A 72,089-nucleotide genomic window follows, 5' to 3' on the forward strand; every position below is an offset into this window, starting at 1 on the left:
TCTCCCCTGTATATAGTATATACCTGTATGTCATCTCATCCTGTATACAGTATCCACCTGTGTGTTATCTCCCCTGTATACGGTATATACCTGTATGTCATCTCCTCCTACATACAGTATACACCTGTGTCATCTCCCCTGTATATAGTATATACCTGTGTGTCATCTCAAAGCAAACGAGGGGAGAAGCCAACGCTGCCTAAGGTTAAAACACAATACATAAAGTGCAAATGCACGTATTAATTTCTAACTGTATTTTCAAAATGAAACATTTAGCAAACAATTGATCAATTCTTTGAGCCACCCCGCCACTTCACGGCATTCTCATAATGGGGCAGTCCTACTCTATGTTTTTTATATTCGCTGTGCCATAAAGGCCTCCTAAATGAATTAAAAGCAAGACCACATTAAATGCAAACTGTACCTGGAGCATTACTGAGTCACTCCCATGGCACCAGAGGGGCAAGCGAGGATAAAGGTTGACCAGGTCCAGGCATAGACCTTTCAGGTCCAACCTCCACACTGCCCATCCAGCACCACAGATAAAGTGTAAGACAGGCTGAGACACAGGTGCATAATTAAACAAAGCCTAGGGCAGGGCAGGGCTGCTGCGTGTGTACAGCAGCCTATCAATCACAGAAACACAGAAAGAATGGCGCACGTAACCCAGCCCGGCGCACGGCAACAGTGGTGGTCAGCCACGTACCAATATCAAAGCAAAAGAGGGGAGAAGCCAGCGCTGCCTAAGGTTAAAACGCAATACATAAAGTGCAAATGCACATATTAATTTCTAACTGTATTTTCAAAATGAGACATTTAGCAAACAATTGATCAATTCGTTGAGCCACCCCGCCATTTAACGGCATTCTCATAATGGGGCAGTCCTACTCTACGTTTTTTATATTCACTGTGCCATAAAGGCCTCCTAAATGAATTAAAAGCAAGACCACATCTCCCCTCTTTTCCTCTGTGTGTCATCTCCTCCTGTATATAATATATACCTGTGTCATCTCTTTTATATAGTATATACCTGTGTGTCTTCTCCCCTGTATATAGTATATACCTGTTTGTCATCTCCCCTGTGTACAGTATACACCTGTGTGTCATCTCCTCTGTATATAGTATATACCTGTGTGATCTCCTTCGGTAAATAGTATATACCTGTGTGTCATCTCCTCCAGTATACACCTGTGTGTCGTCTCCCCTGTATACAGTATGTACCTGTGTGTCATCTCCTGTATATAGTACATACCTGTGTCATCTCCTCCTGTATATAGTATATACCTGTATGTCATCTCCTTCTACATACAGTATATACCTGCATGTCATCTCCTCCTACATACAGTGGGGCAAAAAAGTATTTAGTCAGTCAGCAATAGTGCAAGTTCCACCACTTAAAAAGATGAGAGGTGTCTGTAATTTACATCATAGGTAGACCTCAACTATGGGAGACAAACTGAGAAAAAAAATCCAGAAAATCACATTGTCTGTTTCTTTATCATTTTATTTGCATATTATGGTGGAAAATAAGTATTTGGTCAGAAACAAACAATCAAGATTTCTGGCTCTCACAGACCTGTAACTTCTTCTTTAAGAGTCTCCTCTTTCCTCCACTCATTACCTGTAGTAATGGCACCTGTTTAAACTTGTTATCAGTATAAAAAGACACCTGTGCACACCCTCAAACAGTCTGACTCCAAACTCCACTATGGTGAAGACCAAAGAGCTGTCAAAGGACACCAGAAACAAAATTGTAGCCCTGCACCAGGCTGGGAAGACTGAATCTGCAATAGCCAACCAGCTTGGAGTGAAGAAATCAACAGTGGGAGCAATAATTAGAAAATGGAAGACATACAAGACCACTGATAATCTCCCTCGATCTGGGGCTCCACGCAAAATCCCACCCCGTGAGGTCAGAATGATCACAAGAACGGTGAGCAAAAATCCCAGAACCACGCGAGGGGACCTAGTGAATGAACTGCAGAGAGCTGGGACCAATGTAACAAGGCCTACCATAAGTAACACACTACGCCACCATGGACTCAGATCCTGCAGTGCCAGACGTGTCCCACTGCTTAAGCCAGTACATGTCCGGGCCCGTCTGAAGTTTGCTAGAGAGCATTTGGATGATCCAGAGGAGTTTTGGGAGAATGTCCTATGGTCTGATGAAACCAAACTGGAACTGTTTGGTAGAAACACAACTTGTCGTGTTTGGAGGAAAAAGAATACTGAGTTGCATCCATCAAACACCATACCTACTGTAAAGCATGGTGGTGGAAACATCATGCTTTGGGGCTGTTTCTCTGCAAAGGGGCCAGGACGACTGATCCGGGTACATGAAAGAATGAATGGGGCCATGTATCGTGAGATTTTGAGTGCAAACCTCCTTCCATCAGCAAGGGCATTGAAGATGAAACGTGGCTGGGTCTTTCAACATGACAATGATCCAAAGCACACCGCCAGGGCAACGAAGGAGTGGCTTCGTAAGAAGCATTTCAAGGTCCTGGAGTGGCCTAGCCAGTCTCCAGATCTCAACCCTATAGAAAACCTTTGGAGGGAGTTGAAAGTCCGTGTTGCCAAGCGAAAAGCTGAAAACATCACTGCTCTAGAGGAGATCTGCATGGAGGAATGGGCCAACATACCAACAACAGTGTGTGGCAACCTTGTGAAGACTTACAGAAAACGTTTGACCTCTGTCATTGCCAACAAAGGATATATTACAAAGTATTGAGATGAAATTTTGTTTCTGACCAAATACTTATTTTCCACCATAATATGCAAATAAAATGTTAAAAAAACAGACAATGTGATTTTCTGGATTTTTTTTCCTCAGTTTGTCTCCCATAGTTGAGGTCTACCTATGATGTAAATTACAGACGCCTCTCATCTTTTTAAGTGGTGGAACTTGCACTATTGCTGACTGACTAAATACTTTTTTGCCCCACTGTACAGTATACACCTGTGTCCCCTCCCCTGTATACAGTATATACCTGTGTGTCATCTGCAGGTTCCCTCCCGTCTGTACACGGTGTCCCCGCAGCACAGAGCATTTCAGTAATCCCATTAGTTAGACATTGTATAGAAGGCATCATGTAGAGCGGCATTAGTTATAGCTGTATAAATAGGTATACAGTGAACCCGGCATTGTCAGGGTGACGCTGTTACACTGAGTAAAATGATTCCTGGGCTGGAGAAATCCGTCTTGTGTTTCCTCCTTTAATCTGTGTTTGAAGTTAATGAGATGCTTCATCCCAGACAAAGAGAAGTTCCTGATTCTGGGCCCCCTGCAGTCTGTGGCAGAGGGGGGTCTGTGTCGCCACGGTAATAAATTGTGTTATTTCCAGCTTTACAGAAGGACGATAACACCATAGAAATGAGAAGAATAGGTCTCAGTTACCACAACTGTATACAAGGAAAACTGTTGCTCATAGCAACCAATCACAGCTCAGCTTCTTACAAACAGCTCAGGTGAAATGAAAGATGCTGAGTGATTGGTTGCTATGGGCAACCCAGGCAGTGTAAGCTGTTGTGGTGAAGAAAATGTGCCTATGAAATAGATATTATATATATTTATTAGATATTTATATATGTCACAGATCCCTTCCGTGCTGCCACCAATTTGTCACGTACCCGCTCTCAGCACGTGACTTGGATTTGCGCCTGCAAGGGTTAATCTATCTTCCCTTTCTCGGTCCAACCTTCAGCCTGCCCTATGCTGTAATAGGAGCATAAATCACACACCGACTCAGGCAACACACCAGCTCATACACGCTGCCACCACTCACCGAACACACGGGCGATGAGTCCTGGAAATATTACTACTACTACTGTCTGCCAATAATAAGGCTCACACAGTTTAAGGCTATGGATTCTTTAGAACAGGGGTCCCCAACTCCAGTCCTCAAGGCCCACCAACAGGTCATGTTTTCAGGATTTCCTTAGTATTGCCCAGGTGATAATTGCATTACCTGTGCAAAACAAAGGAAAACCTGAAAACATGATCTGTTGGTGGGCCTTGAGGACTGGAGTTGGGGAACACTGCTTTAGAACATACAAGGTTCAACTTGTTAAAGTTTTATGCTTTTATACAAAAAGTACAGTGCTTACAGTAAAGAAAAAAGTATAAAAATATGGTAATAAGACACAAGTATGCAAAACAGTTATAAAAATAAACAGGAGAAAGCTTACAGAAAATAGCTAACTTTGTAGTCTGCTTTCTGCTCCCTGAGGGGGGAATGGATGGACTCGAACACATCAGCTGGGCTGACCTCAGTCTGTGAACAACTTTGTATTCGTACAAGCCTAATTTATAGTGTTATTCTGGAGGTCAAATTTCTAGACCAGCCTCTCAAATAAATATTATACTTGCTTGTTTTTGATTGGACCATGGCCGCTCCCCCAATGAATATATTATTTTCCTTTGAACACTCTTTGCCTAAAAGTTCTCACAGATAGTGTCAGGCTATAATTGACATCTCTCTTCAAAGAGCTAGGAGGAGTGAAATGTTTCCCTTTCTTCCTGGTTTCCAGCAGACTACCTGGTGAGATTTGGAGACAGTAGACTGCTTACTCAGATACATATGTTGTGACCTTTGTGAGACCTGCAATCTCAGGACAGATGTTAAACTATTGCTGGTCACACATATAGACCTGTACATATTTCGCCACGCACACACACACATACATGGTTCACAATATATATTAGATGTTTATTATACGATGCTTTGCATGTGGAGTGGGAGGGGCTACACACACATATATGTATGTATGTATACATGATTGATTACCACTTCTGTCTCTGTAAGGCCGGTTTCACACATCAGTGGCTCCGGTACGTGAGGTGACAGTTTCCTCACGTACCGGAGTGTTGTGAATTCTGTGGCTGAATTCACTCCTGTGGTCACAAGTGGTACTGCAGCTTCTGAGCTTCCTCCCTCAGGTGTTCTGGTGAGCTCATTGGCTGCTTTGTTATTTAACTCCACCTGATTCTGTCTTCCTTGCTCCTTGTCAATGTTCCAGTGTTGACCTGAGCTTCTGGATCTTTCCTGTGGCCTGCTGCTCTGCTTAGATAAGTGCTTTTTGCTTTTGTTGCTACTTTTTCTGTCCAGCTTGTCTATTCGTTTTTGCTGGAAGCTCTGAGACGCAAAGGGTGCACCGCCGTGCCGTTAGTTCGGCACGGTGGGTCTTTTTGCCCCCTTTGCGTGGTTTTTTGCTTTAGGGTTTTTTGTAGACTGCAAAGTTCTCTTTGCTATCCTCGCTCTATCTAGAATATCGGGCCTCACTTTGCTGAATCTACTTCATCCCTACGTTTGTCTTTTCATCTTGCTAACAGTCATTATATGTGGGGGGCTGCCTTTTCCTTTGGGGTATTTCTCTGAGGCAAGTCAGGCTTGTTTTTCTATCTTCAGGCTAGTCAGCTCCTCAGGCTGTGCCGAGTTGCATAGGTAGTGTCAGGCGCAATCCACAGCTGCCTTTTGTTGTGCTTAGGTTAGGTTCAGGTATTGCGGTCTACAGAGATTCCACGTCTCAGAGCTCGTTCTATTGTTTTTGGGTTATTGTCAGATCACTGTATGTGCTCTGATTGCTGGCACACTGTGTCACTGGATTGCCTACATAACAGTACAAGGAGCCAAAACCTAATGATTCTCAATAGAGGGAAAAAAAAAGTTCTGACATCATTTTTTTTTCTCTTGCGCCAGGAGACCCTGCATTGAGTAATCTCAATGCGTTTTTTCCTGGCGCTCGGATTGCTTTACGATGAGCCTAATTCAGTGGATCAGGCTGAGAAAAATTTGCTGGCTTTGTGCCAGGGTCAGGATGATATAGAAGTATATTGTCAGAAATTTAGGAAGTGGTCAGTACTCACTCTGTGGAATGAATCTGCGCTGGCAGCTTTGTTCAGAAAGGGTCTCTCTGAGGCTCTTAAGGATGTCATGGTGGGTTTTCCTATGCCTGCTGGTTTGAATGAGTCTATGTCTTTGGCCATTCAGATCGGTCGACGCTTGCGCGAGCGTAAATCTGTGCACCATTTGGCGGTATTGTCTAAGATTAAACCTGAGCCTATGCAGTGCGATAGGACTATGACCAGAGTTGAACGGCAAGAACACAGACGTCTGAATGGTCTGTGTTTCTACTGTGGTGATTCCACTCATGCTATTTCTGATTGTCCTAAGCGCACTAAGCGGTTCGATAGGTCTGCCGTCATTGGTACTGTACAATCCAAATTCCTTCTGTCCATTACCTTGATATGCTCTTTGTCATCGTATTCTGTCATGGCGTTTGTGGATTCAGGCGCTGCCCTGAATCTGATGGATTTGGATTATGCTAAACGTTGTGGGTTTTTCTTGGAGCCTTTGCGGTGTCCTATTCCGTTGAGAGGAATTGATGCTACACCTTTGGCCAAGAATAAACCTCAGTACTGGACCCAGCTGACCATGTGCATGGCTCCTGCACATCAGGAAGTTATTCGCTTTCTGGTGCTACATAATCTGCATGATGTGGTCGTGTTGGGGTTGCCATGGCTGCAAACCCATAATCCAGTATTGGATTGGAACTCTATGTCGGTATCCAGCTGGGGTTGTCAGGGGGTACATGGTGATGTTCCATTTTTGTCTATTTCGTCATCCACTCCTTCTGAGGTCCCAGAGTTCTTGTCTGATTATCAGGATGTATTTGAAGAGCCCAAGTCCGATGCCCTACCTCCGAATAGGGATTGTGATTGTGCTATCAATTTGATTCCTGGTAGTAAATTCCCTAAAGGTCGATTATTTAATTTATCCGTGCCTGAACACGCCGCTATGCGCAGTTATGTGAAGGAATCCCTGGAGAAGGGACATATTCGCCCATCGTCATCACCACTGGGAGCAGGGTTCTTTTTTGTAGCCAAGAAGGATGGTTCGCTGAGACCATGTATTGATTACCGCCTTCTTAATAAGATCACTGTTAAATTTCAGTATCCCTTGCCAATGTTATCTGACTTGTTTGCTCGGATTAAGGGGGCTAGTTGGTTCACTAAGATAGATCTTCGTGGTGCGTATAATCTGGTGAGAATCAGGCAAGGAGATGAATGGAAAACTGCATTTAATACGCCCGAGGGTCATTTTGAGTATCTAGTGATGCCGTTCGGACTTGCCAATGCTCCATCTGTGTTTCAGTCTTTTATGCATGACATCTTCCGTGAGTATCTGGATAAATTCCTGATTGTTTACTTGGATGACATTTTGATCTTCTCAGATGATTGGGACTCTCATGTGAAGCAGGTCAGAATGGTTTTCCAGGTCCTGCGTGCTAATTCTTTGTTTGTGAAGGGATCAAAGTGTCTCTTCGGTGTGCAGAAAGTTTCATTTTTGGGGTTCATCTTTTCCCCTTCTACTATCGAGATGGATCCGGTTAAGGTCCAAGCCATCCAGGATTGGACTCAGCCGACATCTCTGAAAAGTCTGCAAAAATTCCTGGGCTTTGCTAATTTTTATCGTCGCTTCATCTGTAATTTTTCTAGCATTGCCAAACCATTGACCGATTTGACCAAGAAGGGTGCTGATTTGGTTAATTGGTCTTCTGCTGCTGTGGAAGCTTTTCAGGAGTTGAAGCATCGTTTTTGTTCTGCCCCTGTGTTGTGTCAACCAGATGTTTCTCTTCCGTTCCAGGTCGAGGTTGATGCTTCTGAGATTGGAGCAGGGGCGGTTTTGTCACAGAGAGGTTCTGGTTGCTCAGTGTTGAAACCATGTGCTTTCTTTTCCAGGAAGTTTTCGGCTGCTGAGCGTAATTATGATGTGGGCAACCGAGAGTTGCTGGCCATGAAGTGGGCATTCGAGGAATGGCGTCATTGGCTTGAAGGAGCTAAGCATCGCGTGGTGGTATTGACTGATCATAAGAACCTTACTTATCTCGAGTCTGCCAAGCGCTTGAATCCTAGACAGGCCCGTTGGTCGTTATTTTTTGCCCGCTTCGATTTTGTGATTTCGTACCTTCCGGGCTCTAAAAATGTTAAGGCGGATGCTCTGTCTAGGAGTTTTGTGCCCGACTCTCCGGGTTCATCTGAGCCGGCGAGTATCCTCAAGGAAGGAGTCATTGTGTCTGCCATCTCCCCTGATTTGCGGCGAGTGTTGCAAAAATTTCAGGCGAATAAACCTGATCGTTGTCCGGCGGAGAAACTGTTCGTCCCTGATAGGTGGACTACTAAAGTTATCTCTGAACTTCATTGTTCGGTGTTGGCTGGTCATCCTGGAATATTTGGTACCAGAGAGTTGGTGGCTAGATCTTTCTGGTGGCCATCTCTGTCACAGGATGTACGTACTTTTGTACCTGTGGGATTTGTGCTAGGGCTAAGCCCTGCTGTTCACGTGCCAGTGGGTTGCTTTTGCCCTTGCCGGTCCCAAAGAGGCCTTGGACACATATTTCGATGGATTTCATTTCTGACCTTCCCGTTTCTCAAAAGATGTCAGTCATTTGGGTGGTCTGTGATCGCTTTTCTAAAATGGTCCATCTGGTGCCCTTGGTTAAATTGCCTTCCTCCTCTGATTTGGTGCCTTTGTTCTTCCAGCATGTGGTTCGTTTGCATGGCATTCCTGAGAATATTGTTTCTGACAGAGGTTCCCAGTTTGTTTCGAGGTTTTGGCGAGCCTTTTGTGGTAGGATGGGCATTGACCTGTCTTTTTCCTCGGCTTTCCATCCTCAGACTAATGGCCAGACCGAACGAACCAATCAGACCTTGGAGACATATCTGAGATGTTTTGTTTCTGCTGACCAGGATGATTGGGTGTCCTTTTTGCCGTTGGCTGAGTTCGCCCTTAATAATCGGGCCAGCTCGGCTACCTTGGTCTCTCCATTTTTCTGCAATTCTGGGTTCCATCCTCGTTTCTCTTCAGGACAGGTTGAGTCTTCGGACTGTCCTGGTGTGGATTCTGTGGTGGACAGGTTGCAGCAGATCTGGACTCAGGTAGTGGAAATTTGACCTTGTCCCAGGAGAAGGCTCAACTTTTCGCTAATCGCAGACGCCGTGTGGGTCCCCGACTTCGTGTTGGGGATCTGGTTTGGTTATCTTCTCGTCATATTCCTATGAAGGTTTCCTCTCCTAAATTTAAACCTCGTTTTATTGGTCCGTATAGGATTTCTGAGATTCTCAATCCTGTGTCTTTTCGTCTGACCCTCCCAGACTCCTTTTCCATACATAATGTATTCCATAGGTCGTTGTTGCGGAGATACGTGGCACCTATGGTTCCATCTGTTGAGCCTCCTGCCCCGGTTTTGGTGGAGAGGGAATTGGAGTATATTGTGGAGAAAATTTTGGATTCTCGTGTTTCTAGACAGAAACTCCAGTATCTGGTTAAATGGAAGGGTTATGCTCAGGAAGATAATTCCTGGGTTTTTGCCTCTGATGTCCATGCTCCAGATCTTGTTCGTGCCTTTCATGTGGCTCATCCTGGTCGGCCTGGGGGCTCTGGTGAGGGTTCGGTGACCCCTCCTCAAGGGGGGGGTACTGTTGTGAATTCTGTGGCTGAATTCACTCCTGTGGTCACAAGTGGTACTGCAGCTTCTGAGCTTCCTCCCTCAGGTGTTCTGGTGAGCTCGTTGGCTGCTTTGTTATTTAACTCCACCTGATTCTGTCTTCCTTGCTCCTTGTCAATGTTCAAGTGTTGACCTGAGCTTCTGGATCTTTCCTGTGGCCTACTGCTCTGCTTAGATAAGTGCTTCTTTGCTTTTGTTGCTACTTTTTCTGTCCAGCTTGTCTATTCGTTTTTGCTGGAAGCTCTGAGACGCAAAGGGTGCACCGCCGTGCCGTTAGTTCGGCACGGTGGGTCTTTTTGCCCCCTTTGCGTGGTTTTTTGCTTTAGGGTTTTTTGTAGACTGCAAAGTTCTCTTTGCTATCCTCACTCTATCTAGAATATCGGGCCTCACTTTGCTGAATCTATTTCATCCCTACGTTTGTCTTTTCATCTTGCTAACAGTCATTATATGTGGGGGGCTGCCTTTTCCTTTGGGGTATTTCTCTGAGGCAAGTCAGGCTTGTTTTTCTATCTTCAGGCTAGTCAGCTCCTCAGGCTGTGCCGAGTTGCATAGGTAGTGTCAGGCGCAATCCACAGCTGCCTTTAGTTGTGCTTAGGTTAGGTTCAGGTATTGCGGTCTACAGAGATTCCACGTCTCAGAGCTCGTTCTATTGTTTTTGGGTTATTGTCAGATCACTGTATGTGCTCTGATTGCTGGCACACTGTGTCACTGGATTGCCTACATAACACCGGAGCCACTGACACACGTAGACACATTAAAATCAATGCATCTGTGCAGATGTCATTGATTTTTTGCAGACCGTGTCTCCGTGTGCCAAACACGTAGACATGTCAGTGTTCGTGGGAGCGCACGGATCACACGGACCCATTAAAGTCAATGGGTCCGTGTAAAACACGTATGCAGTCCGTGTGCCGTGCAGGAGACAGCGCTACATTAAGCGCTGTCCCCCCCACTGGTGCTGAAGCTGCGATTCATATCTTCTCTGCAGCAGCGTTTGCTGTAGAGAAGATATGAATAATCGTGTTTAAAATAAAGATCTATGTGCCCACCCCTTGTGCGCCCGCCCGCTATTATTAAAATACTCACCCGGCTCGCTCCCACGCCGGCGCTGCTTCCTGTCCTGGCCGCATCTTCTACTGTATGAGCGGTCACGTGGTGCCGCCGATTACAGTCATGAATATGCGGCTCCACCTCCCATACGGGTGGAGCCGCATATTCATTACTGTAAATGAGCGGCCCCACGTGACCGCATACAGTAGAAGGTGCGGCCAGGACAGGAAGCAGCACCGGCGAGTGAGCAAGCCTGGTGAGTATTTTAAGAACAGCGGGGGGGGGGGGGTGCACAGGGGGTGGGAGGGCGTTGGGGACATGGAGCTCTATAAACACGATTGTTCATATCTTCTCTACAGCAAACGCTGCTGCAGGGAAGATATGAATGGGGCTTCAGCACCAGATGCTGGTGCGTGTGGTACCCAGTGGGCACACGCGTGCCACACTGATGTGTCACAGAAACACATGGGCACACGGACACGGAAAATTCCGGTACCGGAATTATCTGGACGTGTGAGACTGCCCTAAGGCTGGTTTCAGACATGCGTTTGGCAGGGCTGCAGTTGAAAGCCTTCTTCCTCCGCCACCTGACTCACCTCTTCCTTCAGCTCCGCCTGTCAGGAACATGAGGTAGTAGATTGTATAATATAGCGCACTCTGAGCTCTGCTACATCCAAGAACAGAGAACAGACACCCGCTGCATGTTTGACCCCCCCTTCTCTTCTCTGCTGGCAGCACATTAGAATTCATGCCACTCTTTCCCCCTTCGCTTCCCCAAGGAATGTCTTTGGTGAAGCCAAAATGTAAAGAGTAGAAAGAGGAGTGCATGTCATAACTCAGCCCACTCAGTGATGTCACGACGAGATGGCATATCTTACCCCTGCTGGGTTGTGAGTCTTGGCCCAGGAAGCGAGCTAACAGCAGCTCTGCCAGCTGCCCTTATGCATCTAGATGTGTGTATCCTCCATAGCAGATGGTTTGCCATGATCTGAAGTGACATGAGAGAAATTTAACTGTTCTTTTCCAACTTTAATTCTTTTTTATTTGTAATTGCATTGAACATATGATTTGTCTTTCTTATATCTTTTTATACTTTGTAAACACTGCCTACCTTTTTATTTGGAGTCAAATATAAAATTACTAGCTTGTCTCTCCATGTTCTAAATGAACGGTCGCATCCTCTGAAGTGAATTACGCTACTGATTTCTGTTGGCTCCGGCCCCGTTAAAGGGAACCTGTCACCCCGTTTTTTGAGATTGAGATATAAATAGGGCCTGCGCTGTGCGTTACTATAGTGTATGTAGTGTACCCTGATTCCCCACCTACGCTGCGCAATACATTACCAAAGTCGCCGTTTTCGCCTGTCAATCAGGCTGGTCAGGTCGGGTGGGCGTGTTCACAGCGCTGTTTTTTCCTCAGCTTTACGTTGGTGGCGTAGTGGTGTCCGCACGTTGAGGTGACTAATCCACTGTGGGCACGTGAACAAGGAGCGCGCGATCTGCGCTATCACCCCCTGTCATCGGTGGGGGCGGCCATCTTCCTGGGGCCGCGCGTGCGCACATGTAGTGCTCTGCTGCACGGGGCTTCAGGAAAATGGCCGCGGGATGCCGCGCGTGCGCACAAGAGATCGCGGCGGCCATTTTCCCAAAGCCGAGTTTGCATGAGGAAGAAACAGCGCTGTGAACACGCCCACCCGACCTGACCAGCCTGATTGACAGGCGAAAACGGCGACTTTGGTAATGTATTGCGCAGCGTAGGTGGGGAATCAGGGTACACTACATACACTATAGTAACGCACAGCGCAGGCCCTATTTAACAGTATTTATATCTCAATCTCAAAAAACGGGGTGACAGGTTCCCTTTAATCTTTGAAAAATTGGAGCTGGTGGCAGCATACCTTGTCCTGTGCAATTGGGCTTCTTTGCAGCGACCGGCGGCATTGATAATTATTGTTCCCGTTTGTGTGGGAGTAGTTATATCGCCCTCGTTGCAGAGTGCCCAATAGCCAGTACATAGCAGGCAGCCATTCTGCTGACTAATTATCCTAGGTGCAGCACCCTGACTGACCTGAAGGTAAGGGGTGCCGGAGAGCTGCAAGTTTCACAGCGGAACTGTGAAGTGAGATATAGATAAATCCCCTACAGAAGGAACCAGGGGCAACCAAACAACCCCGATTCGTGACAAATTGGTGTGAGTGGTGGGAATGATAAAGGTATCTTCCCCGTGAACCGTGACAGAGTGGTGGGATCCCCGACATATCCAGTGGGATTCGTGACATATTGGTGTCAGCACGGTGGGATTCCTGACATATTGGTGGCAGCGGTGGGATAATAGAGCATTAGTGACTGGGTTTGAGCAATCATTCCTTTCACTAAAAAAGGAACTAAAACTAAAAACTTGCACAGTTCTGGAGAGGAATATGCACAAATAAGTTTTGGAGAACAAGCTCAGTGTTTACTAGTCCTGAGACAATAGTGTGTACTTGCGATTACCCCCTACCCTTCTCTTTGCTTTTCTATCCTATCTTTTATTTGGTAACGATGGCTGCAAGAGGAGAAGGCTGGTATAAGCAGCATAACAAGGACACTAGAGTGCCAAGGAAAAACAAGGAAAAATGAACTTTGCAAATTAGTAAGTCTTACCCCTCAAATTTGTTCATTTTGGCATAAGGATTCACCATGTAAAATATGTTGACATTAGATTTAGATTTATCACTTGCTCAAGGCATGTGAATTATTCCATGTTTCTCATTTTCCACAATATTGTACACACAATAACCACTCAGTTTGTCATCATATCTTTAACTGTATATACTATTTATTAAAAAAAACACAGAATGGCAGTAAGCATTCTATTACAGTAAAATATGCATTACACAATTATGTGCATTGTACATGTATCAGTACTTAGTAGCAGTCAGTTCAGTTTTTCTCGTAAATATAATTAATCTGATTGGTAAACGGCATAACATACCATACATAACAAGGAATATGCATGACGATAACACTAAACAAACATTTAAAACTGCAATATGATGTGCCATTGAGCAACCAGTCAATGATAACTAATCTTAAAAAAAGAAAATTATAAAATATTCATGACCAAAATGGATCAAAATTAGGAGGTAAGACCTTCAAAAACTTGCTACTTCATTTTTACCATGCATTTCCTTGGCACCCTAAAGGACACTCTTATTGCCCTCTGCAGGTTGATGCAGATTGACGCCATGGGCAAAAACATAAGCCAACTGGTCATGGCTCTTGTGCAACGGGAAATCGCTCAGAGTCCAGCGGATGCAGAAGCCAGCCCAAGCGAAAATGGTTCTTTGGCAGATGTCCAACCACAGAATGCCGGCCCTACCAGCAACCAGGGAGGATTGGACCCCCGCCTGCAGCTGGCTCTGCAACAATGCTCCGCAGATGACACAGACGTCTGCAGCTGGTCCTGCAATTCCAAGAGGCAGAGAGAGCTGAGCAGGAGGCCCAAGCTTGGAGGGATAATGAACTGCAGATGGCCCAACTTGGGTCAGTACCATCTACCACGTGGAACCGTGAGCCTAACAGCACTCAGATCCCTAAACCCCAGCCATAGCACTTACTGTGATGGAAAAGGACGGGAACTTCGACACTTTTCTGCTGGCCTCTGATAAAGACTGCAGACAGTACCGGCTGCCAGGGAACCAATGGGCCTGTCACCATAATGTAAAAATGTCATGTTGTGAGTTTAGTTTCAGAAGGTTACATGGCTTTCCAGACACACTGTGGGCCATCCCGACCCCACCCCTTCTCACTCTGTCAGCTGCTTGTGTGTGTCGGAATCCAAAACCCCTCATTTCACCCCCCCCAAAAGAATTTTTATAGCTCTATGCTGGGCAGACAATTCTCCTTAGACTCTTCATTCCCCCCTCCCATCGAATACTGGCCAAAACTGGTGCTTTCTTTAAGATTCTTTGTTCTATTAATGTGATATATAGTGGCACCAATCCGGGCTAGAAATATAAGAATTAGATATTCCGGATGTCCATCGATAGATCTATCACTCACTGAAAGCGCTAGCAGCTAAACGCAATGAGGGCAAAGTGCGGAGTTTACACTTAAAAGAACGCCCCTGACGTGGGGAACATTAAGAGCATGGTGTATTACTTATGTGAGGTTCACACAGTTATGCATAAAAACAGTTACCATAGCTCTAAGGGGAGGTTTCAGCCCCTAAGTGATGTCACCACAGGCCTGGGTTTTAGGCTAGGAAACAAGTAGTGAAGCAAGGAGTCTTCTCAAGTTTGGTGTCCAGGGTCTAGCTGCTGTCTAGATGTGTGGTACGCATCTAGATGTGACCCCCCTCCTTTGCACACGGCCAATCGAAAGATGAAATTATCTGAACGAAATGTAAGTGTTCTTCTTTCAATTTTAAGCCCTGTGTATTTGTAATTGTATTGTACAGATGATTTTGTCTTTATAATATCTTTTTATACCTTGTAAACACTGCCTACCTTTTTATGGAGTAAAATATAAAATTACTACCGTAGCTTGTCTCTTCATGTTCTAAACGAACTGTCGCGTCCTCTGAGGTGAATTATGCTACAGATTTGGGTTCCCTCCGGACCCGTCAATACTTTGAAAATCGGAGCTGGTGGCAGCATACTTTGTTCTGAGCGTTTGGGAGGCTTTATAGCGATGGAGGCATTGATACTCATTATTCGCACCTGGATTGCCCACGAGATCACGCTCGCTGGACACTTGAGGATCAGCAAAACTAAGGCCCGGCTGTCTCAACACTTCTATTGGCCCAAGATGGGGACAGATGTAACAAACTACTGCCGCTCCTGTATCACCTGCCAAAGAGTGGGGAAGGCGGGGCCTGCTCTTAAGGCACCCCTGATCCCTTTGCCAGTGATCAAGGAGCTTTTTCAGAGGCGTCCTCACTGTGGTAGGCTATGCTACTCAGGACCCAAAGGCAGTGACTCTGTCCTCAACTAGGGCAGATAAGGTGGCGGATGCACTGTTGGCTATCTTTTCACGTGTAGGATTTCCCAGGGAGATGCTTATCGATCAAGGGACCCAATTCATGTCTCGCCTAATGGAGGCTCTCTAAGAAAATGCAGGTGAAGCGTCTGGTATAGAGTGCGTATCACCCACAGACAAATGGCTTGTGTGAGCGTTTCAATGGTACCCTCAAACAGATGCTACGCAAGCTGGTTGAGACCCAAGGACATGACTGGGAGCAGTACCTCCCACACCTACTATTCGCTTACCGAGAGGTTCCGAAGGCCTCTACGGGGTTCTCCCCTTCGAGCTCCTGTATGGCAGGCGAGTCTGGGGACCCCTTGGGTTGGTAAGGGAATCCTGGGTTGTCCCGCTTGAGAGAACCTGCTGAGATTCGTATGGAGGTGTACAGAGAGGTCCTGCCTCTGTAGCACAGTCCAAAAGGGGAGGTGTCAGGAACATGAGGTAGTGGATTGTCTATTATTGCGCACTGAGCTCTGCCACATCCAAGAACAGAGAACAGACACCCGCTGCATGTTCGACCCCCCTTCTCTTCTCTGCTTGCAGCACATTGGAATTCAAGGCACTCATTCCCCCCAGAATGTCTTTGTTTGTTGAAGCCAAAACGTAAAGAGTGCATGTCATAACTCAGCCCACTCAGTGATGTCACGACGAGGGCATATCGTTGACAATAGCCAATACATAGCAGGCAGCCCTTCTGGTGACTAATTACCCTATATGCAGTATCCTGACTGACCTGATGTTATGGGGGGTGCCAAGAGAGCTGCAAGTTTCAAAGCGGAACTGGGAAGTGTGATATAGATAAATCCCCTTCAGAAGGAACAAGGGGCAACCAAACAAGCCCGGTTCATGACAAATTGGTGTGAGTGGTGAGGATGATAAAGGTATCTTCCCCGTAAACCGTGACAGAGTGGTGGGATCCCTGACATATCTGGTGGGATTCGTGACATATTGGTGGCAGCACGGTGGGATTCATGACACCGCCTACATCTGCATGCATCCTACATACCCTAATTTTAACATTGGGTATGCAGGCGATGCAGATGTATGCGGATGCCTCCGCATGGTCGTCTTGACGCTGCGCTGACCTGCGTCAAACTCAATATGTTGCGGTCGGCGCAGCTTCAAAACGACGCATGCAGAAGCATCCGCATACATCCGCATGGTCTGCGTACCAAATGTTAAAGATAGGGTATGCAGGACGCATGCAGACTTAGGCGAAGCTGAAGGAAGAGGAGCGGCAGTGGGCGGGGCTTCACGGAGTTAGCAGGCTTTCATTCGCAGCCCTGCCGAACGCTATTGTGAAACTAGCCTAAAACAATCCCTTTTAACCCCTTTCCGACATCGGGCGTAAATGTACGCAGATGTATGACCCCCTCCCTTTGATGTTGGCTCAAGCGCTGAATCACATCTTTTCTGGCACATGTCAGCAAGTGCACCGGAAATCCCGCTCATCAGTGACCCCGTCACATGATCGGAGGTCACCGATGGGTTGGCATGACAACCAGAGGTCTCCAGCAGAAGTCTATGGTTGTCACTGCTGGATTGCTATGAGCGCCGCCCGCTAGCCGAAAAGGCATGAACCAGGGATCATCTCACCAAACTCCTGCTCTCCTTTAAACATGGGCAAAACGCTACTCAGGCAACACAGGGTGAGAGTAAAACAGTGTGGCAATGCTTTATTGTACCACAAAATAGGCAGATAACACAGAACAGTCACAGCACAGTACCCAAGATGTTGAACATTACAGAGTCTCGCTCTTCCGCTGACTCACCGGGAAAATAGCAGCTGTGACTACAGATCTTCCAGGGTTGCTACATCACCTATGGTATGCACACAGAGGAGGTAACGACAAGCGTAGGAAGATGCCAGTCCATACAAGGCCAGTTGATACGAGGATCACAACTTGGCTTCATATTCCAGGGTCGGTTACTCCACCTGTGGCATGCACACAGACAAGAGGTAACGACAAGCGTAGGAAGATGACAGTCCATTGAGTCCATACAAGGTACAAGGCCAGTTGATCTGAGGATCACAACCTGGCTTTTCCAAACGTATCCATGGTTCAATGATGGTCAATGGAGCAGATCTGTATTCTTGCAACCGAGGCTGAAAACCCCTAGGTTGTTTTCTTATGGAATGATAGATCCGTGTCCCTTGTAATGGAGCCATGATGTAAAATGGCTGCTGTCCTGTCCTTCTCATGTCTTATGATTGCACACATCCCTAGCCTTTATAACGATATTGCATTCCTTGACAGACCGCGGCATGGCCATTAGTTAGAAGCTGCTATTGATCTTTGGAGCAGGTAAGTTTTCAATGAGTGCACCATATTGGGCCATCTGAAAACTGAGTTTAGTCCAGGACAATTTGTCTGCACTACTAATTAACAGCTGTTACAATAGCAAACTGGGGCAGTCCCTATAGGAGAAAAAAAACACAAGAATTATACTGTACTGTATTTTCACATACTATCTATTCCGGACACTGCAGTGGCTTATAAACTTACGAAGTATATACCTTGAGGTCTGGGATCTGCCAATATGTGGCTAGTTTTCTGACTGTTTCGGATAACATGATACATGACTAGTTTTTTTTTGTCTAGTCTCGCTTGAATATAGGTCAATATTAAATAGTCTCCTGATGAGTCGCCTTTGGTGAGGATGATGAAACAAGTAGAAATGAGGGGCTTGGAGAGTGAGTGTGTATACGTCACATCACCCTATATAATGAAATGTGAGGTACATGTTTTCTATTAGTCACCTACTGACTAACCTTCGGGGTGAATTATCGGTATAGCTTTACATTTGGAATTAATAAAGATTAGTTTTACCCTTTTGTCAGCAAACACGAGGAATGACAAGAGATAACCCATTTAAGAAGATTCAATTTTGGTTCAAACTATTCCAACATTATGAACATAAAAAAGGCTTCTCCCCTATGTGATGTCTCTGATGTTTATTAACAGTTGATTTTCAATTAAAATATTTCCCACATTAAGAAAATGAAAAAGGTTTCTCCTCTGTGTGACTGCTCTGATGTCTAACAAGAAGCACTTTCCATTTAAAACATTTCCCACAATCTGAACAGCAAAAAGGCTTCTCCTCTGTGTGAGTTCTATGGTGCCTAACTAAATTTGATTTTTGGATAAAACATTTCCCACATTCTGAACAGGAAAAAGGCTGCTCCCCTGTGTGGGTTCTCTGGTGAGTAACTAAATATATTTTCTGGGTAAAACATTTCCCACATTCTGAACAGGAAAAAGGATTCTCCCCTGTGTGAGTTCTATGGTGCCTAACCAAATTTGATTTTTGGATAAAACATTTCCCACATTCTGAACAGGAAAAAGGCTGCTCCCCTGTGTGAGTTCTATGGTGCCTAACCAAATCTGATTTTTGGATAAAACATTTCCCACATTCTGAACAGGAAAAAAGCTGCTCCCCTGTGTGGGTTCTCTGGTGAGTAACTAAATATGTTTTCAGGTTAAAACATTTCCCACATTCTGAACAGGAAAAAGGATTCTCCCCTGTGTGAGTTCTATGGTGCCTAACCAAATTTGATTTTTGGATAAAACATTTCCCACATTCTGAACACGAAAAAGGCTTCTCCCCTGTGTGGGTTCTCTGGTGACTAACAAGATGCAATTTATGCGTAAAACATTTCCCACATTCTGAACAGGAAAAAGGCTTCTCCCCTGTGTGGGTTCTCCGGTGCCTAACAAGACTCCCTTTCTGGTTAAAACGTTTCCCACATTCTGAACATGAAAAAGGCTTCTCCCCTGTGTGGGTTCTCTGGTGACTAACAAGATGCAATTTATGCGTAAAACATTTCCCACATTCTGAACAGGAAAAAGGCTTCTCCCCTGTGTGGGTTCTCCGGTGCCTAACAAGACTCCCTTTCTGGTTAAAACATTTCCCACATTCTGAACATGAAAATGACTTCTTTGCTTTAGGAGCAGTTTGTTTTTTGTTGCCTCTTTTGTGACTTTGATTTTCCTTAGCAGTCAGTAATGAATCAGAAGATGGGAACTGTTTCATAGGATCAGATGACAGATCTTTGGTGTGAATTGATGATGATATATCTGGAGAAACAGCAATCACTTCAGTTGTATCTTGTAGGATCTCAAGATCATCAGATTTAAACATTGAAGATGTCAACTGTCCCTCTGATCTCCTGGTACAGTTATCTGCTAAGATGAAAAAAATTTTTTTAACACAATATCCTTGAGTTTTATATAATTGAACATTTCTGCTTAAACTGTCCATACAAAAGGCAAGCTATGTACAACAACTTTATTTACCAAGATAATGACTGTTCACAGTCTAATAGAAAACCTTGTTGGATGAACCAGTAGTGTGTGGTGTTCAACTGTTTGTTCATTCTGCCTTCCATATATCGAATAAAAAGAAACCAATCAATGTTATGTAGACAAAAATAATACCAATTCTCATCTCACAAAAAACAAGTCCCCCCTCAGGTCCATCATCTGTCAATGGAAAAACAGAGGTTCCCACACTATTAGTGGCTCAAAGGCTGTTGAAAAGCAACAAAGTTTCTATAAAGCAATCCAGCAAAATCCGCTCTCACTTCTAAGTCTTGCAGTGTGCTCAAACAACATTTAGGATCCCTGTATTTAGCAATATTATATAGTGAGAAGAATCCACTTAATTTGCGGTGTGTGTCTCCTGGAGAACAATCTGTGCTGGGTACTAAAATAGCCGAGTCTTAATTTCCGGAAAATGGCTGTGGAGTCAAAATATTCACTCCTCCTACACACTTGGTCAAAATTGTTGGCACCCCTCGTTTAATGACAGAAAAACCCACAATGGTCACAGAAATAACTTGAATCTGACAAAAGTAATAAATAAGAGATCTATGAAATTGAACAAATTAAAGTCAGACATTGCTTTTCAACCAGGTTTCCACAGATTTAAAAAAATAAATAAAACTCATGAAATAGGCCTGGACAGAAATTATGGTACCCTTAACTTAACCGCTTGTGACCACCAACCGTAGATAAACGTTGGCTCTGCACAAACCCTGCTAGCGCCGGCATTTATCTACCGTTTGTCTACGGTCGGCAGTTTTGTGCTCATCGGGACCCCCACGTACCTTATAACGAGGGGATTCCGGCGCACAACAGTTCCTGTGACCCCCGACCTCATCGAGACCTGATTGGTTAAGGTCCTGATGAAGTCAGTGTCACACCAGCCAATGAGACAAATCACTAGGAAAGTTTGTTGTAGCAACCAACTTTCCCGGGCGATCTGCCTGAGAAAAACGCTGTTTCTCCTCAGATCTCCTGTCAGTGAGAGATTAGAGGAGAAACAGTGTTAGAAGTGCTGCTGCCAACAGCTGTGTCAGTCAGCCATCTTGTAATAGAGTAAAAAAAACAGAGAAGGCAGGTTAGGGTTAGTGCTATAGTTAGGGTTAGTGCTATAGTTAGGGCTAGTGTTAGGCTAAAGTTAGAGTTTATTCTAAAGTTAGGGCTAGGCTAAAGAAGTAGGCTTTTCTCAATTGTCTCCCCAATAACTTGGTCACTTCAGAGTTTTCTATTAGCTTGCTAGGGCATATTGTCCTACAAATAAATGTATATGCGTCCCAATTCATCAGCCAGAATCCATGATCGATTACATTTTTAGGACTTACATTCGCTATGGGGCTTGTTAAAAAAAAATGAGCATTCGGTCCTATTGGTCCAACTGCCGTGTTCAAGCCACCCCAATGTTTTCTGCTGTTCTTCCTAGGACCCGTTATGAAATCCTCATTAGATTTTGGCATTTTAACAAGAGTCAATGCCTGCCCAGAAATGCTCCAGAACATGACAGACTATTGAAAATCAGACCCATCATAGAAGACTTGACAGAAAAATTCTTAAAGCTTTACACCCCAACAGAAAACATTTCCATTGATGAGTCCCTTGTAAATTTCAAAGGAAGACTGCACCTCAAGCAATTTATTCCTTCTAACAGGGCAAGGTTCAGAATAAAGCTCTATAAAAAGTGCGACCGTTCAACAGGATACACATGAGCTTTTCGAATTTATGAAGGAAAGAAAGCAACTGAACCCACCAGGATGCCCTACGTATCTGGGGACATCTGGAAAAAACGTTTGGGAGATAACTCAATTTTTACAAAAAGGCTACAATCTGTATGTTGACAAGTACTACACCAGCATACCCCTATTTAAAAGTCTGATTGGACATAATATGGGGGCTTGAGGGACCATTTGCAAAAAACGTCAGGGGTTTCCACAATCATTGGTCAACTAAAAGTTCTGAAAGGCGCAGACTTTACACAATGGAGAACTGCTTGCCCTTAAGTATAAGGATAACCAAGATATTTCTATCCTGAGCTCGATCCACACATATGCCACAAGGGCCACTGCAGACCAACAGGGATCCACTACTCCAAAACCTGTGTCTGTCATTGACTACAACAAATATATGGTGGGTGTGGACCTTGCAGATCACGTTCTACAGCCATACTGGGTACCAAAAAAATCATATACCTGGTATAAAAAGTTAGTCATTTATTTGTTTCAGGTGGCCTCATATAATTCGTATGTGTCATACAAAAAAGCCGGGAATGCAGATACTTTCCTGATCAGGAAAAGGTGATTGAAAATCTTGTTTTTGAAAATGTTGTCCCCGCCAATCCTTTACAATCTGAAGATGTCAGAAGACTCGTTGAGGGACATTATATTGCAACTGAAACAAGAAAGAGCCCCCAGAGATGTTGTGTATGTTCCAAGAGAGGAATGAGGCATGATACCCGCTATTATTGCCCACAACGCCCATCATTGCCGGCCTTATGCCTTCATGACTGCTTTATAATCTGTAAGCCTCATGAGCCCCTACATAGGCAGGTATCAATCAGTCTCATAAACTCGACTTGTTTCTCCTCCCACAAGAGGTTCATCAGGAGTGTATTCATATATTATCAGAGACCGCTACTTATCTTTTTATGTTGGTTGCCCATGATGATACAGGACACTATCTGGAGGGTATAGACCTGACGTGCTCTTGTCCTATATCATCATGGACATGGCTTACAGTCTATGAGACTAATGTACATATATCTATCTATGGATTAAAAAGTTTTGCTTGAATCTGAAAGACTGATGTTTATAGGCCTCTTCATGGGTCTATGAAAGTATGTGAACCTGGATTTTGACGGTATGCAGGTTTTTTCCATATGGAATATTAACTCTTATATGTAACTGATGTTATGTTTGATCTATTGAGACCATTATCGTAGGGCATTGTGCAATATATATATATATTTTAAACTAGGGCAATTGTTTGTGCACATTCATTGTCCTGGGTTTCTTTTCTATTGAGATCTACGGTTACTATTACCTATAAGAATATTGTATAACACCAATACCTAGGGTATTTCCTGCAAGACTATATTTTTCATCTTCTATGTCTCCATGGTTCATCATTGCTTGTCTGTATATGGTCTTACACTTCAGCACTTTACATTATAGCTAGACTAGCTATTGAACCCGTTCTATGCCCGGGTGATGAGCATTTATATTGGTATATGGTCTCCATCCTGGTATGTGCTGCTACCATCTTGCGCCCCCATCCTGTCATGCGCTGCTCCCATCCTGCGCCTCCATTCTGACATGTGCTGCTCCCATCCTGCGCCCCCATCCTGTCATGTGCTGCTCCCATCCTGCGCCCCCATTCTGTCATTTGCTGCTCCCATCCAGCTCCCCCATCCTGTCATGTGCTGCTCCCATCCTGCGCCCCCATTCTGTCATGTGCTGCTTCCATCCTGCACCCCTGTTCTGTCATGTGCTGCCCAATTCTGTCATGTGCTGCTCCCATCCTGCGCCACCATTCTGTAATTTGCTGCTCCCATCCATATGCCCCATACGCTGCTCCATAAATGTTGATGGCCCCCATAAGATGCTCCATAGTGTATGCCCCGTATGCTGCTCCATAAATGTTGATGGCCCCCATAAGATGCCCCATACATATGCCCCATACGCTGCTCCATAAAGGTTGATGGCCCCCATAAGATGCTCCATAGTATATGCCCCATATGCTGCTCCATAAATGTTGATGGCCCCCATAAGATGCTCCATAGTATATGCCCCGTATGCTGCTCCATAAATGTTGATGGCCCCCATAAGATGCTCCATATTGTATGCCCCGTACACTGCTCCATTATGGTTGATGGCCCTCATAAGATGCTCCATAGTATTATATGCCCCGTATGCTGCTGCGATATATATATAAAAAAAAATAACATACTCACCTATCGTCGCTGGGCGCCAAGTGCTGGGGGGCCTGAGCAGGCGGGGACACCGGCGCACTGTGGGGGTCAGGTGCCGGAGTCGCCGCTAGCTCAGGCCCCCGACACTTGCTATAGTCACCTGGCCCTGATCCACCTCTGCGCGCTGCCGTCTTCCGGGTCATCGCGCCCTCTGAACTGTACGTCACAGGCAGATGACCCGGAAGATGGAGCAGCATGCAGCGCTGGAACGGGACAGGTGACTATAGCTTATACTCACCCTCCTGGCACGTCCCTGCTTCTCCGTTGGAGATCGCGGTGTGCGTTCAGTGCTTACGCATACCGCGATCTCCTGGGCTGAGTCACTCTGTGGGGTCCAGGCTGCGCCGGCGCTTGCGCAGTCTATAAAGGCTTCGGACAGAGTGACGCTCCCAGCGTTATATTATAGATATTGCCCCTATACTAATCTAGTTAGGGCATTCTCTTTGGGACAGCCGTCGAGGAGCGGGGGCGCCATATATCGTAAAATTTAGGGTGCCAACCTCCGCTGTGAGGCAGGGTTAGATTAAGGGACAGTTTTCATCATTTATTGGTCTCTATCTACCAACAGTACATCTATACACCTTTCCATCCCTTCCCGTATAGGGAGTTTGAGGATAGAAGGGACAGTCGACAGTGAGCGGGGGCGCCATTGCGCAGGTTTAGGGTACCAACCTCTGCTGTCAGCTAGGGTGCTGACGAGCGATAGGCACCTAGGGATAGGCACCTCCCTAGGCCTTTTCTATATAAGTACGTAATTTCTTGGGTGACGGTTTTGTGTGCACTAATTTTTAATTAAGTTAATAAAGGTATTTTTTAATCTTGGGAGTATTCTGTGAACTGTTTACTTTAATTCACTCCATTGTCTACTGATTTGTGCTGTGAATTTTTTTGCATAACAACCAGATGTCTCCTGAAGATCTCTATGGTTGTTGATGGCAGATTGCTGTGAGTGCCACCCTGTGGTCGGCGCTCATAGCAATGCTACAATTCAGATACATAGAGGTGATCTGAGCATCACCTCTATGTAGCAGAGCTGATCAGGCTGTGCCAGCTTCTAGCCTCCCATGGAGGCTACTGAAGCATGGCAAAAGAATTTTTTTTTTTTTTTACAAAAATATGAAAAAAAAAAAAAGTTCTAATCACCCCCCTTTCGCCCCATTCACAATAAAATAATAATAATAATAATAATAATAATAAAAAAAAAAAATCAAACCTACACATATTTGGTATTGCCACGTTCAGAATCGCCAGATCTATTAATAAAAAAAGGATTTACCTGATCGCTAAACGGCGTAATTAGAAAAAAATTCCAAAAGCGAGAACTACTTTTATTGGTCGCTGCGACATTGCTTTAAAATGCAATAACAGGCGATCAAAAGATCGCATCTTCACCAAAATGGTATCATTAAAAACGTCAGCTCGGCACGCAGAAAATATGCCCTCACCCAACCCAAGATCACGAAAAATGGAGACGCTACAGGTCTCGGCAAATTGCACAATTTTTTATTTTTTTAGCAAAGTTTGAAATTTTTTTTACCAATTACATTGAAAAGAACCTAGACATGTTTGGTGTCTATGAGCTCGTAATGACCTGGAGAATTGTAATGAAAGTCAGCGTTAGCATTTAGTGAACCTAGCAAAAAAGCCAAACAAAAAACAAGTGTGGGATTGCACCTTTTGACAATTTCACCGCACTTTGAATAGTTTTCCTGTTTTCAGGTACAAGACATGGTAAAACCAATGATGTTGTTCAAAAGTAAAACTCGTTCCGCAAAAGATAAGCCCTCACATGGCCATATTGAGGGAAAACTAAAAAAGTTACGGCTCCGGGAAGAGGAGAGGGAAAAAGCGAAAAAAGCTCCAGGGGTTAAAAATGGGGCCTGATTAAGAACACAAAACTGGCTGCAGGAAGAGGATAAATCAGAGGATTCTGGACACTACTGTAATCAAAAACTGACTATAGACAATAACATCTACTGAAACGCTCAAACTGAACAGTCTCCATCAGTAATAAATGAGCAGCAAGTGGTGAAACCTCTCTGGGGGAATTAGAGCGCGGGGCTCGGTGACTTCATAATCTAAACTATCGGAAGCTCCAATATTTTCTGTCAGATGAGTTTCAAGAAGAAATATTATAAATTTAAAGGGAACTGTGTATAATAGTGCAGAGCGGAGATGTCTTAACCCCTTTACCCCCAAGGGTGGTTTGCACGTTAATGACCAGGCCAATTTTTACAATTCTGACCACTGTCCCTTTATGAGGTTATAACTCTGGAACGCTTCAACGGATCCCAGTGATTCTGACATTGTTTTCTCGTGACATATTGTACTTCATGATAGTTGTAAAATTTCTTTGATAGTACGTTTGTTTGTGAAAAAAACGGAAATTTGGCGAAAATTATGAAAATTTCGCAATTTTCCAACTTTGAATTTTTATGCAATTAAATCACAGAGATATGTCACACAAAATACTTAATAAGTAACATTTCCCACATGTCTACTTTACATCAGCACAATTTTGGAACCAAAATTTTTTTGTTAGGGAGTTATAAGGGTTAAAAGTTCACCAGCAATTTCTCATTTTTACAACACCATTTTTTTTAGGGACCACATCTCATTTGAAGTCATTTTGAGGGGTCTATATGATAGAAAATACCCAAGTGTGACACCACTCTAAAAACTGCACCCCTCAAGGTGCTCAAAACCACATTCAAGAAGTTTATTAACCCTTCAAGTGTTTCACAGGAATTTTTGGAATGTTTAAATAAAAATGAACATTTAACTTTTTTTCACAAAAAATTTACTTCAGCTCCAATTTGTTTTATTTTACCAAGGGTAACAGGAGAAAATGGACCCCAAAAGTTGTTGTCCAATTTGTCCTGAGTGCGCTGATACTCCATATGTGGGGGTAAACCACTGGGCGCATGACAGAGCTCGGAAGGGAAGGAGCGCCATTTGACTTTTCAATGCAAAATTGACTGGAATCGAGATGGGACACCATGTTGCGTTTGGAGAGCCCCTGATGTGCCTAAACATTGAAACCCCCCACAAGTGACACCATTTTGGAAAGTAGACCCCTTAAGGAATTTATCCAGATGTGTTTTGAGCACTTTGACCCACCAAGGGCTTCACAGAAGTTTATAATGCAGAGCCGTAAAAATAAAACAAAAATTTTTTTCCCACAAAAATTATTTTTTAGCCCCCAGTTTTGTATTTTCCCAAGGGTAACAGGAGAAATTGGACCTCAAAAGTTGTTGTCCTATTTGTCCTGAGTACGCTGATACCCCATATGTTGGGGTAAACCCCTGTTTGGGCACACGGGAGAGCTCGGAAGGGAAGGAGCACTGTTTTACTTTTTCAACGCAGAATTGGCTGGAATTGAGATCGGACGCCATGTCGCGTTTGGAGAGCCCCTGATGTGCCTAAACAGTGGAAACCCCACAATTATAACTGAAACCCTAATCCAAACACACCCCTAACCCAAATCCCAACAGTAACCCTAACCACACTTCTAACCCTGACACACCCCTAACCCTAATCCCAACCCTATTCCCAACCGTAAATGTAATCCAAACCCTAACCGTAACTTTAGCCCCAACCCTAACCCTAGCCCTAACCCTAGCCCCAACCCTAGCCCTAACCCTAGCCCTAACCTTAGCCCTAACCCTAGCCCTAACCCTAGCCCTAACCCTAATGGGAAAATGGAAATAAATACATTTTTTTAATTTTTCCCTAACTAAGGGGGTGATGAAGGGGGGTTTGATTTACTTTTATAGCGGGTTTTTTAGCGGATTTTTATGATTGGCAGCCGTCACACACTGAAAGACGCTTTTTATTGCAAAAAATATTTTTTGCGTTACCACATTTTGAGAGCAATAATTTTTCCATATTTTTGGTCCACAGAGTCATGTGAGGTCTTGTTTTTTGCGGGACGAGTTGACGTTTTTATTGGTAACATTTTCGGTCACATGACATTTTTTGATCGCTTTTTATTCCGATTTTTGTAAGGCAGAATGACCAATAACCAGCTATTCATGAATTTCTTTTGGGGGAGGCATTTATACCGTTCCACGTTTGGTAAAATTGATAAAGCAGTTTTATTCTTCGGCTCAGTACGATTACAGCGATACCTCATTTATATCATTTTTTTATGTTTTGGCGCTTTTATACGATAAAAACTATTTTATAGAAAAAAATTATTTTTGCATCGCTTTATTCTCAGGACTATAACTTTTTTATTTTTTTGCTGATGATGCTGTATGGTGGCTCGTTTTTTGCATGACAAGATGACGTTTTCAGCGGTACCATGGTTATTTATATCTGTCTTTTTGATTGCGTGTTATTCCACTTTTTGTTCGGTGGTATGATAATAAAGTGTTGTTTTTTGCCTCGTTTTTTTTTTTTTTTCTTACGGTGTTTAGTGAAGGGGTTAACTAGTGGGCCAGTTTTATAGGTCGGGTCGTTACGGACGCGGCGATACTAAATATGTGAACTTTTATTGTTTTTTTTTATTTAGATAAATAAATGTATTTATGGGAATAATATATATATTTATTTATTTTTTTCATTATTTAGGAAATTTTTTTTAATTTTTTTTTTACACTTTTGGAATTTTTTTTAAAACTTTTTTACTTTGTCCCGGGGGGGACATCACAGATCAATGATCTGACAGTTTGCACAGCACTCTGACAGATCACCGATCTGTCTCAGAGCGCTGCAGCGTTACCAAGTGCCTGCTCTGAGCATGTACTTGGTAAGCCACCTCCCTCCCTACAGGACCCGGATGCCGCGGCCATATTGGATCCGGGCCTTGCTGCAGGGAGGAAGGTAGGAGACCCCCGGAGCAACGCGATCACATTGCGTTGCTGCGGGGGGCTCAGGGAAGCCCGCAGTGAGCCCCCTCCCTGCGCGATGCTTCCCTGTAACGCCGACACATCGCGATCATGTTTGATCGCGGTGTGCCGGGGGTTAATGTGCTGGGGGCGGTCCGTGACCGCTCCTGGCACATAGTGCCGGATGTCAGCTGCGATAAGCAGCTGACACCCGGCCGCGCTCCCCCCGTGAGCGCGGCCGATCGCCTATGACGTACTATTCCGTCCTTGGGAAGTAGGGCCCACCCCACATGGACGGAATAGTACGTCTAATGGCAGAAAGGGGTTAATGACCAGGCCAAATTGTACAATTCTGACCACTGTCACTTTATGAGGTCATAACGCTGGAGCTTCAACGGATCCCGGCGATTCCGAGATCATATTTTGTGACATATTGTACTTTATGATAGCGAGAAAATGTCTTCTTTATGACTTGCGTTCGTGAAAAAACAAAACACGAAAATTTGGCGACAATTTTCCAATTTTCAAACTTTAAATTCTTATACTCTTGTAGATTGTGAGCCTTCGCGGGCAGGGTCCTCACTCCTCCTGTATTCTCACCCATCTCTTGTAGATTGTGAGCCCTCGTGGGCAGTGTCCTCACTCCTCCTGTACCAGTTATGACTTGTATTGTTTAAGATTATTGTACTTGTTTTTATTATGTATACCCCTCCTCACATGTAAAGCGCCATGGAATAAATGGCGCTATAACAATAAATAATAATAATAATAATAATACTCTTAAATCAAAGATATGTCACGCAAAATAGTTTTTAAATAACATTTCCCAAACGTCTACTTCACATCGGCAAAAATGAAATAAATATTGTTTTTTGTTCGGAAGTTATAAGGGTTAAAAGTTGACCAGCGATTTCTCATTTTTACAACAAAATTTACAAAACCATTTTTTGTTGTTGTAGGGAACACCTCACATATGAAGTGACTTTGAGGGCCCTATGTGACAGAAAAATACCCAAAAGTGACTCCATTCTAAAAACTGCACCCCTCAAAAAAACATTCAAGTTTATTAACACTTCAGGTGCTTCACAAGAATTTTTGGAATGTGGAAAAAAAAATGAACATTTAACTTTTTTCTCAAAAAACTTTTCTTTAGACCCAATTTATTTTTAATTTTCACAGGGGTTAATAGGAAAAAAACAGACTCAAAATTTCTTGTGCAATTTCTCCTGAGTACGTTGATACCCCATATGAGGGGGAAAACTACTGTTTGGGTGCATAGCAGAGCTCGGAAGGGAAGGAGCGCCTTTTGGAATGGAAAATTTGCTGGAATAAGTAGCGGATGCCATGTTGTGTTTGCAGAGCCCCTGATGTGAATAAACAGTAAAATTCCCCCACAAGTGACCCCATATTGGAAACTAGACCCCTCAGGGAACTTATCTAGATTTGTCTTGAACACATTGAACCCCCAGGTGCTTCACCGAAGTTTATAATTTTGTGGGGGGAAAATAAAAAAAAATAACTCCAGGCCTTTTATCTGCTTAATTGAGAATGATATAACAAAGGGATTGCCCACACCTGTCCATGAAATAGCCTTGGAGTCAATTGTCCAATTACTTTTGGTCCCTTTAAAAACAGGGTGGCACATGTTAAGGAGCTGAAACTCCTAAACCCTTCATCCAATTTTAATGTGGATCCCCTCAAATGAAAGCTGAAAGTCTGAACTTCAACGGCATCTGAATTGTTTTGTTTAAAATTCATTGTGGTAATGTCTATAACCAAAATTAGAAGAATGTTGCCTCTGGCTTCATGTTTTGGCTTTTTTAACCCCTTCCCGACCCATGACGCCACGTAGGCGTCATGAAAGTCGGTGCCAATCCGACCCATGACGCCTATGTGGCGTCATGGAAAGATCGCGTCCCTGTAGATCGGGTGAAAGGGTTAACTCCCATTTCACCCGATCTGCAGGGACAGGGGGAGTGGTAGTTTAGCCCAGGGGGGGTGGCTTCACTCCCCCGTGGCTACGATCGCTCTGATTGGCTGTTGAAAGTGAAACTGCCAATCAGAGCGATTTGTAATATTTCACCTAAAAAACTGGTGAAATATTACAATCCAGCCATGGCCGATGCTGCAATATCATCGGCCATGGCTGGAAACACTTATGTGCCCCCACCCCACCCCACCGATCGCCCCCCCCAGCCCTCCGATCTGTGCTCTGCTCCGCTCCCCTCCGTCCTGTGCTCTGCTCCTCCGTCCTCCTGTCCGCTCCCCCCGTGCTCCAATCACACCCCACATGCTCCAATCAAACCCCCCGCACTCCGATCACCCCCCCACACAGCGATCCCCCCCGTGCTCCGATCCACCCCCCCGCACAGCGATCCCCCACCCCATGCTCCAATCCACCCCCCGTGCTCCGATCCACCCCCCGTGCTCCGACGCCCCCCCCATGCTCCGACGCCCCCCCCATGCCCTGATCTCCCCCCCTTATACTTACCTGGCCTCACGAGGTCCGTCCGTCTTCTTTCCTGGGCGCCGCCACCTTCCAAAATGGCCGGCAGATTCGTTCCAGAGTGAGTTTTGATCACTGAGGTATAACCTATCTCAGTGATCAAAATAAAAAAAATAGTAAATGACCCCCCCCCTTTGTTACCCCCATAGGTAGGGACAATAAAAATAATAAAGAATTTTTTTTTTTTCCACTAAGGTTGGGGTAAGAACTAGGGTTAGAGTTAGGGGTAGGGTTAGGGTTAGGGGTAGGGTTAGGGTTCGGGATGTGCACACGTATTCTGGTCCTCTGCGGATTTTTCCGCACCGGATTTGATAAATCCGCAGTGCTAAACCGCTGTGGATTTACCGCGGTTTTTCTGTGCATTTCACTGCGGTTTTACAACTGCGATTTTCTATTGGAGCAGTTGTAAAACCGCTGCGGAATCCGCAGAAAGAAGTGACATGCTGCGGAATGTAAACCGCTGCGTTTCCGTGCAGTTTTTCTGCAGCATGTGTACAGCGATTTTTGTTTCCCATAGGTTCACATTGAACTGTAAACTCATGGGAAACTGCTGCGGATCCGCAGCGTTTTCCGCAGCGTGTGCACATACCTTTACAATTAGGCTATGTGCACACGGTGCGGATTTGGCTGCGGATCCGCAGCAGTGTTCCATCAGGTTTACAGTACCATGTAAACATATGGAAAACCAAATCCGCTGTGCCCATGGTGTGGAAAATACCACGCGGAAACGCTGCGTTGTATTTTCCGCAGCATGTCAATTCTTTGTGCAGATTCCGCAGCGTTTTACACCTGTTCCTCAATAGGAATCCACAGGTGAAATCCGCACAAAAAACACTGGCAATCCGCGGTAAATCCGCAGGTAAAACGCAGTGCCTTTTACCCGTGGATTTTTCAAAAATGGTGCTGAAAAATCTCATTCGAATCCGCAACGTGGGCACATAGCCTTAGGGTTAGGGTTGGGTTGGAATTAGGGTTGTGGTTAGGGTTAGGGGTGTGTTGGGGTTAGGGGTGTGTTGGGGTTAGGGGTGTGTTGGGGTTAGGGTTGTGATTAGGGTTACAGCTACAGTTGGGATAAGGGTTAGGAGTGTGTTGGAGTTAGAATTGAGGGGTTTCCACTGTTAGGCACATCAGGGGGTCTCCAAACGCAACATGGCGCCACCATTGATTCCAGCCAATCTTGTATTCAAAAAGTCAAATGGTGCTCCCTCACTTCCGAGCCCCGACGTGTGCCCAAACAGTGGTTTACCCCCACATATGGGGTACCAGCGTACTCAGGACAAACTGCGCAACAATTACTGGGGTCCAATTTCTCCTGTTACCCTTGAGAAAATAAAAAATTGCTTGCTAAAACATCATTTTTGAGGAAAGAAAAATGATTATTTTCACGGTTCTGCGTTATAAACTTCTGTAAAGCACTTGGGGGTTGAAAGTGCTCACCACATATCTAGATAAGTTCCTTTGGGGGTCTAGTTTCCAAAATGGGGTGACTTGTGGGGGGTTTCAACTGTTTAGGCACACCAGGGGCTCTGCAAACGCAACATGACGCCCGCAGACCATTCCATCAAAGTCTGCATTTCAAAAGTCACTACTTCCATTCTGAGCCCCGACGTGTGCCCAAACAGTGGTTTACCCCCACACATGGGGTATCAGCTTACTCAGGAGAAACTGGACAACAACTTTTGTGGTCCAATTTCTCCTGTAACCCTTGGGAAAATAAAAAATTCTGGGCTAAAAAATTATTTTTGAGGAAAGAAAACGTATTTATTATTTTCACGGCTCTGCGTTATAAACTTCTGTGAAACACTTGGGGGTTGAAAGTGCTCACCACATATCTAGATAATTTCATTTCGGGGTCTAGTTTCCGAAATGGGGTCACGTGTGGGGGGTTTCTACTGTTTAGTCACATCAGGGTCTCTGCAAACGCAACGTGACGCCCGTAGAGCATTCCATCAAAGTCTGTATTTCAAAACATCACTACTTCACTTCCGAGCCCCGGCAAGTGCCCAAATAGTAGTTTACCCCCACATATGGGGTATCACCGTACTCAGGAGAAACTGGACAACAAATATTGGGGTCAAATTTCTCCTGTTACCCTTGGGAAAATTAAAAAATTCTGGGCTAAAAAATTATTTTTGAGGAAAGAAAACGTATTTATTATTTTCACTGCTCTGTGTTATGAACTTCTGTGAAGTACTTGGGGGTTCAAAGTGCTCACCTCACATCTAGATAAGTTCCTTTCAGGGTCTAGTTTCCAAAATGGGGTCACTTGTGGGGGGTTTCTACTGTTTAGCCACATTAGGGGCTCTGCAAACGCAACGTAACGCCCGCAGAGCATTCCATCAAAGTCTGCATTTCAAAACGTCACTACTTCACTTCTGAGCCCCAGCATGTGCCTAAACAGTGGTTTACCCCCACATATGGGGTATCAGCATACTCAGGAGAAACTGGACAACAACTTTTGGGGTCAAATTTCTCCTGTTAGCCTTGGGAAAATAAAAAATTGCAAGCTAAAAAATCATATTTGAGAAAAGAAATTTTTTATTTTATTTTCATGGCTCTGCGTTATAAACTTCTGTGAAGCACTTGAGGGTTCAAAGTGCTCACCACACATCTAGATTAGTTCCTTTGGGGGTCTAGTTTCCAAAATGGGGTCATTTGTGGGGGATCTCCAATGTTTAGACACACAGGGGCTCTCCAAACGCGACATGGTGTCCGCTAATGATTGGAGCTAATCTTCCATTTAAAAAGCCAAATGGTGTGCCTTCCCTTCTGAGCCCTGCCGTGCGCCCAAACAGTGGTTTACCCCCACATATGGGGTATCTGCGTACTCAGGACAAACTGGACAACAACATTTGTGGTCCAATTTCTCCTATTACCATTGGCAAAATAGGAAATTCAAGGCTAAAAAATCATTTTTGAGAAAAGAAAAATTATTTTTTATTTTCATGGCTCTGCATTATAAACTTCTGTGAAGCACTTGGGGGTTTAAAGTGCTCAGTATGCATCTAGATAAGTTCCTTGGGGGGTCTAGTTTCCAAAATGGGGTCACTTGTGGGGGAGCTCCAATGCATAGGCACACAGGGGCTCTCCAAACGCGACATGGTGTCCGCTAACAATTGGAGCTAATTTTCCATTCAAAAAGTCAAAAGGCGCGCCTTCCCTTCCGAGCCCTGCCGTGTGCCCAAACAGTGGTTTACCCCCACATATGAGGTATCAGCGTACTCGGGAGAAATTGCTCAACAAATTTTAGGATCCATTTTATCCTATTGCCCATGTGAAAATGAAAAAATTGAGGCGAAAAGAAATTTTTTGTGAAAAAAAAGTACTTTTTCATTTTTACGGATCAATTTGTGAAGCACCTGAGGGTTTAAAGTGCTCACTAGGCATCTAGATAAGTTCCTTGGGGGGTCCAGTTTCCAAAATGGGGTCACTTGTGGGGGAGCTCCAATGTTTAGGCACACAGGGGCTCTCCAAACACGACATGGTGTCCGCTAACGATGGAGATAATTTTTCATTCAAAAAGTCAAATGGCGCTCCTTCCCTTCCGAGCCTTACCATGTGCCCAAACAGTGGTTTACCCCCACATGTGAGGTATCGGTGTACTCAGGAGAAATTGCCCAACAAATTTTAGGATCCATTTTATCCTGTTGTCCATGTGAAAATGAAAAAATTGAGGCTAAAAGAATTTTTTTTGTGAAAAAAAAGTACTTTTTCATTTTTACGGATCAATTTGTGAAGCACCTGGGGGTTGAAAGGGCTCACTATGCATCTAGATAAGTTCCTTGGGGCGTCTAGTTTCCAAAATGGGGTCACTTGTGGGGGAGCTCCAATTTTTAGGCACACGGGGGCTCTCCAAACGTGACATGGTGTCCGCTAAAGAGTGCAGCCAATTTTTCATTCAAAAAGTCAAATGGCGCTCCTTCCCTTCCAAGCCCTGCCGTGCGCCCAAACAGTGGTTTACCCCCACATATGAGGTATCAGCGTACTCAGGACAAATTGGACAACAACTTTCGTGGTTCAGTTTCTCATTTTACCATTGGGAAAATAAAAAAATTGTTGCTGAAAAATCATTTTTGTGACTAAAAAGTTAAATGTTCATTTTTTCCTTCCATGTTGCTTTTGCTGCTGTGAAGCACCTGAAGGGTTAATAAACTTCTTGAATGTGGTTTTGAGTACCTTGAGGGGTGCAGTTTTTAGAATGGTGTCACTTTTGGGTATTTTCAGCCATATAGACCCCTCAAACTGACTTCAAATGTGAGGTGGTCCCTAAAAAAAATGGTTTTGTAAATTTCGTTGTAAAAATGAGAAATCGCTGGTCAAATTTTAACCCTTATAACTTCCTAGCAAAAAAAAATTTTGTTTCCAAAATTGTGCTGATGTAAAGTAGACGTGTGGGAAATGTTATTTATTAACTATTTTGTGTCACATAACTCTCTGGTTTAACAGAATAAAAATTAAAAATGTAAAAATTGCGAAATTTTCAAAATTTTCGCCAAATTTCTGTTTTTATCACAAATAAACACAGAATTTATTGACCTAAATTTACCACTAACATGAAGCCCAATATGTCACGAAAAAACAATCTCAGAACCGCTAGGATCCATTGAAGCGTTCCTGAGTTATTACCTCATAAAGGGACACTGGTCAGAATTGCATAAAACGGCAAGGTCTTTAAGGTCAAAATAGGCTGGGTCATGAAGGGGTTAAGTAATAAAACTATTTTATAGAAAAAAAATTTTTTTGGGATCGCTTTATTCTGACAGCTGTAACTTAATTTTCATTCTCACCTCGTGGTGTAAGAGGCCGGAGCTCCTCCATCATCACATCCTGGTACCGATCCTGGTGTCCTTCTAGATACTCCCACTCCTCCATGGAGAGATAGACAGCGACGTCCTGACACCTTATAGGAACCTGACAACAGCCACACCGTCATCACCCAGAATCCTCCAGTGCTGCATAATGTCCCAGCAGTCACCTCTCCGCTCATCACCCAGAATCCTCCAGTGCTGTATAATGTCCCAGCAATCACCTCCCCGCTCATCACCCAGAATCCTCCAGTGCTGTATAATGTCCCAGCAGTCACCTCTCCACTCATCACCCAGAATCCTCCAGTGCTGTATAATGTCCCAGCAGTCACCTCTCCACTCATCACCCAGAATCCTCCAGTGCTGTATAATGTCCCAGCAGTCACCTCTCCGCTCATCACCCAGAATCCTCCAGTGCTGTATAATGTCCCAGCAGTCACCTCTCCGCTCATCACCCAGAATCCTCCAGTGCTGTATAATGTCCCAGCAGTCACCTCTCCGCTCATCACCCAGAATCCTCCAGTGCTGTATAATGTCCCAGCAATCACCTCCCCGCTCATCACCCAGAATCCTCCAGTGCTGTATAATGTCCCAGCAGTCACCTCTCCACTCATCACCCAGAATCCTCCAGTGCTGTATAATGTCCCAGCAGTCACCTCTCCACTCATCACCCAGAATCCTCCAGTGCTGTATAATGTCCCAGCAGTCACCTCTCCACTCATCACCCAGAATCCTCCAGTGCTGTATAATGTCCCAGCAGTCACCTCTCCGCTCATCACCCAGAATCCTCCAGTGCTGTATAATGTCCCAGCAGTCACCTCTCCGCTCATCACCCAGAATCCTCCAGTGCTGTATAATGTCCCAGCAGTCACCTCTCCACTCATCACCCAGAATCCTCCAGTGCTGTATAATGTCCCAGCAGTCACCTCTCCGCTCATCACCCAGAATCCTCCAGTGCTGTATAATGTCCCAGCAATCACCTCCCCGCTCATCACCCAGAATCCTCCAGTGCTGTATAATGTCCCAGCAGTCACCTCTCCACTCATCACCCAGAATCCTCCAGTGCTGTATAATGTCCCAGCAGTCACCTCTCCACTCATCACCCAGAATCCTCCAGTGCTGTATAATGTCCCAGCAGTCACCTCTCCACTCATCACCCAGAATCCTCCAGTGCTGTATAATGTCCCAGCAGTCACCTCTCCGCTCATCACCCAGAATCCTCCAGTGCTGTCCTGTATAATGTCCCAGCAGTCACCTCTCCACTCATCACCCAGAATCCTCCAGTGCTGTATAATGTCCCAGCAGTCACCTCTCCACTCATCACCCAGAATCCTCCAGTGCTGTATAATGTCCCAGCAGTCACCTCTCCGCTCATCACCCAGAATCCTCCAGTGCTGTATAATGTCCCAGCAATCACCTCCCCGCTCATCACCCAGAATCCTCCAGTGCTGTATAATGTCCCAGCAGTCACCTCTCCACTCATCACCCAGAATCCTCCAGTGCTGTATAATGTCCCAGCAGTCACCTCTCCACTCATCACCCAGAATCCTCCAGTGCTGTATAATGTCCCAGCAGTCACCTCTCCGCTCATCACCCAGAATCCTCCAGTGCTGTATAATGTCCCAGCAGTCACCTCTCCGCTCATCACCCAGAATCCTCCAGTGCTGTATAATGTCCCAGCAGTCACCTCTCCGCTCATCACCCAGAATCCTCCAGTGCTGTATAATGTCCCAGCAATCACCTCCCCGCTCATCACCCAGAATCCTCCAGTGCTGTATAATGTCCCAGCAGTCACCTCTCCACTCATCACCCAGAATCCTCCAGTGCTGTATAATGTCCCAGCAGTCACCTCTCCACTCATCACCCAGAATCCTCCAGTGCTGTATAATGTCCCAGCAGTCACCTCTCCGCTCATCACCCAGAATCCTCCAGTGCTGTCCTGTATAATGTCCCAGCAGTCACCTCTCCACTCATCACCCAGAATCCTCCAGTGCTGTATAATGTCCCAGCAGTCACCTCTCCACTCATCACCCAGAATCCTCCAGTGCTGTATAATGTCCCAGCAGTCACCTCTCCGCTCATCACCCAGAATCCTCCAGTCCTGTATAATCTCCCAGCAGTCACCTCTCCGCTCATCACCCAGAATCCTCCAGTGCTGTATAATGTCCCAGCAGTCACCTCTCCGCTCATCACCCAGAATCCTCCAGTGCTGTACAATGTCCCAGCAGTCACCTCTCCGCTCATCACCCAGAATCCTCCAGTCCTGTATAATGTCCCAGCAGTCACCTCTCTGGTCATCACCCAGAATCCTCCAGTGCTGTATAATGTCCCAGCAGTCACCTCTCCGATCATCACCCAGAATCCTCCAGTCCTGTATAATGTCCCAGCAGTCACCTCTCCGCTCATCACCCAGAAACCTCCAGTGCTGTATAATGTCCCAGCAGTCACCTCTCCGCTCATCACCCAGAATCCTCCAGTCCTGTATAATGTCCCAGCAGTCACCTCTCCGCTCATCACCCAGAAACCTCCAGTGCTGTATAATGTCCCAGCAGTCACCTCTCCGCTCATCACCCAGAATCCTCCAGTGCTGTATAATGTCCCAGCAGTCACCTCTCCGGTCATCACCCAGAATCCTCCAGTGCTGTATAATGTCCCAGCAGTCACCTCTCCGCTCATCACCCAGAATCCTCCAGTGCTGTATAATGTCCCAGCAGTCACCTCTCCGCTCATCACCCAGAATCCTCCAGTGCTGTATAATGTCCCAGCAGTCACCTCTCCGCTCATCACCCAGAATCCTCCAGTGCTGTATAATGTCCCAGCAGTCACCTCTCCACTCATCACCCAGAATCCTCCAGTGCTGTATAATGTCCCAGCAGTCACCTCTCCGCTCATCACCCAGAATCCTCCAGTGCTGTCCTGTATAATGTCCCAGCAGTCACCTCTCCGCTCATCACCCAGAATCCTCCAGTGCTGTATAATGTCCCAGCAGTCACCTCTCCGCTCATCACCCAGAATCCTCCAGTCCTGTATAATCTCCCAGCAGTCACCTCTCCGCTCATCACCCAGAATCCTCCAGTCCTGTATAATCTCCCAGCAGTCACCTCTCCGCTCATTACCCAGAATCCTCCAGTCCTGTATAATGTCCCAGCAGTCACCTCTCCGCTCATCACCCAGAATCCTCCAGTGCTGTATAATGTCCCAGCAGTCACCTCTCCGCTCATCACCCAGAATCCTCCAGTGCTGTATAATGTCCCAGCAGTCACCTCTCCGCTCATCACCCAGAATCCTCCAGTGCTGTACAATGTCCCAGCAGTCACCTCTCCGCTCATCACCCAGAATCCTCCAGTCCTGTATAATGTCCCAGCAGTCACCTCTCTGGTCATCACCCAGAATCCTCCAGTGCTGTATAATGTCCCAGCAGTCACCTCTCCGCTCATCACCCAGAAACCTCCAGTGCTGTATAATGTCCCAGCAGTCACCTCTCCGCTCATCACCCAGAATCCTCCAGTGCTGTATAATGTCCCAGCAGTCACCTCTCCGGTCATCACCCAGAATCCTCCAGTGCTGTATAATGTCCCAGCAGTCACCTCTCCGCTCATCACCCAGAATCCTCCAGTGCTGTATAATGTCCCAGCAGTCACCTCTCCGCTCATCACCCAGAATCCTCCAGTGCTGTATAATGTCCCAGCAGTCACCTCTCCGCTCATCACCCAGAATCCTCCAGTGCTGTATAATGTCCCAGCAGTCACCTCTCCGCTCATCACCCAGAATCCTCCAGTCCTGTATAATGTCCCAGCAGTCACCTCTCCGCTCATCACCCAGAATCCTCCAGTCCTGTATAATCTCCCAGCAGTCACCTCTCCGCTCATTACCCAGAATCCTCCAGTCCTGTATAATGTCCCAGCAGTCACCTCTCCGCTCATCACCCAGAATCCTCCAGTGCTGTATAATGTCCCAGCAGTCACCTCTCCGCTCATCACCCACAATCCTCCAGTGCTGTATAATGTCCCACCAGTCACCTCTCCGCTCATCACCCAGAATCCTCCAGTGCTGTATAATGTCCCAGCAGTCACCTCTCCGCTCATCACCCAGAATCCTCCAGTCCTGTATAATGTCCCAGCAGTCACCTCTCCGCTCATTACCCAGAATCCTCCAGTGCTGTATAATGTCCCAGCAGTCACCTCTCCGCTCATCACCCAGAATCCTCCAGTGCTGTATAATGTCCCAGCAGTCACCTCTCCGCTCATCACCCAGAATCCTCCAGTGCTGTATAATGTCCCAGCAGTCACCTCTCCGCTCATCACCCAGAATCCTCCAGTGCCGTCCTGTATAATGTCCCAGCAATCACCTCCCCGCTCATCACCCAGAATCCTCCAGTGCTGTATAATGTCCCAGCAGTCACCTCTCCACTCATCACCCAGAATCCTCCAGTGCTGTATAATGTCCCAGCAGTCACCTCTCCGCTCATCACCCAGAATCCTCCAGTGCTGTCCTGTATAATGTCCCAGCAGTCACCTCTCCGCTCATCACCCAGAATCCTCCAGTCCTGTAAAATGTCCCAGCAGTCACCTCTCTGGTCATCACCCAGAATCCTCCAGTGCTGTATAATGTCCCAGCAGTCACCTCTCCGCTCATCACCCAGAATCCTCCAGTGCTGTACAATGTCCCAGCAGTCACCTCTCCGCTCATCACCCAGAATCCTCCAGTCCTGTATAATGTCCCAGCAGTCACCTCTCTGGTCATCACCCAGAATCCTCCAGTGCTGTATAATGTCCCAGCAGTCACCTCTCCGCTCATCACCCAGAAACCTCCAGTGCTGTATAATGTCCCAGCAGTCACCTCTCCGCTCATCACCCAGAATCCTCCAGTGCTGTATAATGTCCCAGCAGTCACCTCTCCGCTCATCACCCAGAATCCTCCAGTCCTGTATAATGTCCCAGCAGTCACCTCTCCGCTCATCACCCAGAATCCTCCAGTCCTGTATAATGTCCCAGCAGTCACCTCTCCGCTCATTACCCAGAATCCTCCAGTGCTGTATAATGTCCCAGCAGTCACCTCTCCGCTCATCACCCAGAATCCTCTAGTGCTGTATAATGTCCCAGCAGTCACCTCTCCGCTCATCACCCAGAATCCTCCAGTGCTGTATAATGTCCCAGCAGTCACCTCTCCGCTCATCACCCAGAATCCTCCAGTCCTGTATAATGTCCCAGCAGTCTCCTCTCCGCTCATCACCCAGAATCCTCCAGTGCTGTATAATGTCCCAGCAGTCACCTCTCCGCTCATCACCCAAAATCCTCCAGTCCTGTATAATGTCCCAGCAGTCACCTCTCCACTCATCACCCAGAATCCTCCAGTGCTGTATAATCTCCCAGCAGTCACCTCTCCGCTCATCACCCAGAATCCTCCAGTCCTCTATAATGTCCCAGCAGTCACCTCTCCGCTCATCACCCAGAATCCTCCAGTGCTGTATAATGTCCCAGCAGTCACCTCTCCGCTCATCACCCAGAATCCTCCAGTGCTGTCCTGTATAATGTCCCAGCAGTCACCTCTCCGCTCATCACCCAGAATCCTCCAGTGCTGTATAATGTCCCAGCAGTCACCTCTCCGCTCATCACCCAGAATCCTCCAGGGCTGTACAATGTCCCAGCAGTCACCTCTCCGCTCATCACCCAGAATCCTCCAGTGCTGTATAATGTCTCAGCAGTCACCTCTCTGCTCATCACCCAGAATCCTCCAGTCCTGTATAATGTCCCAGCAGTCACCTCTCCGCTCATCACCCAGAATCCTCCAGTGCTGTATAATGTCCCAGCAGTCACCTCTCCGCTCACCACCCAGAATCCTCCAGTGCTGTATAATGTCCCAGCAGTCACCTCTCCGCTCATCACCCAGAATCCTCCAGTGCTGTATAATGTCCCAGCAGTCACCTCTCCGCTCATCACCCAGAATCCTCCAGTGCTGTCCTGTATAATGTACCAGCAGTCACCTCTCCGCTCATCACCCAGAATCCTCCAGTGCTGTATAATGTCCCAGCAGTCACCTCTCCGGTCACCACCCAGAATCCTCCAGTGCTGTATAATGTCCCAGCAGTCACCTCTCCGGTCACCACCCAGAATCCTCCAGTCCTGTATAATGTTCCAGCAGTCACCTCTCCGCTCATCACCCAGAATCCTCAAGTCCTGTATAATGTCCCAGCAGTCACCTCTCCGCTCACCACCCAGAATCCTCCAGTCCAGTATAATGTCCAAGCAGTCACCTCTCCGCTCATCACCAAGAATCCTCCAGTCCTGTATAATGTCCCAGCAGTCACCTCTCCCCTCATCACCCAGAATCCTCCAGTGCTGTATAATGTCCCAGCAGTCACCTCTCCGCTCATCACCCAGAATCCTCCAGTGCTGTATAATGTCCCAGCAGTCACCTATCCGCTCATCACCCAGAATCCTCCAGTATTGTATAATGTCCCAGCAGTCACCTCTCCGCTCATCACCCAGAATCCTCCAGTCCTGTATAATGTCCTAGCAGTCACCTCTCATCACCCAGAATCCTCCAGTGCTGTATAATCTCCCAGCAGTCACCTCTCCGCTCATCACCCAGAATCCTCCAGTGCTGTATAATGTCCCAGCAGTCACCTCTCCGCTCATCACTGTTATGATTAGGTAATTCAGTACCACAATGGACATAGAAGCCAGTGCACATACAGTGACCTGACAATAACCCAAAAACATAGAACGAGCTCTGAGACGTGGGAACTCTGCTGACCGCAATCCCTAATCCTCTCCAACCACACTAGAGGCAGCCGTGGATTGCGCCTAACGCTCCCTATGCAACTCGGCACAGCCTGAGAAACTAGCTAGCCTGAAGATAGAAAATAAGCCTACCTTGCCTCAGAGAAATACCCCAAAGGAAAAGGCAGCCCCCCACATATAATGACTGTGAGTTAAGATGAAAATACAAACACAGAGATGAAATAGATTTAGCAAAGTGAGGCCCGACTTTCTGAACAGAGCGAGGATAGGAAAGGCAACTTTGCGGTCAACACAAAACCCTACAAACAACCACGCAAAGGGAGCAAAAAGACCCTCCGTACCGACTAACGGCACAGAGGTACACCCTCTGCGTCCCAGAGCTTCCAGCAAGCAAGAAAAACCAAATAAGCAAGCTGGACAGAAAAAAACAGCAAACAAAAATAACAAAAGCGGAACTTTGCTATGCAGAGCAGCAGGCCACAGGAACGATCCAGGAGGAAACAGGTCCAATACTAGAACATTGACTGGAGGCCAGGATCAAAGCACCAGGTGGAGTTAAATAGAGAAGCACCTAACGACTTCACCACATCACCTGAGGAAGGAAACTCAGAAGCCGCAGTACCACTCACATCCACCAAAGGAAGCTCATAGACAGAACCAGCCGAAGTACCACTTGTGACCACAGGAGGGAGCTCTGCCACAGAATTCACAACACATCACCCAGAATCCTCCAGTCCTGTATAATGTCCCAGCAGTCACCTCTCCGCTCATCCCCCAGAATCCTCCAGTGCTGTATAATGTCCCAGCAGTCACCTCTCCGCTCATCACCCAGAATCCTCCAGTCCTGTATAATGTCCTAGCAGTCACCTCTCCGCTCATCACCCATAATCCTCCAGTGCTGTATAATGTCCCAGCAGTCACCTCTCCCCTCATCACCCAGAATCCTCCAGTCCTGTATAATCTCCCAGCAGTCACCTCTCCGCTCATCACCCAGAATCCTCCAGTGCTGTATAATGTCCCACCAGTCACCTCTCCGCTCATCACCCAGAATCCTCCAGTGCTGTATAATGTCCCAGCAGTCACCTCTCCGCTCATCACCCAGAATCCTCCAGTCCTGTATAATCTCCCAGCAGTCACCTCTCCGCTCATTACCCAGAATCCTCCAGTGCTGTATAATGTCCCAGCAGTCACCTCTCCGCTCATCACCCAGAATCCTCCAGTGCTGTATAATGTCCCAGCAGTCACCTCTCCGCTCATCACCCACAATCCTCCAGTGCTGTATAATGTCCCACCAGTCACCTCTCCGCTCATCACCCAGAATCCTCCAGTGCTGTATAATGTCCCAGCAGTCACCTCTCCGCTCATCACCCAGAATCCTCCAGTCCTGTATAATGTCCCAGCAGTCACCTCTCCGCTCATCACCCAGAATCCTCCAGTGCTGTATAATGTCCCAGCAGTCACCTCTCCGCTCATCACCCAGAATCCTCTAGTGCTGTATAATGTCCCAGCAGTCACCTCTCCGCTCATCACCCAGAATCCTCCAGTGCTGTATAATGTCCCAGCAGTCACCTCTCCGCTCATCACCCAGAATCCTCCAGTCCTGTATAATGTCCCAGCAGTCTCCTCTCCGCTCATCACCCAGAATCCTCCAGTGCTGTATAATGTCCCAGCAGTCACCTCTCCGCTCATCACCCAAAATCCTCCAGTCCTGTATAATGTCCCAGCAGTCTCCTCTCCGCTCATCACCCAGAATCCTCCAGTGCTGTATAATGTCCCAGCAGTCTCCTCTCCGCTCATCACCCAGAATCCTCCAGTGCTGTATAATATCCCAGCAGTCACCTCTCCGCTCATCACCCAGAATCCTCCAGTCCTGTATAATGTCCCAGCAGTCACCTCTCCGCTCATCACCCAGAATCCTCCAGTCCTGTATAATGTCCCAGCAGTCACCTCTCCGCTCATCACCCAGAATCCTCCAGTCCTGTATAATGTCCCAGCAGTCACCTCTCCGCTCATCACCCAGAATCCTCCAGTGCTGTATAATGTCCCAGCAGTCTCCTCTCCGCTCATCACCCAGAATCCTCCAGTGCTGTATAATGTCCCAGCAGTCACCTCTCCGCTCATCACCCAGAATCCTCCAGTCCTGTATAATATCCCAGCAGTCACCTCTCCGCTCATCACCCAGAATCCTCCAGTCCTGTATAATGTCCCAGCAGTCACCTCTCCGCTCATCACCCAGAATCCTCCAGTCCTGTATAATGTCCCAGCAGTCACCTCTCCGCTCATCACCCAGAATCCTCCAGTCCTGTATAATGTCCCAGCAGTCACCTCTCCGCTCATCACCCAGAATCCTCCAGTCCTGTATAATGTCCCAGCAGTCACCTCTCCGCTCATCACCCAGAATCCCCCAGTGCTGTATAATGTCCCAGCAGTCACCTCTCCGCTCATCACCCAGAATCCTCCAGTCCTGTATAATGTCCCAGCAGTCTCCTCTCCGCTCATCACCCAGAATCCTCCAGTGCTGTATAATGTCCCAGCAGTCACCTCTCCGCTCATCACCCAAAATCCTCCAGTCCTGTATAATATCTCAGCAGTCACCTCTCCGCTCATCACCCAGAATCCTCCAGTCCTGTATAATGTCCCAGCAGTCATCTCTCCGCTCATCACCCAGAATCCCCCAGTGCTGTATAATGTCCCAGCAGTCACCTCTCCGCTCATCACCCAGAATCCTCCAGTGCTGTATAATCTCCCAGCAGTCTCCTCTCCGCTCATCACCCAGAATCCTCCAGTCCTGTATAATGTCCCAGCAGTCTCCTCTCCGCTCATCACCCAGAATCCTCCAGTGCTGTATAATGTCCCAGCAGTCACCTCTCCGCTCATCACCCAAAATCCTCCAGTCCTGTATAATGTCCCAGCAGTCACCTCTCCGCTCATCACCCAGAATCCTCCAGTCCTGTATAATGTCCCAGCAGTCACCTCTCCGCTCATCACCCAGAATCCTCCAGTGCTGTATAATGTCCCAGCAGTCACCTCTCCGCTCATCACCCAGAATCCTCCAGTGCTGTCCTGTATAATGTCCCAGCAGTCACCTCTCCGCTCATCACCCAGAATCCTCCAGTGCTGTATAATGTCCCAGCAGTCACCTCTCCGCTCATCACCCAGAATCCTCCAGTCCTGTATAATCTCCCAGCAGTCACCTCTCCGCTCATCACCCAGAATCCTCCAGTGCTGTATAATGTCCCAGCAGTCACCTCTCCGCTCATCACCCAGAATCCTCCAGTCCTGTAGAATGTCCCAGCAGTCACCTCTCCGCTCATCACCCAGAATCCTCCAGTGCTGTACAATGTCCCAGCAGTCACCTCTCCGCTCATCACCCAGAATCCTCCAGTCCTGTATAATGTCCCAGCAGTCACCTCTCTGGTCATCACCCAGAATCCTCCAGTGCTGTATAATGTCCCAGCAGTCACCTCTCCGCTCATCACCCAGAAACCTCCAGTGCTGTATAATGTCCCAGCAGTCACCTCTCCGCTCATCACCCAGAATCCTCCAGTGCTGTATAATGTCCCAGCAGTCACCTCTCCGGTCATCACCCAGAATCCTCCAGTGCTGTATAATGTCCCAGCAGTCACCTCTCCGCTCATCACCCAGAATCCTCCAGTGCTGTATAATGTCCCAGCAGTCACCTCTCCGCTCATCACCCAGAATCCTCCAGTGCTGTATAATGTCCCAGCAGTCACCTCTCCGCTCATCACCCAGAATCCTCCAGTGCTGTATAATGTCCCAGCAGTCACCTCTCCGCTCATCACCCAGAATCCTCCAGTCCTGTATAATGTCCCAGCAGTCACCTCTCCGCTCATCACCCAGAATCCTCCAGTCCTGTATAATCTCCCAGCAGTCACCTCTCCGCTCATTACCCAGAATCCTCCAGTCCTGTATAATGTCCCAGCAGTCACCTCTCCGCTCATCACCCAGAATCCTCCAGTGCTGTATAATGTCCCAGCAGTCACCTCTCCGCTCATCACCCACAATCCTCCAGTGCTGTATAATGTCCCACCAGTCACCTCTCCGCTCATCACCCAGAATCCTCCAGTGCTGTATAATGTCCCAGCAGTCACCTCTCCGCTCATCACCCAGAATCCTCCAGTCCTGTATAATGTCCCAGCAGTCACCTCTCCGCTCATTACCCAGAATCCTCCAGTGCTGTATAATGTCCCAGCAGTCACCTCTCCGCTCATCACCCAGAATCCTCCAGTGCTGTATAATGTCCCAGCAGTCACCTCTCCGCTCATCACCCAGAATCCTCCAGTGCTGTATAATGTCCCAGCAGTCACCTCTCCGCTCATCACCCAGAATCCTCCAGTGCCGTCCTGTATAATGTCCCAGCAATCACCTCCCCGCTCATCACCCAGAATCCTCCAGTGCTGTATAATGTCCCAGCAGTCACCTCTCCACTCATCACCCAGAATCCTCCAGTGCTGTATAATGTCCCAGCAGTCACCTCTCCGCTCATCACCCAGAATCCTCCAGTGCTGTCCTGTATAATGTCCCAGCAGTCACCTCTCCGCTCATCACCCAGAATCCTCCAGTCCTGTAAAATGTCCCAGCAGTCACCTCTCTGGTCATCACCCAGAATCCTCCAGTGCTGTATAATGTCCCAGCAGTCACCTCTCCGCTCATCACCCAGAATCCTCCAGTGCTGTACAATGTCCCAGCAGTCACCTCTCCGCTCATCACCCAGAATCCTCCAGTCCTGTATAATGTCCCAGCAGTCACCTCTCTGGTCATCACCCAGAATCCTCCAGTGCTGTATAATGTCCCAGCAGTCACCTCTCCGCTCATCACCCAGAAACCTCCAGTGCTGTATAATGTCCCAGCAGTCACCTCTCCGCTCATCACCCAGAATCCTCCAGTGCTGTATAATGTCCCAGCAGTCACCTCTCCGCTCATCACCCAGAATCCTCCAGTCCTGTATAATGTCCCAGCAGTCACCTCTCCGCTCATCACCCAGAATCCTCCAGTCCTGTATAATGTCCCAGCAGTCACCTCTCCGCTCATTACCCAGAATCCTCCAGTGCTGTATAATGTCCCAGCAGTCACCTCTCCGCTCATCACCCAGAATCCTCTAGTGCTGTATAATGTCCCAGCAGTCTCCTCTCCGCTCATCACCCAGAATCCTCCTGTGCTGTATAATGTCCCAGCAGTCACCTCTCCGCTCATCACCCAGAATCCTCCAGTCCTGTATAATGTCCCAGCAGTCTCCTCTCCGCTCATCACCCAGAATCCTCCAGTGCTGTATAATGTCCCAGCAGTCACCTCTCCGCTCATCACCCAAAATCCTCCAGTCCTGTATAATGTCCCAGCAGTCACCTCTCCACTCATCACCCAGAATCCTCCAGTGCTGTATAATCTCCCAGCAGTCACCTCTCCGCTCATCACCCAGAATCCTCCAGTCCTCTATAATGTCCCAGCAGTCACCTCTCCGCTCATCACCCAGAATCCTCCAGTGCTGTATAATGTCCCAGCAGTCACCTCTCCGCTCATCACCCAGAATCCTCCAGTGCTGTCCTGTATAATGTCCCAGCAGTCACCTCTCCGCTCATCACCCAGAATCCTCCAGTGCTGTATAATGTCCCAGCAGTCACCTCTCCGCTCATCACCCAGAATCCTCCAGGGCTGTACAATGTCCCAGCAGTCACCTCTCCGCTCATCACCCAGAATCCTCCAGTGCTGTATAATGTCTCAGCAGTCACCTCTCTGCTCATCACCCAGAATCCTCCAGTCCTGTATAATGTCCCAGCAGTCACCTCTCCGCTCATCACCCAGAATCCTCCAGTGCTGTATAATGTCCCAGCAGTCACCTCTCCGCTCACCACCCAGAATCCTCCAGTGCTGTATAATGTCCCAGCAGTCACCTCTCCGCTCATCACCCAGAATCCTCCAGTGCTGTCCTGTATAATGTACCAGCAGTCACCTCTCCGCTCATCACCCAGAATCCTCCAGTGCTGTATAATGTCCCAGCAGTCACCTCTCCGGTCACCACCCAGAATCCTCCAGTGCTGTATAATGTCCCAGCAGTCACCTCTCCGGTCACCACCCAGAATCCTCCAGTCCTGTATAATGTTCCAGCAGTCACCTCTCCGCTCATCACCCAGAATCCTCAAGTCCTGTATAATGTCCCAGCAGTCACCTCTCCGCTCACCACCCAGAATCCTCCAGTCCAGTATAATGTCCCAGCAGTCACCTCTCCGCTCATCACCCAGAATCCTCCAGTCCTGTATAATGTCCCAGCAGTCACCTCTCCCCTCATCACCCAGAATCCTTCAGTGCTGTATAATGTCCCAGCAGTCACCTCTCCGCTCATCACCCAGAATCCTCCAGTGCTGTATAATGTCCCAGCAGTCACCTATCCGCTCATCACCCAGAATCCTCCAGTATTGTATAATGTCCCAGCAGTCACCTCTCCGCTCATCACCCAGAATCCTCCAGTCCTGTATAATGTCCTAGCAGTCACCTCTCATCACCCAGAATCCTCCAGTGCTGTATAATCTCCCAGCAGTCACCTCTCCGCTCATCACCCAGAATCCTCCAGTGCTGTATAATGTCCCAGCAGTCACCTCTCCGCTCATCACTGTTATGATTAGGTAATTCAGTACCACAATGGACATAGAAGCCAGTGCACATACAGTGACCTGACAATAACCCAAAAACATAGAACGAGCTCTGAGACGTGGGAACTCTGCTGACCGCAATCCCTAATCCTCTCCAACCACACTAGAGGCAGCCGTGGATTGCGCCTAACGCTCCCTATGCAACTCGGCACAGCCTGAGAAACTAGCTAGCCTGAAGATAGAAAATAAGCCTACCTTGCCTCAGAGAAATACCCCAAAGGAAAAGGCAGCCCCCCACATATAATGACTGTGAGTTAAGATGAAAATACAAACACAGAGATGAAATAGATTTAGCAAAGTGAGGCCCGACTTTCTGAACAGAGTGAGGATAGGAAAGGCAACTTTGCGGTCAACACAAAACCCTACAAACAACCACGCAAAGGGAGCAAAAAGACCCTCCGTACCGACTAACGGCACAGAGGTACACCCTCTGCGTCCCAGAGCTTCCAGCAAGCAAGAAAAACCAAATAAGCAAGCTGGACAGAAAAAAACAGCAAACAAAAATAACAAAAGCGGAACTTTGCTATGCAGAGCAGCAGGCCACAGGAACGATCCAGGAGGAAACAGGTCCAATACTAGAACATTGACTGGAGGCCAGGATCAAAGCACCAGGTGGAGTTAAATAGAGAAGCACCTAACGACTTCACCACATCACCTGAGGAAGGAAACTCAGAAGCCGCAGTACCACTCACATCCACCAAAGGAAGCTCATAGACAGAACCAGCCGAAGTACCACTTGTGACCACAGGAGGGAGCTCTGCCACAGAATTCACAACACATCACCCAGAATCCTCCAGTCCTGTATAATGTCCCAGCAGTCACCTCTCCGCTCATCCCCCAGAATCCTCCAGTGCTGTATAATGTCCCAGCAGTCACCTCTCCGCTCATCACCCAGAATCCTCCAGTCCTGTATAATGTCCTAGCAGTCACCTCTCCGCTCATCACCCATAATCCTCCAGTGCTGTATAATGTCCCAGCAGTCACCTCTCCCCTCATCACCCAGAATCCTCCAGTCCTGTATAATCTCCCAGCAGTCACCTCTCCGCTCATCACCCAGAATCCTCCAGTGCTGTATAATGTCCCACCAGTCACCTCTCCGCTCATCACCCAGAATCCTCCAGTGCTGTATAATGTCCCAGCAGTCACCTCTCCGCTCATCACCCAGAATCCTCCAGTCCTGTATAATCTCCCAGCAGTCACCTCTCCGCTCATTACCCAGAATCCTCCAGTGCTGTATAATGTCCCAGCAGTCACCTCTCCGCTCATCACCCAGAATCCTCCAGTGCTGTATAATGTCCCAGCAGTCACCTCTCCGCTCATCACCCACAATCCTCCAGTGCTGTATAATGTCCCACCAGTCACCTCTCCGCTCATCACCCAGAATCCTCCAGTGCTGTATAATATCCCAGCAGTCACCTCTCCGCTCATCACCCAGAATCCTCCAGTCCTGTATAATGTCCCAGCAGTCACCTCTCCGCTCATCACCCAGAATCCTCCAGTGCTGTATAATGTCCCAGCAGTCACCTCTCCGCTCATCACCCAGAATCCTCCAGTGCTGTATAATGTCCCAGCAGTCACCTCTCCGCTCATCACCCAGAATCCTCCAGTGCTGTATAATGTCCCAGCAGTCACCTCTTCGCTCATCACCCAGAATCCTCCAGTCCTGTATAATGTCCCAGCAGTCTCCTCTCCGCTCATCACCCAGAATCCTCCAGTGCTGTATAATGTCCCAGCAGTCACCTCTCCGCTCATCACCCAAAATCCTCCAGTCCTGTATAATGTCCCAGCAGTCTCCTCTCCGCTCATCACCCAGAATCCTCCAGTGCTGTATAATGTCCCAGCAGTCTCCTCTCCGCTCATCACCCAGAATCCTCCAGTGCTGTATAATATCCCAGCAGTCACCTCTCCGCTCATCACCCAGAATCCTCCAGTCCTGTATAATGTCCCAGCAGTCACCTCTCCGCTCATCACCCAGAATCCTCCAGTCCTGTATAATGTCCCAGCAGTCACCTCTCCGCTCATCACCCAGAATCCTCCAGTCCTGTATAATGTCCCAGCAGTCACCTCTCCGCTCATCACCCAGAATCCTCCAGTGCTGTATAATGTCCCAGCAGTCTCCTCTCCGCTCATCACCCAGAATCCTCCAGTGCTGTATAATGTCCCAGCAGTCACCTCTCCGCTCATCACCCAGAATCCTCCAGTCCTGTATAATATCCCAGCAGTCACCTCTCCGCTCATCACCCAGAATCCTCCAGTCCTGTATAATGTCCCAGCAGTCACCTCTCCGCTCATCACCCAGAATCCTCCAGTCCTGTATAATGTCCCAGCAGTCACCTCTCCGCTCATCACCCAGAATCCTCCAGTCCTGTATAATGTCCCAGCAGTCACCTCTCCGCTCATCACCCAGAATCCTCCAGTCCTGTATAATGTCCCAGCAGTCACCTCTCCGCTCATCACCCAGAATCCCCCAGTGCTGTATAATGTCCCAGCAGTCACCTCTCCGCTCATCACCCAGAATCCTCCAGTCCTGTATAATGTCCCAGCAGTCTCCTCTCCGCTCATCACCCAGAATCCTCCAGTGCTGTATAATGTCCCAGCAGTCACCTCTCCGCTCATCACCCAAAATCCTCCAGTCCTGTATAATATCTCAGCAGTCACCTCTCCGCTCATCACCCAGAATCCTCCAGTCCTGTATAATGTCCCAGCAGTCATCTCTCCGCTCATCACCCAGAATCCCCCAGTGCCGTATAATGTCCCAGCAGTCACCTCTCCGCTCATCACCCAGAATCCTCCAGTGCTGTATAATCTCCCAGCAGTCTCCTCTCCGCTCATCACCCAGAATCCTCCAGTCCTGTATAATGTCCCAGCAGTCTCCTCTCCGCTCATCACCCAGAATCCTCCAGTGCTGTATAATGTCCCAGCAGTCACCTCTCCGCTCATCACCCAAAATCCTCCAGTCCTGTATAATGTCCCAGCAGTCACCTCTCCGCTCATCACCCAGAATCCTCCAGTCCTGTATAATGTCCCAGCAGTCACCTCTCCGCTCATCACCCAGAATCCTCCAGTCCTGTATAATGTCCCAGCAGTCACCTCTCCGCTCATCACCCAGAATCCTCCAGTCCTGTATAATGTCCCAGCAGTCACCTCTCCGCTCATCACCCAGAATCCTCCAGTGCTGTATAATGTCCCAGCAGTCTCCTCTCCGCTCATCACCCAGAATCCTCCAGTGCTGTATAATGTCCCAGCAGTCACCTCTCCGCTCATCACCCAGAATCCTCCAGTGCTGTATAATGTCCCAGCAGTCACCTCTCCGCTCATCACCCAGAATCCTCCAGTGCCGCCCTATATAATGTCCCAGCAGTCTCCTCTCCGCTCATCACCCAGAATCCTCCAGTCCTGTATAATGTCCCAGCAGTCACCTCTCCGCTCATCACCCAGAATCCTCCAGTGCTGTATAATGTCCCAGCAGTCACCTCTCCGCTCATCACCCAGAATCCTCCAGTCCTGTATAATATCCCAGCAGTCACCTCTCCGCTCATCACCCAGAATCCTCCAGTCCTGTATAATGTCCCAGCAGTCTCCTCTCCGCTCATCACCCAGAATCCTCCAGTCCTGTATAATGTCCCAGCAGTCACCTCTCCGGTCATCACCCAGAATCCTCCAGTCCTGTATAATGTCCCAGCAGTCACCTCTCCGCTCATCACCCAGAATCCTCCAGTCCTGTATAATGTCCCAGCAGTCTCCTCTCCGCTCATCACCCAGAATCCTCCAGTCCTGTATAATGTCCCAGCAGTCACCTCTCCGCTCATCACCCAGAATCCTCCAGTCCTGTATAATGTCCCAGCAGTCACCTCTCCGCTCATCACCCAGAATCCTCCAGTCCTGTATAATGTCCCAGCAGTCTCCTCTCCGCTCATCACCCAGAATCCTCCAGTGCTGTATAATGTCCCAGCAGTCACCTCTCCGCTCATCACCCAAAATCCTCCAGTCCTGTATAATATCTCAGCAGTCACCTCTCCGCTCATCACCCAGAATCCTCCAGTCCTGTATAATGTCCCAGCAGTCATCTCTCCGCTCATCACCCAGAATCCCCCAGTGCCGTATAATGTCCCAGCAGTCACCTCTCCGCTCATCACCCAGAATCCTCCAGTGCTGTATAATCTCCCAGCAGTCTCCTCTCCGCTCATCACCCAGAATCCTCCAGTCCTGTATAATGTCCCAGCAGTCTCCTCTCCGCTCATCACCCAGAATCCTCCAGTGCTGTATAATGTCCCAGCAGTCACCTCTCCGCTCATCACCCAAAATCCTCCAGTCCTGTATAATGTCCCAGCAGTCACCTCTCCGCTCATCACCCAGAATCCTCCAGTCCTGTATAATGTCCCAGCAGTCACCTCTCCGCTCATCACCCAGAATCCTCCAGTCCTGTATAATGTCCCAGCAGTCACCTCTCCGCTCATCACCCAGAATCCTCCAGTCCTGTATAATGTCCCAGCAGTCACCTCTCCGCTCATCACCCAGAATCCTCCAGTGCTGTATAATGTCCCAGCAGTCTCCTCTCCGCTCATCACCCAGAATCCTCCAGTGCTGTATAATGTCCCAGCAGTCACCTCTCCGCTCATCACCCAGAATCCTCCAGTGCTGTATAATGTCCCAGCAGTCACCTCTCCGCTCATCACCCAGAATCCTCCAGTGCCGCCCTATATAATGTCCCAGCAGTCTCCTCTCCGCTCATCACCCAGAATCCTCCAGTCCTGTATAATGTCCCAGCAGTCACCTCTCCGCTCATCACCCAGAATCCTCCAGTGCTGTATAATGTCCCAGCAGTCACCTCTCCGCTCATCACCCAGAATCCTCCAGTCCTGTATAATATCCCAGCAGTCACCTCTCCGCTCATCACCCAGAATCCTCCAGTCCTGTATAATGTCCCAGCAGTCTCCTCTCCGCTCATCACCCAGAATCCTCCAGTCCTGTATAATGTCCCAGCAGTCACCTCTCCGGTCATCACCCAGAATCCTCCAGTCCTGTATAATGTCCCAGCAGTCACCTCTCCGCTCATCACCCAGAATCCTCCAGTCCTGTATAATGTCCCAGCAGTCTCCTCTCCGCTCATCACCCAGAATCCTCCAGTCCTGTATAATGTCCCAGCAGTCACCTCTCCGCTCATCACCCAGAATCCTCCAGTCCTGTATAATGTCCCAGCAGTCACCTCTCCGCTCATCACCCAGAATCCTCCAGTGCTGTATAATGTCCCAGCAGTCACCTCTCCGCTCATCACCCAGAATCCTCCAGTGCTGTCCTGTATAATATCCCAGCAGTCACCTCTCCGCTCATCACCCAGAATCCTCCAGTCCTGTATAATGTCCCAGCAGTCACCCCTCCACTCATCACCCAGAATCCTCCAGTCCTGTATAATGTCCCAGCAGTCACCTCTCCGGTCATCACCCAGAATCCTCCAGTGCTGTATAATGTCCCAGCAGTCACCTCTCCGCTCATCACCCAGAATCCTCCAGTGTTGTCCTGTATAATATCCCAGCAGTCACTTCTCCGCTCATCACCCAGAATCCTCCAGTCCTGTATAATGTCCCAGCAGTCACCTCTCCGCTCATCACCCAGAATCCTCCAGTGCTGTCCTGTATAATATCCCAGCAGTCACCTCTCCGCTCATCACCCAGAATCCTCCAGTGCTGTAAATGTCCCAGCAGTCACCTCTCCGCTCATCACCCAGAATCCTCCAGTCCTGTATAATGTCCCAGCAGTCACCTCTCCGCTCATCACCCAGAATCCTCCAGTGCTGTATAATGACCCAGCAGTCACCTCTCCGCTCATCACCCAGAATCCTCCAGTCCTGTATAATGTCCCAGCAGTCACCTCTCCGCTCATCACCCAGAATCCTCCAGTGCTGTATAATGACCCAGCAGTCACCTCTCCGCTCATCACCCAGAATCCTCCAGTGCTGTATAATGTCCCAGCAGTCACCTCTCCGCTCATCACCCAGAATCCTCCAGTCCTGTATAATGTCCCAGCAGTCTCCTCTCCGCTCATCACCCAGAATCCTCCAGTCCTGTATAATGTCCCAGCAGTCTCCTCTCCGCTCATCACCCAGAATCCTCCAGTGCTGTATAATGTCCCAGCAGTCACCTCTCCGCTCATCACCCAGAATCCTCCAGTCCTGTATAATATCCCAGCAGTCACCTCTCCGCTCATCACCCAGAATCCTCCAGTCCTGTATAATGTCCCAGCAGTCACCTCTCCGCTCCTCACCCAGAATCCTCCAGTCCTGTATAATGTCCCAGCAGTCACCTCTCCGCTCATCACCCAGAATCCTCCAGTCCTGTATAATGTCCCAGCAGTCACCTCTCAGCTCATCACCCAAAATCCTCCAGTCCTGTATAATGTCCCAGCAGTTTCCTCTCCACTCATCACCCAGAATCCTCCAGTGCTGTATAATGTCCCAGCAGTCACCTCTCCTCTCATCACCCAGAATCCTCCAGTCCTGTATAATGTCCCAGCAGTTTCCTCTCCACTCATCACCCAGAATCCTCCAGTGCTGTATAATGTCCCAGCAGTCACCTCTCCACTCATCACCCAGAATCCTCCAGTGCTGTATAATGTCCCAGCAGTCACCTCTCCGCTCATCACCCAGAATCCTCCAGTGCTGTATAATGTCCCAGCAGTCACCTCTCCGCTCATCACCCAGAATCCTCCAGTGCTGTCCTGTATAATATCCCAGCAGTCACCTCTCCGCTCATCACCCAGAATCCTCCAGTCCTGTATAATGTCCCAGCAGTCACCTCTCCGCTCATCACCCAGAATCCTCCAGTCCTGTATAATGTTCCAGCAGTCTCCTCTCCGCTCATCACCCAGAATCCTCCAGTGCTGTATAATGTCCCAGCAGTCACCTCTCCGCTCATCACCCAGAATCCTCCAGTGCTGTATAATGTCCCAGCAGTCACCTCTCCGCTCATCACCCAGAATCCTCCAGTGCTGTATAATGTCCCAGCAGTCACCTCTCCGCTCATCACCCAGAATCCTCCAGTGCTGTATAATGTCCCAGCAGTCACCTCTCCGCTCATCACCCAGAATCCTCCAGTCCTGTATAATGTCCCAGCAGTCTCCTCCCCGCTCATCACCCAGAATCCTCCAGTGCTGTATAATGTCCCAGCAGTCACCTCTCCGCTCATCACCCAGAATCCTCCAGTCCTGTATAATGTCCCAGCAGTCACCTCTCCGCTCATCACCCAGAATCCTCCAGTCCTGTATAATGTCCCAGCAGTCACCTCTCCGCTCATCACCCAGAATCCTCCAGTCCTGTATAATGTCCCAGCAGTCACCTCTCCGCTCATCACCCAGAATCCTCCAGTGCTGTATAATGTCCCAGCAGTCACCTCTCCCCTCATCACCCAGAATCCTCCAGTCCTGTATAATGTCCCAGCAGTCACCTCTCCGCTCATCACCCAGAATCCTCCAGTCCTGTATAATGTCCCAGCAGTCACCTCCCCGCTCATCACCCAGAATCCTCCAGTGCTGTATAATGTCCCAGCAGTCACCTCTCAGCTCATCACCCAGAATCTTCCAGTGCTGTATAATCTCCCAGCAGTCACCTCTCCGCTCATCACCCAGAATCCTCCAGTCCTGTATAATGTCCCAGCAGTCACCTCTCCGCTCATCATCCAGAATCCTCCAGTCCTGTATAATGTCCCAGCAGTCACCTCTCCGCTCATCACCCAGAATCCTCCAGTCCTGTATAATGTCCCAGCAGTCACCTCTCCGCTCATCACCCAGAATCCTCCAGTCCTGTATAATGTCCCAGCAGTCACCTCTCCGCTCATCACCCAGAATCCTCCAGTCCTGTATAATGTCCCAGCAGTCACCTCTCCGCTCATCACCCAGAATCCTCCAGTCCTGTATAATGTCCCAGCAGTCACCTCTCCGCTCATCACCCAGAATCCTCCAGTCCTGTATAATGTCCCAGCAGTCACCTCTCAGCTCATCACCCAGAATCTTCCAGTGCTGTATAATCTCCCAGCAGTCACCTCTCCGCTCATCACCCAGAATCCTCCAGTCCTGTATAATGTCCCAGCAGTCACCTCTCCGCTCATCACCCAGAATCCTCCAGTCCTGTATAATGTCCCAGCAGTCTCCTCTCCGCTCATCACCCAGAATCCTCCAGTCCTGTATAATGTCCCAGCATTCACCTCTCCGCTCATCACCCAGAATCCTCCAGTGCTGTATAATGTCCCAGCAGTCACCTCTCCGCTCATCACCCAGAATCCTCCAGTCCTGTATAATCTCCCAGCAGTCACCTCTCCGCTCATCACCCAGAATCCTCCAGTCCTGTATAATGTCCCAGCAGTCACCTCTGTGGTCATCACCCAGAATCCTCCAGTGCTGTATAATCTCCCAGCAGTCACCTCTCCGCTCATCACCCAGAATCCTCCAGTCCTGTATAATCTCCCAGCAGTCACTTCTCCGCTCATCACCCAGAATCCTCCAGTGCTGTATAATCTCCCAGCAGTCACCTCTCCGCTCATCACCCAGAATCCTCCAGTGCTGTATAATGTCCCAGCAGTCACCTCTCCGATCACCCAGAATCCTCCAGTGCTGTATAATGTCCCAGCAGTCACCTCTCCGCTCATCACCCAGAATCCTCCAGTCCTGTATAATGTCCCAGCAGTCACCTCTCCGCTCATCACCCAGAATCCTCCAGTCCTGTATAATGTCCCAGCAGTCACCTCTCTGGTCATCACCCAGAATCCTCCAGTGCTGTATAATGTCCCAGCAGTCACCTCTCCGCTCATAACCCAGAATCCTCCAGTCCTGTATAATCTCCCAGCAGTCACCTCTCCGCTCACCACCCAGAATCCTCCAGTGCTGTATAATGTCCCAGCAGTCACCTCTCCGCTCATCACCCAGAATCCTCCAGTGCTGTATAATGTCCCAGCAGTCACCTCTCCGCTCATCACCCAGAATCCTCCAGTCCTGTATAATGTCCCAGCAGTCACCTCTCCGCTCATCACCCAGAATCCTCCAGTCCTGTATAATCTCCCAGCAGTCACCTCTCCGCTCATCACCCAGAATCCTCCAGTCCTGTATAATGTCCCAGCAGTCACCTCTCCGCTCATCACCCAGAATCCTCCAGTCCTGTATAATGTCCCAGCAGTCACCTCTCCGCTCATCACCCAGAATCCTCCAGTCCTGTATAATGTCCCAGCAGTCACCTCTCCGCTCATCACCCAGAATCCTCCAGTCCTGTATAATCTCCCAGCAGTCACCTCTCCGCTCAGCAGCTCAATCATCTTGTTGCTGAGCTCCAGGATCTTCTTGTTCCTCTCATGTAGCAGGGAGTGCGGGGGAGGCTCTGTGATGGGGCCCGGGCTCCGCCCTCCTGACTCCTGGAGATGGATGATGGGAGTCACACCGTCCCCCGGTGTCTTCCTCACTATGGTGTAATCCTGTGTATGGAGAGAGACACTTAGGGAGAAGATTCCTTCCCAACTCCAGATCTGACAATCAGTAGAAATCCCGGGATCAATAACCGTCTCCAGTAATCTGGGACCATAACCGGGAATATTATTCCCCTCCGGACAGACATCCCGGCCCCTCTACAGCTCTTATAGGGAATCCCCATGACAACTCCTCCGGGCAGAGAGCTCCACACAATCACTGCTCTTACAGTAAAGAATCCTTCTCTCTATTACGAGGCTGAAGTTGGTTTCTTATTCGTTCAGTTTCTTATTCGGCAATTTTTTTTTTTTTTTTATAGGTTTAACAACAAAAAATAATCATCACAATAATAAAAGACAATGCAGCGAGGTGTCCTGATGTGAATACGGTTAAAAACGGCTACAAAAACAATAAAACTGGCACAAAAATGGGCATCAAAGTGGGCACCAAAGAGCGCTGAAGAAAGGGTTAAATGCCTTTGGGGCACTGATACAACACTTAAAATTCACAGACAGTGATGCCCTGCATCAATCCCACGTCCCTCCAGCCTGGCCCAAATGGGTTCTGGGCACCAGAACTGGCATTCACATGGGCAAACAGCCCATTTTCACAGATTTGAATAAGTAACTGATGTTTTTAAGGGGTTAAATGCCATTGGGCCACAGGTCTGATGCTTAAAATACATAGACAGTGATGCCCTGCATCAAACCAAGGTCCCTCAAGCTTGGCCCAAATGGGTTCTGGGCACCAGAACTGGCATTCACATGGGCAAAGAGCCCATTTTCACAGATTTGAGTAAGTAACTGATGTTTTTAATTAAGGGGTTAAATGCCTTTGGGCCACTGATACCACAGTGCATACATATCGAACATGGAGCCTCACATCAAAAACAAGTCCCTCCAGCCTGGCCCAAATGGGTTCTGGGCACCAGATCTGGCATCAAAGTGGGCAAACTTCCCTTTTTTACAGATATTAATAAGTAACTGATGTTTTTAACCCCTTTCTGACCTCGGACGGGATAGTACGTCCGAGGTCAGATCCCCTGCTTTGATGCGGGCTCCGTGGTGAGCCCGCATCAAAGCCGGGACATGTCAGCCGTTTTGAACAGCTGACATGTGCCCGTAATAGGCGCGGGCAGAATCGCGATCTGCCCGCACCTATTAACTAGTTAAATGCCGCTGTCAATCGCAGACAGCGGCATTTAACTACCATTTCCGGCCGGGCGGCCGGAAATGACGTCATTGCCGACCCCCGTCACATGATCGGGGGTCGGCGATGCTTGTGAATGGTAACCATAGAGGTCCTAGAGACCTCTATGGTTACTGATCGCCGGTAGCTGTGAGCGCCACCCTGTGGTCGGCGCTCTCAGCACACCTGCAATTCTGCTACATAGCAGCGATCTGATGATCGCTGCTATGTAGCAGAGCCGATCGTGCTGTGCCAGCTTCTAGCCTCCCATGGAGGCTATTGAAGCATGGCAAAAGTAAAAAAAAAAGTTTAAAAAAATGTGAAAAAAATAAAAAAAATATAAAAGTTTAAATCACCCCCCTTTCGCCCCAATCAAAATAAATGAATAAAAAAAAATCAAATCTACACATATTTGGTATCGCCGCGTTCAGAATCGCCCGATCTATCAATGAAAAAAAAGCATTAACCTGATCACTAAACGGCGTAGCGAGAAAAAAATGCGAAACGCCAGAATTATGTTTTTTTGGCCGCCACGACATTGCATTAAAATGCAATAACGGGCGATCAAAAGAACGTATCAGCACCAAAATGCTATCATTAAAAACGTCATCTCGGCACGCAAAAAATAAGCCCTCAACCGACCCCAGATCACGAAAAAAAGAAACGCTACGGGTATCGGAAAATGGCGCAATTTTTTTTTTTTTTTTTTAGCAAAGTTTGGATTTTTTTTTTCACCACTTAGGTAAAAAATAACCTAGTCATGTTAGGTGTCTATAAACTCGTACTGACCTGGAGAATCATAATGGCAGGTCACTTTTAGCATTGAGTGAACCTAGCAAAAAAGCCAAACAAAAAACAAGTGTGGGATTGCACTTTTTTTTGCAATTTCACCGCACTTGGAATTTTTTTTCCCGTTTTCTAGTACACGACATGCTAAAACCAATGGTGTCGTTCAAAAGTACAACTCGTCCCGCAAAAAATAAGCCCTCACATGGCCAAATTGACGGAAAAATAAAAAAGTTATGGCTCTGGGAAGGAGAGGAGTGAAAAACGAACACGGAAAAACTTAAAATCCCAAGGTCATGAAGGGGTTAAGGGGTTGAATGCCTTTGAGCCACTGATACCACAGTGCATATGTCAGGAAATAGGAAGAAGTCCTGATTACTTCAATTACACATACAGCGCTCTGAGCTGCAATTTCCTCTGCCTGCCAGCACAAGGCTGGAATTCTAAGCCACTCTTTCTCCCTCCCCCCTCTATACAGCCGTAATGTAAGACGAGCCTGCCAGCGTCATTGAAGAATTTATATGGCCCTGTGCTGCTGTCACGATAATGCCAAAAAATGTCTTATTGTGAGTGTAGTTTCAGAAGAACATGGCTAACCACACACACACTCACAATGCAGCTGTGACCCCTTTCTCTTCCCCCCACTCAGCTTCACTCCTACCCGAAACAAAGCCTATGATAGAGACTGGGCAACCTGATACTAATGGTGGGCAGGGTGTGGCTTTAAACTGCAGGTGACCAATCCGGCAAAGCCACCCGTTGTCCCTCCCCTCTCACTCAAGAATGCCTTTGTCTGAGACCTTGGAATAAGGTAAAGAACTATCCGATCAGTGCATATCATTAACCAGCCCTTTAGTGATGTCACAAGCTCAGAAGTATAACTCACTATACTCTTAGACCAGCCTCCAGTCTTGGCCGGGAAGCGATCTTTCACAGCTTGGCAGAGCTGTTCCATGCATCTGGATGTATTTATCCTTCTAAGGCTACTTTCACACTAGCGTCGTTTTGGCTACGTCGCAATGCGTCGTTTAGGAGAAAAAACGCATTCTGCAAAGTTGTCTGCAGGATGCATTTTTTCCCCATAGACTAACATTACCGACATATTGCCACACGTCGCAACCGTTATGCAACGGTTCCGCCGTGTTGTGGCGGACCGCCGGCACAAAAAAACGTTCAATGTAACTTTTTTTGTGCGTTGTGTCTGCCATTTTCGGCCACGCATTCGCGGCCGAAGCTCCGCCCCCTCCTCCCCGCAACTCACAATGGGGCAGCGGATGCGTGGAAAAAATGCATCCGCTGCCCCCGTTGTGCGGCGCTTCCACAGCATGCGTCGGTACCTGGCCTGACGCTAATGTGAAGGTAGCCTAAGCCACAGGCCAGCCAAGATGATACCATGACATAACCTGTAAGTTCTCTTTTCAACGTTAATCCTTTTTTATTTTGTAATCTGTAATGTACCGTACTTTCCGGCGTATAAGACAACTTTTTAACCCCTGCAAAGCATCTCAAAAGTCGGGGGTCGTCCTATATGCCGGGTACGGCATGTGCAGGGAGCGGTCCTGTATGGTTCCCAGGATCTAAAGGAGAGGAGACTGTCCTTCAGGCCCTGGGATCCATATTCATGGAAAAAAAAGAATAAAAATAAAAAATATGGGATATATTTACCCTTCGACGGCCCGCGGCTCTCATCAGTGCAAGGGCCGGCCTCCGATCCTAAGGATGCATTGAGCGAAGGACCTTCGGTGACGTCACGGTCACCCGACCGGTCACGCGACTGCGACGTCATCAAAGGTCCTTCGTTAAATGCATCCTTAGGAATGGAGGTCGCCGCTTGTGCCGCGGGCCATCAGAGGGTAAGTATATCCCATATTTTTTATTTTTATTCTTTTTTTACATGAATATGGATCCCAGGGCCTGAAGGAGAGTCTCCTCTCCTCCAGACCCTGGGAACCATCCGCACCGCACATGCTGTATAAGATGACTGGGCGTATAAGATGACCCTCGTCTTATACGGCGAATATATCCCAAACTCCATATTTTATATGGAAAAGTTGGGGGTCGTCTTATATGCCCAGTCGTCTTATACACCAGAAAATAAGGTATATATGAATTGTCTCCTTTCTAATATCTTTTTATACTTTGTAAACACTGCCTAATTTTTCATGGAGTAAAATATTTAATTGCTAGATTGTCTCTTCTGCTCTATAACGAACTGTGTCCTCTGAAGTGAATTGCGCTACTGATTTGGGTTGGTTCCGGACCCGTTAATTGGAGTTGGTGACAGCATACTTTGTTCTGTGCAATTGTGAATCTTTGCAGCGATGGCAGCGTTGATAATTATTGTTCCCGCCTGTGTGGGAGTAGTTATATCGCCCGCACTGCAGTGTGCCCAATAGCCAGTACATAGCAGGCAGCCTTTCTGGCGACTAATTACCCTAGGTGCAGTACCTAGTCTGACCTGAGGGTAGGGGGCGCCAGAGAGCTGCAAGTTCCAAACCGGAACTGGGAAGTGGAATATAGGTAAATCCCCTTCAGAAGGAACCAGGGGCAACCAAACAACCCCGGTTCATGACCAATTGGTGTGAGTAGTGGGGACGATAAAGATATCCTCCTTGGGATCCCTGTGGCTGTGAGGGGGCCTTCCAGGCATTGAAAACAGCCCTGTGCAACTCTCCCGTGTTAAAAGCAGTCGACAGCAGTCGACCGTCCTTGGTGCAGACAGTCGCCAGCGAGTTTGGCCTCAGTGCTGTGCTCAGCCAGGTCGACTCAGGGAACCAAGAGCACCCCATGTTGTACCTGAGCCGGAAGCTTCTGTCGAGGGAAGTGGCCTATTCCATCGAGAAGGAGTGCTGGGCCATAGTCTGGGCCCTGCAACGTCGTTAGGTGCTGCTCTATTTAACCCCACCTAGTGCTTTGATCCTGGCTTCCAGTCAATGTTCTAGTATTGGACCTGTTTCCTCCTGGATCGTTCCTGTGGCCTGCTGCTCTGCATAGCTAAGTTCTACTTTGCTATTTTGTTTGCTGTTTATTCTGTCCAGCTTGTCTATTTGTTTGCTGGAAGCTCTGGGACGCAGAGGGTGTACCTCGTGCCGTTAGTTCGGTACGGAGGGTCTTTTTGCCCCCTTTGCGTGGTTTTTGTAGGGTTTTGTGTTGACCGCAAAGTTACCTTTCCTATCCTCGCTCTGTTCAGAAAGTCGGGCCTCACTTTGCTAAATCTATTTCATCTCTACGTTTGTCTTTTCATCTTAACTCACAGTCATATGTGGGGGCTGCCTTTTCCTTTGGGGTATTTCTCTGAGGCAAGGTAGGCTTATTTTCTATCTTCAGGCTAGCTAGTTTCTCAGGCTGTGCCGAGTTGCATAGGGAGCGTTAGGCGTAATCCACGACTGCCTCTAGTGTTGTTGGAGAGGATTAGGGATTGCGGTCTGCAGAGTTCCCACGTCTCAGAGCTCGTTCTATGTTTTTGGGTTATTGTCAGATCACTGTATGTGCTCTGACCTCCATGTCCATTGTGGTACTGAATTGTCTTATCATAACAGTACTGGGTGCCCCAAGTACTAATGATTCTCAATAGAGGGAAAAAAGAAGTTCTGAGACCATTTTTTTTTCTCTGCACTGTGTTTTGCCTTTTTTTTCCCCCTAGACATTTGGGTGGTTCAGGACACAGGTGTAGTAATGGACATTAAAGGTCTGTCTTCATGTGTGGATCAGCTCACGGCAAGAGTACAAAATATTCAAGACTTTGTGGTTCAGAATTCTATGTTAGAACCGAGAATTCCTATTCCTGATTTGTTTTTTGGAGATAGAACTAAATTTCTGAGTTTCAAAAATAATTGTAAACTATTTCTGGCTTTGAAACCTCACTCCTCTGGTGACCCAGTTCAACAAGTTAGGATCATTATTTCTTTTTTATGTGGCGACCCTCAGGACTGGGCATTTTCTCTTGCGTCAGGAGATCCTGCATTAAATAATATCGATGCGTTTTTCCTGGCGCTCGGATTGCTGTACGATGAACCTAATTCAGTGGATCAGGCAGAAAAAAATTTGCTGGCTCTTTGTCAGGGTCAGGATGAGATAGAGGTATATTGTCAGAAATTTAGAAAGTGATCCGTACTCACTCAATGGAATGAAGGTGCGCTCGCAGCTATTTTCAGAAAGGGTCTCTCTGAAGCCCTTAAGGATGTCATGGTGGGATTTCCTATGCCTGCTGGTCTGAATGAGTCTATGTCTTTGGCCATTCAGATCGGTCGACGCTTGCGTGAGCGTAAATCTGTACACCATTTGGCGGTATTACCTGAGCTTAAACCTGAGCCTATGCAGTGCGATAGGACTTTGACCAGAGTTGAACGGCAAGAACACAGACGTCTGAATGGGCTGTGTTTCTACTGTGGTGATTCCACTCATGCTATCTCTGATTGTCCTAAGCGCACTAAGCGGTTCGCTAGGTCTGCCACCATTGGTACGGTACAGTCAAAATTTCTTCTGTCCGTTACCTTGATCTGCTCTTTGTCATCGTATTCTGTCATGGCATTTGTGGATTCAGGCGCTGCCCTGAATTTGATGGACTTGGAATATGCTAAGCGTTGTGGGTTTTTCTTGGAGCCCTTGCAGTGTCCTATTCCATTGAGAGGAATTGATGCTACGCCTTTGGCCAAGAATAAGCCTCAGTACTGGACCCAGCTGACCATGTGCATGGCTCGTGCACATCAGGAGGGAGGTTATTCGCTTTCTGGTGTTGCATAATCTGCATGATGTGGTCGTGATGGGGTTGCCATGGCTACAAGTCCATAATCCAGTATTAGATTTGAAATCCATGTCTGTGTCCAGCTGGGGTTGTCAGGGGGTACATGGTGATGTTCCATTTCTGTCAATTTCGTCATCCACCCCTTCTGAGGTTCCAGAGTTCTTGTCTGATTACCAGGATGTATTTGATGAGCCCAAGTCCGATACCCTACCTCCGCATAGGGATTGTGATTGTGCTATCGATTAGATTCCTGGTAGTAAATTCCCAAAAGGTCGACTGTTTAATTTATCTGTGCCTGAGCACGCCGCTATGCGGAGTTATGTGAAGGAGTCCTTGGAGAAGGGGCATATTCACCCGTCATCGTCGCCATTAGGAGCAGGGTTCTTTTTTGTAGCCAAGAAGGATGGTTCGCTGAGACCTTGTATAGATTAGCGCCTTCTAAATAAGATCACGGTTAAATTTCAGTACCCCTTGCCGTTGTTATCTGATTTGTTTGCTCGGATTAAGGGGGCTAGTTGGTTCACCAAGATAGATCTTCGTGGTGCGTATAATCTTGTGCGAATTAAGCGAGGCGATGAATGGAAAACTGCATTTAATACGCCCGAGGGTCATTTTGAGTATCTAGTAATGCCATTCGGACTTGCCAATGCTCCATCAGTGTTTCAGTCCTTTATGCATGACATCTTCCGAGAGTACCTGGATAAATTTCTGATTACGTACTTGGATGACATTTTGATCTTCTCGGATGATTAGGAGTCTCATGTGAAGCAGGTCAGAACGGCTTTTCAGGTCCTGCGTGCTAATTCTTTGTTTGTGAAGGGATCAAAGTGTCTCTTTGGTGTTCAGAAGGTTTCATTTTTGGGGTTCATCTTTTCCCCTTCTACTATCGAGATGGACCCTGTTAAGGTCCAAGCCATCCATGATTGGACTCAGCCAACATCTCTGAAAAGTCTGCAAAAGTTCCTGGGCTTTGCTAATTTTTATCGTCGCTTCATCTGCAATTTTTCTAGTATTGCCAAACCATTGACCGATTTGACCAAGAAGGTTGCTGATGTGGTCAATTGGTCTTCTGCTGCTGTGGAAGCTTTTCAAGAGTTGAAGCGTCGTTTTTCTTCTGCCCCTGTGTTGTGTCAACCAGATGTTTCGCTTCCATTCCAGGTCGAGGTTGATGCTTCTGAGATTGGAGCAGGGGCTGTTTTGTCGCAGAGAAGTTCTGATTGCTCGGTGATGAAACCATGCGCCTTCTTTTCCAGGAAGTTTTCGCCTGCTGAGCGAAATTATGATGTGGGCAATCGAGAGTTGCTGGCCATGAAGTGGGCATTCGAGGAGTGGCGTCATTGGCTTGAAGGAGCTAAGCATCGCGTGGTGGTATTGACTGATCATAAGAACTTGACTTATCTCGAGTCTGCCAAGCGGTTGAATCCTAGACAGGCTCGTTGGTCGCTGTTTTTTGCCCATTTTGACTTTGTGATTTCGTACCTTCCGGGCTCTAAAAATGTGAAGGCGGATGCTCTGTCTAGGAGTTTTGTGCCCGACTCTCCGGGTTTGTCTGAGCCGGCGGGTATCCTCAAGGAAGGAGTAATTGTATCTGCCATCTCCCCTGATTTGCGGCGGGTGCTGCAAAAATTTCAGGCTAATAAACCTGATCGTTGTCCAGCGGAGAAACTGTTTGTCCCTGATAGGTGGACGAATAAAGTTATCTCTGAGGTTCATTGTTCGGTGTTGGCTGGTCATCCTGGAATCTTTGGTACCAGACAGTTAGTGGCTAGATCCTTTTGGTGGCCATCTTTGTCGCGGGATGTGCGTTCTTTTGTGCAGTCCTGTGGGATTTGTGCTCGGGCTAAGCCCTGCTGTTCTCGTGCCAGTGGGTTGCTTTTGCCCTTGCCGGTCCCGAAGAGGCCTTGGACACATATCTCTATGGATTTTTTTTCAGATCTTCCCGTCTCTCAAAAGATATCAGTTATTTGGGTGGTCTGTGATCGCTTCTCTAAGATGGTCCATTTGGTACCCTTGTCTAAATTACCTTCCTCCTCTGATTTGGTGCCATTGTTCTTCCAGCATGTGGTTCGTTTGCATGGCATTCCAGAGAATATCGTTTCTGACAGAGGTTCCGAGTTTGTTTCGAGGTTTTGGCGAGCTTTTTGTGGTAGGATGGGCATTGACTTGTCTTTTTCCTCGGCTTTCCATCCTCAGACTAATGGCCAGACCGAACGAACCAATCAGACCTTGGAAACATATCTGAGATGCTTTATTTCTGCTGATCAGGATGACTGGGTGTCCTTTTTGCCTTTGGCTGAGTTCGCCCTTAATAATCGGGCCAGCTCGGCTACCTTGGTTTCGCCATTTTTCTGCAACTCTGGGTTCCATCCTCGTTTCTCGTCAGGGCAGGTTGAGTCTTCAGACTGTCCTGGTGTGGATACTGTGGTGGACAGGTTGCAGCAGATTTGGACTCATGTAGTGGACAATTTGACCTTGTCCCAGGAGAGAGCTCAACGTTTCGCTAATCGCAGACGCTGTGTGGGTCCCCGACTTCGTGTTGGGGATTTGGTTTGGTTATCTTCTCGTCATATTCCTATGAAGGTTTCCTCTCCTAAGTTTAAACCTCGTTTCATTGGTCCGTATAGGATTTCTGAGGTTCTTAATCCTGTGTCTTTTCGTCTGACCCTTCCAGATTCTTTTTCCATACATAACGTATTCCATAGGTCATTGTTGCGGAGATACGTGGCACCTATGGTTCCATCTGTTGATCCTCCTGCCCCGGTTTTGGTGGAGGGGGAGTTGGAGTATATTGTGGAGAAGATTTTGGATTCTCGTGTTTCGAGACGGAAGCTCCAGTATCTGGTTAAGTGGAAGGGTTATGCTCAGGAAGATAATTCCTGGGTCTTTGCCTCTGATGTCCATGCTCCCGATCTTGTTCGTGCCTTTCATATGGCTCATCCTGGTCGTCCTGGGGGCTCTGGTGAGGGTTCGGTGACCCCTCCTCAAGGGGGGGGGTACTGTTGTGAATTCTGTGGCAGAGCTCCCTCCTGTGGTCACAAGTGGTACTTCGGCTGATTCTCTCTGTGAGCTTCCGTTGGTGGAGGAGAGTGGTACTGCGGCTTCTGAGTTTCCTTCCTCAGGTGATGTGGTGAAGTCGTTAGGTGCTGCTCTATTTAACCCCACCTAGTGCTTTGATCCTGGCTTCCAGTCAATGTTCTAGTATTGGACCTGTTTCCTCCTGGATCGTTCCTGTGGCCTGCTGCTCTGCATAGCTAAGTTCTACTTTGCTATTTTGTTTGCTGTTTATTCTGTCCAGCTTGTCTATTTGTTTGCTGGAAGCTCTGGGACGCAGAGGGTGTACCTCCGTGCCGTTAGTTCGGTACAGAGGGTCTTTTTGCCCCCTTTGCGTGGTTTTTGTAGGGTTTTGTGTTGAACGCAAAGTTACCTTTCCTATCCTCGCTCTGTTCAGAAAGTCGGGCCTCACTTTGCTAAATCTATTTCATCTCTACGTTTGTCTTTTCATCTTAACTCAGTCATTATATGTGGGGGCTGCCTTTTCCTTTGGGGTATTTCTCTGAGGCAAGGTAGGCTTATTTTCTATCTTCAGTCTAGCTAGTTTCTCAGGCTGTGCCGAGTTGCATAGGGAGCGTTAGGCGCAATCCACGGCTGCCTCTAGTGTTGTTGGAGAGGATTAGGGATTGCGGTCTGCAGAGTTCCCACGTCTCAGAGCTCGTTCTATGTTTTTGGGTTATTGTCAGATCACTGTATGTGCTCTGACCTCCATGTCCATTGTGGTACTGAATTGCCTTATCATAACAGTTGTCCCACCGTGGCAAACATGCTGAGGTGCGCATGGAGGAGTACCCCGAGGTTCTGCCTCCTGTTATGAAAGGCAATTCAGTTCCACAATGGACATAGTGGTCAGAGCACATACAGTGATCTGACAATAACCCAAAATCATAGAACAAGCTCTGAGACGTGGGAACTCTGCAGACCGCAATCCCTAATCCTCTCCAAACAACACTAGAGGCAGCCGTGGATTGCGCCTAACTCGGCCTATGCAACTCGGCACAGCCTGAGAAACTAACTAGCCTGAAGATAGAAAATAAGCCTACCTTGCCTCAGAGAAATACCCCAAAGGAAAAGGCAGCCCCCCACATATAATGACTGTGAGTTAAGATGAAAAGACAAACGTAGAGATGAAATAGATTCAGCAAAGTGAGGCTCGACTTTCTTAACAGAGCGAGGATAGGAAAGGTAACTTTGCGGTCTACACAAAACCCTAAAGAAAACCACACAAAGGGGGCAAAAAGACCCTCCGTACCGAACTAACGGCACGGAGGTACACCCTTTGCGTCCCAGAGCTTCCAGCAAAACAATTAGACAAGCTGGACAGAAAAAATAGCAAACAAATAGCAAAGAAGAACTTAGCTATGCAGAGTAGCAGGCCACAGGAACGATCCAGGGAAAAACAAGTCCAATACTGGAACATTGACAGGAAGCCAGGATCAAAGCATTAGGTGGAGTTAAGTAGAGAAGCACCTAACGACCTCACCACATCACCTGAGGGAGGAAACTCAGAAGCCGCAGTACCACTTTCCTCCACCAACGGAAGCTCACAGAGAGAAACAGCTGAAGTACCACTTGTGACCACAGGAGGGAGCTCTGCCACAGAATTCACAACAGTACCCCCCTCTTGAGGAGGGGTCACCGAACCCTCACCAGAGCCCCCAGGCCGACCAGGATGAGCCACATGAAAGGCACGAACAAGATCGGGAGCATGGACATCAGAGGCAAAAACCCAGGAATTATCTTCCTGAGCATAACCCTTCCATTTAAACAGATACTGGAGTTTCCGTCTTGAAACACGAGAATCCAAAATCTTCTCCACAATATACTCCAACTCCCCCTCCACCAAAACTGGGGCAGGAGGGTCAACAGATGGAACCATAGGTGCCACGTATCTCCGCAACAATGACCTATGGAATACGTTATGTATGGAAAAAGAATCTGGAAGGGTCAGACGAAAAGACACAGGATTAAGAACCTCAGAAATCATATACGGACCAATGAAATGAGGTTTAAACTTAGGAGAGGAAAGCTTCATAGGAATATGATGAGAAGATAACCAAACCAGATCCCCAACACGAAGTCGGGGACCCACACGGCGTCTGCGATTAGCGAAACGTTGAGCCTTCTCCTGGGACAAGGTCAAATTGTCCACTACATGAGTCCAAATCTGCTGCAACCTGTCCACCACAGTATCCACACCAGGACAGTCCGAAGACTCAACCTGTCCTGAAGAGAAACGAGGATGGAACACAGAATTGCAGAAAAATGGCGAAACCAAGGTAGCCGAGCTGGCCCGATTATTAAGGGCGAACTCAGCCAAAGGCAAAAAGGACACCCAGTCATCCTGATCAGCAGAAACAAAGCATCTCAGATATGTTTCCAAGGTCTGATTGGTTCGTTCGGTCTGGCCATTAGTCTGAGGATGGAAAGCCGAGGAAAAAGACAAGTCAATGCCCATCCTACCACAAAAGGCTCGCCAAAACCTCGAAACAAACTGGGAACCTCTGTCAGAAACTATATTCTCTGGAATGCCATGTAAACGAACCACATGCTGGAAGAACAATGGCACCAAATCAGAGGAGGAAGGCAATTTAGACAAGGGTACCAGATGGACCATCTTAGAAAAGCGATCACAGACCACCCAAATGACTGACATCTTTTGAGAAACGGGAAGATCTGAAATAAAATCTATAGAGATATGTGTCCAAGGCCTCTTCGGGACCGGCAAGGGCAAAAGCAACCCACTGGCACGAGAACAGCAGGGCTTAGCCCGAGCACAAATCCCACAGGACTGCACAAAAGTACGCACATCCCACGACAGAGATGGCCACCAAAAGGATCTAGCCACTAACTCTCTGGTACCAAAGATTCCAGGATGACCAGCCAACACCGAACAATGAACCTCAGAGATAACTTTATTCGTCCACCTATCAGGGACAAACAGTTTCTCCGCTGGACAACGATCAGGTTTATTAGCCTGAAATTTTTGCAGCACCCGCCGCAAATCAGGGGAGATGGCAGACACAATTACTCCTTCCTTGAGGATACCCGCCGGCTCAGACAAACCCGGAGAGTCGGGCACAAAACTCCTAGACAGAGCATCCGCCTTCACATTTTTAGAGCCCGGAAGGTACGAAATCACAAAGTCAAAACGGGCAAAAAACAGCGACCAACGAGCCTGTCTAGGATTCAACCGCTTAGCAGACTCGAGATAAGTCAAGTTCTTATGATCAGTCAATACCACCACGCGATGCTTAGCTCCTTCAAGCCAATGACGCCACTCCTCGAATGCCCACTTCATGGCCAGCAACTCTCGGTTGCCCACATCATAATTTCGCTTAGCAGGCGAAAACTTCCTGGAAAAAAAAGCGCATGGTTTCATCACTGAGCAATCAGAAACTCTCTGCGACAAAACAGCCCCTGCTCCAATCTCAGAAGCATCCACCTCGACCTGGAACGGAAGAGAAACATCTGGT

General features: G+C 47.5%; 1 protein-coding gene across 1 annotated transcript; it reads right to left on the reverse strand.

Moving 5' to 3' along the window:
* Positions 1–17,185: 17,185 nt before the first annotated feature.
* On the reverse strand, positions 17,186–58,848 carry LOC138657456 (gastrula zinc finger protein XlCGF57.1-like). The gene is made up of 3 exons (XM_069745251.1): positions 58,673–58,848; positions 35,975–36,098; positions 17,186–19,750 (listed from the first exon to the last, which is right to left on the reverse strand). The coding sequence occupies exons 1-3, from the start codon at positions 58,694–58,696 to the stop codon at positions 18,558–18,560; spliced, it is 1,341 nt and encodes a 446-aa protein (XP_069601352.1). The 5' UTR covers positions 58,697–58,848; the 3' UTR covers positions 17,186–18,557.
* Between the last annotated feature and the right edge of the window lie 13,241 nt (positions 58,849–72,089).

This window comes from Ranitomeya imitator, chromosome 1, assembly GCF_032444005.1.
Source record: "Ranitomeya imitator isolate aRanImi1 chromosome 1, aRanImi1.pri, whole genome shotgun sequence".
NCBI lineage: Eukaryota > Metazoa > Chordata > Amphibia > Anura > Dendrobatidae > Ranitomeya > Ranitomeya imitator.

Excerpts from the sequence above, each read along its gene's own strand:
- LOC138657456 (XM_069745251.1), bottom strand. The coding sequence starts at position 58,696 with ATGATTGAGCTGCTGAGCGGAGAG. Across the intron at positions 36,099-58,672 it reads TTGAGCTGCTGAGCGGAGAG|GTTCCTATAAGGTGTCAGGA; the intron begins GTGACTGCTGGG and ends GGCTGTTGTCAG. Across the intron at positions 19,751-35,974 it reads CCGGCCTCTTACACCACGAG|CAGATAACTGTACCAGGAGA; the intron begins GTGAGAATGAAA and ends TTTTCATCTTAG.